This window comes from Diadema antillarum, unplaced genomic scaffold (assembly GCF_040938485.1).
Source record: "Diadema antillarum isolate AM-2024a unplaced genomic scaffold, OU_Dant_1.0 scf00000192, whole genome shotgun sequence".
Taxonomy (NCBI): domain Eukaryota; kingdom Metazoa; phylum Echinodermata; class Echinoidea; order Diadematoida; family Diadematidae; genus Diadema; species Diadema antillarum.
In genome coordinates this window covers 415,853-487,941 of record NW_027271081.1, presented here as the reverse complement: position 1 = coordinate 487,941, position 72,089 = coordinate 415,853, and the positions used below count along the sequence as shown (strand labels likewise).

Genomic DNA, 72,089 nt, shown 5'->3' with positions numbered 1-72,089 from the left:
GGACATCCTCATACATATTGCATGTGAATGCATGTAGCTAGCTGGGAAGGTCTCTCAGTATACAAATGGTCAATCATCCTGAAGAAAGCATCCCAACATTGTAGCTACTTTGTGAGTTATATATAGACACTTGAAACAATACATGAACTTGACTGAACAATTTTCAGAAAGGGGGAGGGGAAAATGGCAAAATACACAATGAAAAATCATCATTAAAGGGATGGTATAGTTTTTTGTAGAAATGGGGATTCAGTCTTCAACATTTAAAGAGATGATTGGAAACCAATTATATGAATTACTTATTAGAGCATAAAATCCTAAGACTAGAGGAATTCAAAGTTTATGTGATGGAGATCCAATTTGAAATGGTTGTGATATATGTAATAGAAAAAAAAGGGGGTAAAATGATTTTTTTTTTATAGCAAGTGATACACAAATTGTCCTTATTCAGTTTTCAGTAGTAGCCACAACAAAATTCATGGGTATACATACTGAGGTGTGACTCGAATCAATGACCTGACTGATAGAAAGACATCATATGTCTACTCGATCACTGGTGTTCCACGCAGCAGGTATTGCTTATTTATTAAACTTAATATTTCTTGTGTCAAGTTGTTTTTTATTGAAACTAAATGGCAAACTGCCCTTCATCAATGGAAGTAAACACTTTAAACTATTCACTTTTTCAGTAGTAACTATCCTGATAAAAATAGGGCATACATACTCAGGTTGGTCATAAAAATATAGAATATGATTGAATGTGATTATGATGGTAAATATCTGGGGAATATTGTTCCCTTGTCAATCTGGATCAGTATTTGAGTAATTTCAACTGATTCCACCTCAATAATTATGCAAAAATTTGTTTATGGGTATTTTGCAAAATTATTTTGCAAAATACCCATAAACATGGTTCTCCACACACTAAACGAATGGGGGACAAAGGGCATGCATACCCAGGTTGGTCATAAAAATATAAAAATATGATTGAATATGATTATGATGATGAATATTTGGGGAATATTGTTTCCTTGACAATCTGGATCAGTATTTGAGTAGTTTCAACTGATTTTACTTCAATAATTATGCAAAATACCCATAAACATGGTTCTTCACACACTAAATGAATGGGGGACAAACTGTCCCATACGTAACTGTCCCATACGTAACACGTCATGTCTGTCTTTAATTAGAACCTGTAATTAGAGCTTTTTGCCTCATGACATGAAACTTACCTGTGATAATCTTGAGTGTTGTGACTTTCATCACAGTGAGTTACAAGTTGTAGAATGATATACTTTCAGAGAGTTTTGAGGTTGAAAAAAATGTTCAAAAAAACAAAATTTTTCTGGTCCCATACGTAACAGCACTTATTTTCTCTTCTAGAATATAATTGTCAAGGTCATTTTTCTCAATTTTTTACATGATTATACTTCTTCTAGATATCAATCACCATGATGAAGTTCAATATGATCAAAGGCCATTAACACTATTTTTCAGTTCATAAAAGTCTCTGAATGTCCCATACGTAACGTGCGCGTTATCTTGGACTTGCCCATATACTATTTTTATTGGGTGCTACACCATGCTGTACAAGATTGTGAAATCCTCACATACTTTGCCTGGACCACCCTGGCTGTTTGAATTCATCGGGATAAGTTTCCTGGTTTTTTTTCTTCCATTACACCCCATCATATCACACGAAGTCACAGATATCATCTATCATATCACATGAAATCAAACATATAAAGTCAAAGACACAACAAAATGAGTTGATCCTGCTGAAAACAAATGTTTGATGTAGTATGTTCCCTTTTTCATTTCCAAATTTCAAAGTCTATGCATGTTTTGAAATTTGACTTTTATGTATTAAAGTAAGTTCTGTTTTACTATGATGTCTTGAATTGCACTGTTTCGTTCAAATGTCTGATCTGCAGCAAGCTCATCTAGAAAGGGATGGTACAGTATTGGTGGAGATGAGAATTGGGCTTTTAACTTTTTGCGAGATACCAAGAAAACACTTATAATATAGTACCGAGCATACCATTTTAAGAGGAAATCAAAGTTTATTTGATGAAAATTGGGTTTGGAATGACTGAAATATCCAAAAACAAAGTAAAGCAAAGCGATCGTAATTGAGTGTGGGTCCCACACTTTGGAATGACTGAAATATCCAAAAACAAAGTAAAACAAAGCGATCGTAATTGAGTGTGGGTCCCACACTTTATTAGAATCGCTCTTTTTTGGATATCTCAGCCATTTCAAAACCAATTTTCATCAAATAAATGTTGAATTCCTCATAGAATTACATGCTCTTTCATATTTCATAAGAGGTTTCTCATTATCTCACCAAGAAATGTTAGAAACCTGAAATTAGGTCTCAACCAAAACTACATGTATACGATCCCTTTAAGCCAATGTTTAAAAAAGAAAATGTCTTTGACAGGTAGGAGCCTTCTACAAGATGGGTTTTTAATGGCAGTATTCTGGAAATAAAGTAATGCAAAGCATAACTTCCTTGTATCTCAAGAATGTAAATTTGTTCAGGAGAGCAATTGACAACATGGCAGCCAAACCACTATTGCCTTTCCTTTGACATGCTGTGGATGCTTCATTTTGGGATAAGACAGCTAGGATTTGGACAGGACATCACTTTATCTGGCAACTAATTAAAAAAAAGTGATTTTCACCCAAATTTGAGTTACAAACAAGGTCTTGTCACCTTATTGCAGAGATATAGAGTCACTGAGAAATAAAATAATGTGACAGAATGTTCAGAGAGTTTGGGTAATAATATTACATTTGTATCATGACAAGCACTGTGTTTGGAATTTACAAGTTACATTTCAGCTTCAATCATAAATTTCAACGCACTAATCTAAGAGGTAAACATACCTTTTTCTGTTCTCCTGCTGGCCTCTGCCTCGTGGGTAGCTTGTTGGGCAAGGGATGCTTTCCCTTTGCTGGTACTGCGGCCCGGGACTGTCTGGTCCTAGTAGATTTTGACATCCTGTATTGGATTGTTGCTTCCAAGAACAATGCTCGCTCCAGACTTCACTAACAAATTGTTGATAGCTTGCAGATGTTAGCAGGCTGCAATTTCATAGTTCCACTTGTCAAGAGAGTCAACTTTTATTTGTTTCTGCAAATCATGACTGTCAATGTTATAACACTAAATGTCAGACAAGTATGTGTTCCACTTTATATGACCTGAAGAAGTATTTTATACAAAGATAATCCTCTGCAAGAATCTTTTAATCCAATTCAAAACACGTGACTAAATCCAGAGAAATCCCGATTCCAAGCTCTGCTTGCAGGCCTATTGGAATACAAGAAGAGAAATTAGGCCAAAGACTTCAAATGTAGAAAACAATACACATCACATTTGTCACATCTGTACAAAATGAATGACTGACTAAACAAATAATCAAAACATACAAAACAACACATTTTTGAAAGCTAATTGTTTACAGCAAATGTAGCCATCCTTCAATCATGAAATAGTGTCCCAGTCATTATCAAGATCAAATCGTTTTGATGACTAAGACTTTTGTAAACACATCCCAAGTGTCCCTTAACCTTTACTTTCTTCACATTCACTGAGATAACTACGTTCAACAACTTGCAATACAGTAAGCTCCTCTGGAAGGTGGCTGTACAGTGAGGGGTTGGGGTGGGGGGTTCATCCATGCGCTGGGAAGTTAGACTTGGCCTTGCCTTGACTTCCAATCAATTACTTTACTGGTAGAGACACAAGTACTGCACAACACCATCTCTAATCAGATTTGCACATCTTACAAGTTAGCCTATAGGAAGTCTCACCAGCCTCCTAACCCTATTCTCTAGAGAACTAGACATGTTCAGTTTGGGTGCTGCTTTAGCCACAACTGGGAGTGGGAAGCTTTTGTATACCTTACAATAGTGGACTTATGCACCTGTTTACATAGCAAAGCACCTCACTCGATCATTGCAATAACCCACTGAATCATCTTTTATTCTTATTTTGGAAGTTCCTACCTCCCCCCCCCCCCCATCCCCAGTTATAACCAACATAAGTTGCAGTGTTTTTAAACTGAACAGGTCTAGACTTTATCAATGTATTATAAGTGATTCTTAATTCAAAGATGTCCATGATATTCCTACATACCTGTAGTGTTTTTTTTATTGCAAGCAATATGAGGAGTTCAAGAACATGATGCTCATGAATTATTTTAAAAAGTAGTAAGACTGCATGATTACCATCAACTAAAACAATATTTCACACTGTTTAAATTAGAGATAAAAAGAACAATGTTTGTTTGTTTTTTAAAGAGAGACTTTCAGGCCTTGATATATTAACCTTCCAAGAGGCAAAATTATCGATATTACGATGGTAAAAGATTAACAAAGAAGAAGAAGAAGAAGAAAAGAATTAGTAGCTGACATTCCAATCAATCAGTAGAAATCTTTTATATGTAGTTTGTGCTGATTCCCCTGGTTTGCGGTTAAACAATATTTATAGTGATCCAAAGCTTTCATCTCTCAAAACAATGTTCTAACATGGATCGGGGGGGGGGGGGGGGGTGGTGTCAGGTTCACATCCAAGAAAACTCAAACATGTATGGAATAACACTCCACAGTAGCATCATTTCATATGTATAATGTGGGGATCTTACAGAAAACTGCACACAACAATGCACATACAACTATCATTTATTTAATTCTATTCTAACGTGTGAGAGTACCACATAACATTAACAAATGAAAAGTTGACATGACAGCAGATATAATAACAGACAACCACCCGACAACAGCTACACGTTACACTCCGAGTATTTACCATGTTCAGGAACATTCTGCACAATTCCTGCAATGATGGAAAAGCAAACTTGCTTGTTTTGGGTGGCTTTACTCAAGAATCTCCTTCATCTGTGAAATACAATGTAGCTGCCCCTCAAGCTACAGATACATAATACACACAAATGTTCTCACGTAGTGGGTATGTCAACCTCCCAGACGTTAAATGATGACTTAACAATAAACTTGCACGTTCGAGCTTTTCATCTGCCCCTCTACAACATGACAGATAAGAGTATTGTTCACCATATAACATTCACGCTGCAAGACCAAAATGCGAGTTAATAATAGCATCTCACCATTCAAATCAAATTCGGCTCCTCACAGTCGAGTAAACAATCCAAGAGCAATTTCATCACTAATTATTTCCACTGTAATGTCCCAGCGATGTTCTCAACGCCCTGTAGGAAGCCATTGGCAGCCTTATAAAATTCTGTCAGTCTACTTGCACGAGTAGAATCTTCAGCTGGCAACACACGTGTAAATCGTGTTTTGGGTATATTCTGCGATCCAAATTTAGCACGCGTCGAATGTATTGATGCGGTCATTGACGCGATCAACTCGAGCCCCAGAGAACCATGTGGCCGATGTATTATGAGCTTCAGCGATTGGTCGCACTTGGTTAGGGCCATTCTCATTATGAAGAGAAAGGGGACACCTTGCACTTCGCTCTTATGAGGGACGGGAGCTGAAGTTGGCCTGGGCGTTCGGAGGGGAGCAGTTGACGTTCGCTGAGCTCTAGATGGCGTGATACCAATGATTTTGTTTTGATATCATCATCGCTGTCATGCAGTATTCGGAATTTTTATAACGCGACCTGTTTCTATCGTAAAAATGGACGAGTAGGTCTACGAATCAGTCGGACCTAAATAAGGTGCCCGCAGATATTACATAATGTACAAAGACATGTGGGTCTGCCAGCCGCGATGTCAGAAAATTTTACAGAAATTTTACAGAAGTGGGGCACATCACCATGTTTATGGGTCAAGCAAGCCACCAGCAAATCTCCCGCGTCGAAAAGAAAGGGGGGGGGGGAATAAATATGATGCTAATGATAATCCGTCAAGAAAATCTGAATAAAGAAGTACTGAATTTAAAGGATGTTGTGTAACATGAGATTGTATTTCAATGATGGCATTGTTTCTTATTCATTCTGACATTGATTATAATTATGTTAAAGTTACTTTATCTTATAATGCACACATATTCAAACTTTTCCGTTAGTGTTGACATCGTTAATAAATGACATCACTCCAGCAGTGTCGCGTACAATATACCTATCATTAATTTTGGTTTATAGTGCCTTTATCTATTGTGATATCATGTACATTCTCATGCCCAAAGTATTCCCACACGGTGAATTCGTCAGCTTTTCTTAAATGACTTTTTTCTTTTTCTTGCAGCATCGTGTTCTGTTCTAAAACCATTGAATTGTGACTGACATTCTGGTATAAAGGTATAGGGTGCATAAGGCTAACATTGTCATTCGATACTTTTGAGTCCCTCATACAAACACCATGGCCAAGACAGCCGAGTTATCTGATGAGCAACGAAAAAAAAATCGGCGGCCGAGCGAGTAGGAGTTTCAGCGGCTCAGATTTTTGGGGGGTGCTTTTTTATTTGGTTATGTCAGATTTTTTTGTGGTTTAGTGTTGTTGAATAAATTACTTTGCTCTCAGCTAATCACGTGAAAGGATGTCAATCGTTTTAAACCGTTTGTCATCAGAAAAAAAGTCTGAAAAATCGCTTGATGAACTGCCCCCATCCCTGCCCGGACGCTTTAGGCTATTGCCGTCAAACGTAGAGCAAGGTGTGTAAACCATAGGGAACAGACAATAGGCTACCAAAACATCAACATGAAAAGATCACGCCAAACATCTGGGCCCCATTTCATAAAGGATGTTAGGATGGCAACTCTTGCTGCCAATGGAATGGCAAATTCCAATGGCAACAGCCAATCAGGAAGCTGGATTCTTATCGTTACCATAACAATCGCCATTCCAGTAAGAATAATTGCTATCATATCAACTTTTTATGAAATGGGGCCCTTGAGATTCTGGACTTTCACTTGTTTCATCCCATTGGTAACATCTTTGGCGACGCCAAACACCATACCGTATTTCCAAGATGACGACGTGACGTACCGACGCATATATAGGGATGCCCAGATTGACACAAATGAAAATGGCGTCAACAGGGTGCAGTGGACGGCGCAAACCCCAGATGCCAACCCGATAGAGAATTTATTACCTGGTGGGACGCATGGTCTTGAGCGCCCTCACCCAGGACCGACCAACCTCCAGGGAGGGTCTAATCTGCTCTATCATCAGGGCCTGGGGCACACCACCTAGGTCTCTTTCCGTGACTCTACCATGCGAAAACGATGCTCCCCATCATTAGAATAGGCCCTACAAGGACCAGTTATATACTGTCCAATAAAATACTAGAACTTCATGAATTTTACATGGCAAATGTCTCTTGACATGCCAATCAGATGTCCCCAGTTTAAATCCTCTACTACACATTCAATAAACAACATTTATTTTCCTGTCATAAAATTGCCCTATGTATAATGCTATGTTACAATATCTTTGGCATCGGATTACAGGTACAATTGAATTGACATGAAGTGATCATTCGGCGAGAGATGAAAGGGAAATAAGATACAAGCTAAAGAACAAAAACAAAGTAGAAAGAGAGAAGAGGAGTGTAAATGAAAGCGAAAGAGAGGAATTTAGGAGACCGGAGACGATCACTTGATATCTAATTCATGTTCACTGCACATTTATGTTACTTACACCGATCTATTGCCTTTTCAAAGTTGTTATAATACTTGACATTCCTGCGGGAGTTCACATCTTTAAATTTTGTCTTGAGGGGAAAGTATACAAATCTGGGGCCTGGGGAAAGGTTCAAAGTAGCTTGGGCTATTTTATAGGGTTTTAAAATAATAATTATTGTATATGCATAACTGTGTAATAGATTTATATAAGGGTGCTACTTTGTTCATTGTAACTTTCTTTGAAATGTGTACGTAATTGTGATGTGCGAAGTGTTTGTATTGTCATGATTATTGTACAATTGCGATGTCAATGGAATAAAAATGTCCCATCATAGACTAATAAAAGATGAATGAATGAATGAATGAATGAATGAATACATTATATCTCTAAAGAGACTGCCGACTATCATACCAAGAGAAGTGAAATGTATGTGCTCTTTTCGAAAAATGAAATAAAATTTGATTTGTATTACGATGATCGACAAGGCAATATTGTTGTGATGTATGGTCATAATACGTATTGCCGTCAGCAGCCAGTCAAATACGGGTGACTTGACTTGTGATCACTGCTCGTAATACAACGATTTCGATCTTCGCTGCATTAGTGATGTGATTCGATTATGACCACTTCACGACTACTATTTATGTCTTTAAAGTTGAAATGATGGAGATCTCCCTGTACAGGCTCATCTCTGCCTCATCACGCTGACTAACTCCGCGTACAAAATATTTCTGAGAACGCAGATGAAGCACGTTGTGACACGAAGGGATATAGCTCAGTTCCCATTCTGGTGAAATATCAGTGTGAAGGTCACTTAATAATGACAAGTTTGATGGGCAAGGGTGACAGAGAATTATCTTTTACGACACGTTTGCCTATGCTGAAGAGTGAGGACACTCGCACCATTAATTTTCTCTTCTGTTGGAAGTTTTCTGTATCATCAAAATATAGATTTTCCTGGCAAATTTTGCACTTTTGACAGTCTAATTCCTTATTGCTGCATTCAATTTAGGAAAATTTAGCGTAGTAACCTGTTCAGTATTTCAATTTCATGATCTCTTCATTCAAATTCATTTTGGAGCATTCAAATTAACTTTATAAACTTATTCTAATTAACAACGTTTTTCAGCTAAAACTCGTAAGGCAAGCACCATTTCGTTATTCATTCATTCAATTTAGAATGATGTAGTCACGTGATCACGTAGTATATGCTTCGCTCGTTCATTCGATTTCATTTTTGGGCATCCAATTTAATATCCTTTGCAGTCAATTTAGCAGACTTGTTTATCCTTTGCTGCTTTCTTTTTCTTTCTTTCTTTCTTATTATAGTTGTTGTTTTGTAAGCATCATTACATTTCATATTTTCGTATTCATTTTAGAGATTTGGGCAACATTTTTTTTTTCCAATGTGCTTATTGAGTCTCCCAGTCCGAAGACAGTGCGTGTGGCCACAACTTATCTGGCCGTTGAGCGCTTTATTCCGAGTGTGTCGGCAAGTTCTAGGTTAGGATGATCATTTAAATGTTCCTATGATTCTTTCTCTGTCTTCTTGAGATATAAGTATGTATCTAACTTGTGCTGTCATGACTGTTAAAAGATGAAGTTAATCTTTAGAATTGGTACACATATATAGGCCTATATAATGACATTTACGAAAGAAAAGGGGCGTTGCAGAACAACAAAGTCAAGTTATATAGGGTAAAAGATATGATACTTTTACTGCTTAACAGCGTGTGGATGAAACAAAAAGTCACATAGAATTACACGTTTAAATGTTCTCACCTTTTCAAAAGAGAAATAACATGACGTAAACTTGAATGAAAATGTTTGGAATTTGACTGCCCATTCGCGAAATTTAATGATTCAAATACCCTCTTCGGCGAGTGATGGCGAACTTAAATGAACGTAGAGTACCAGCCAATTTGAATGCCCTTTTTACGAATTCGAAAGCCACATGTGCAAATTTAATTGATCGAAATGCTAAATTGAACGCACAAGTTGCGATTTTGAAAGACAGACTGTGCGATAACGAGGATTCTTGCTAAATTGAATGAACCTTCTATCAAATGGACTGACAAAAGTGCGAAATTGGCCGGGAAAACCTATACTATCATTATGTTATTATATAACTAGTTAAATCACTTTTTAATCTAACATTGATATTAATCACATAATCAATAATTATTCTATTTTTAAATGCAATGCAATCACATGTAATATAATATAAATATAAAGTTTGTTGTTATACAATCACCCGAATGATAGTCACTGATTTAAAAATGTATTACGAGGTTTGAATCAGTTTATGAAATGAATGCTTACCATGTATAGGAATCGCGCTTGTTTTTTTTTTGGTTTTTTTTTTGTGTGTGTGTGAGCCTGATGATGGATTATAGAACATTAACCATTTAGCAACTGAAGATTCCGTACATAATGGACTATCGTTCCTTGGAAGGTATACAGCAATATTACTCTCATTTCGACAGTGTTCTAAATAATGCAAAATAGACCACTGCATGTCTATTTTTGTGTATTTTAAGTTATGTTATTTGAAAGCCTATTAATATTCAAAGGGATCGTACAGTTTTGGTTAAGACCTAACTAAACACTTCAAACATTTTGGGGTAAACTGACGAGAAACCTCTTATGAAATATGAAAGAGCATTATAAATTATAGTTCTAAGAGGAATCTACCATTAATTCGATGAGAATTGGTTGTAAAATGGCTGAGATATCCAAAAAAGAGCGATTATGATAGAAGGTGGGACCCACATTTTATCATTATCGCTTTGTTTTGCCTACGTATAAAACCAAAGACTAGCTTCTATACTCGGGTATAAACTGTTTATGTTCTCTGTTTTTCATTGAGCGACTGTTTGTTTTCGTTTGTCTAAAATGAAATGCATGATGATAAACCACAAAGAAATGAAAACAGATTTGACTTTCCTAGGGAATGATGTTCCTTTACCCAACTTTGACGTCGTAGCGACCGATCATACAGAAATATGAATGTGCGTGAACAACGTACTCGTCGGCAACTGCTTGAGTACGGTATTATACAGTAATTGCCCAAAAGATGGCGCTGCACATTCATAATTAAAACAATATTACAAAATACATTGAATATACATGCAAGTGTGGCGCCTTTGGGTAACACGTTAAATACATGTATCAACATATTATGCATGCACATGTTTAATGTATTATATAACATATCCTGAATGATATTTGGAATATGTGTTTCATTTTATTGTTATATATTATTTTGTACCATTTTAATTGTCTACATAAAGACTGGTTGGTGATTACATTTGATGCAATCCTGTGTCTAATCAAGGAGGTATTTGCTCTCATACCTCCTTGAAAATATCCTCTTTGGAGGAAAATATTACTCCAGCAGGGATGTCCACTGTTATATGACACCTCTAATAGGGCAACATCTGTATATTGGGTATACGATACAGATTGATTTGACAGTCAAACACTTTTGTGTAATAAATTCCATGAAATTACTGAAATCACATTAATAAATGTTTGTTAACTGTATCTAACATCACACAATTCACAGGAAAATTTTGCTGTGTGGGACCAGGCATCTATTACCTGGACAATAACAGAATATTGTGGCTCTGGGCCCTGTTGCATGAAAAGATGTAATCAAACATAAGACAGAAAATCAACATGTTAGATATCAACCAATCACAATTGAGTATTCTGAGACTTAGAATTGATTTTCTGACTTGATCTCAACTACTGTAAAAGTGGATATTTTCGAGCAACTAAATTTTTGATCTCGGCCAGGCAAGAAGAGTTTCGCGTGTTTTTCATTCCGCGGAATCAAGACGGCAACTACTGGAACATACAGGCAGCAGAAATATTGGTGTGCTTTTATTTTCGCGCTAGTTTCTGGTGGCATGAAAATTTCAACACCGCGAAAATTTCCACTTTCACAGTGTCATGCTATACGACCCATCTGTTTTATCAAACAGCAAGTTTTTACAAGGGAACCCATTATAATGAGCTGCTTGGGGGACACTGAAATTTCCTTGTTATATCAGATACCTCCTTACATCAGAGATGAAAAAAAAAAAGCAGAATTATTTTCACCTCACTATATTATGAACTCTTTATAGAAATGTTTCAAGGTACAATCAAGAGAATGGAGACAGGTAAGATAAAGGGAGGCACACACACATCTCTGTCTATGAATAAGTCTAGTCTCTTTATTACCATTGCATAATCATCGTCCTCAACACACATCAATGACAATGCTTTGATATCAAACTACTTTCAGAACATACAAAATTCAGACTGGTAATGAAACCCCACTCTTTCTGACAAAGAAGAAGATTACGTCTGGCTGGAATGGTGCATGAATGCAGGGACAACTTTCCACAAAGGTATGGTGTATTTGACACAAAAATACTCTTGCATCCATTGTGCTCTTCTCTCCTTGTACTGGAGAAACATGGCCTTGAGGAAAGAGAGGAAACAAAAATGGGAATGAAATTTGAAATTACACAGCCAAAGACCCACACGCCACTGCTGTCAAATTTAATGAGCTGTCAAAATCACACTGCCATCAAAGCTCAATAGGAGACAGTCTAAAAACATTTGTAAGTTAATCCCTTCCAAATCGTTCTGTCCCAATCAGTAGTATATCAAAGGACAAGGTTCAGTTATCAATGAACAATGATTACAGCATGGGCAATTATTACTTGTGGACTGCATGATAAAAGTCATCAACAGTCCATAATTCATATCACTGAGCCATTAAGTTTCAGCAGACGAAATGTTAAAATAAAACCAGCCAACATTCATTATGTTAGACAGATTCTGAATAAACAAAGACAAAACAAATTTAACCTCACAAGGAGACATTCAGTACTGTGCTCATTTCTTTGAAACTTGTTTCTTTTTAGCTTTGTGAGAGAATATATACCTATACAGTGTGCTCAGCTACAATCTTCAGACAAAATGGGGATGGCACCAAATTTCCTCACTTGGTGCAAAGAAGTGCTCATCACAAGCTGAAACTGAACTTAGATTGGATAAGAGATGATAGACTTTAATGTGTGATACATATGTGTGATAAAAACATAATCTCCATCCCTATCATAACTGCACTTCTAGAAGTTCTCAAAGAGTTGGATTTCATAAATGGTATAAAAAAGAATATCTAAATTTTTGTTAGCATTTGGTAACTAACACATATCTCTTACAAAATAAAGTATACCCTCTAGACATCCATAACCTATGTACATACATGTAGGTTCCTCCAAATTTATGTTTTATGGTTACAAGAGCAAACAGGCGAGGGAAAACCATTCATGTCAAATAAATTCACACCTTACAGGAGTGCATGTACATGGAATTCTGGTTGGAACATTTGCAACATACAACAGAGCACTAGAAACAGGTGTGATGTAACGACAACTTGTAAAGTTTCCAGTGTTAGACCACTTGGGGATGTTTGACAGGGGTCACTTGCAGTGACTTGAAGTTGCTGCACGTAGGTGATAAAAGAACCTTTAAGGCTGATGTAATGACTGTGTGAAAAAAAAATATATATATATCTCCCTCATGGAGAAATCTTTTCTTTCAGATACAACTTTTAAAGGGGAAGATCTCATATACGTACATATCACTACATTACTGTCTGAGTAGAATGCCATGAACCCTGGTTTGAATACTCGTGTAAATACATCCAACACTGAAAACAAAAAGTGTTCTCTTATTTTCGTACTGATTAGGCCAAATGTCATGCACCAAAATTCATGTTTCAAGCATCCGTAATCAAGGAGCGAAATCTGCTTTTGATACTGGGAAAGGCAGTAACTGCTTAAGAAAATAGGACAACAAGGCAACTATCGAATAGTGTACCCCAGATTGCTTAGCTGAAAAATGACTGATTATTTGGGGGGGGGGGGGATGAGTAACCAATATGACCCAGAAAATCCAAGTCTGTTTCTTAACAGCACACCACCTAATTTCATATTGGCAAAGGCTTTGAAGGCAAAAAAACCCCAGCTATTTGTTGAGTGGTGAGTGGTGGCACACGACAGTCAAGGGCAGTATTGGTCAATATTGCAAACTGCACTAAACTCACATGAAACGGCAGCCTGATGAAAATCAGGCTACAGCATTTGATGAATTCTAGATTTGACAAAGCCCACAAATAAGAAATCTAAATCCTGTAATGAGAAAAAGTTTCAGAATTGTATAACCACAAAAATTGAGAAGCTTGGGTACTGGGGATATGCTAAAACTCAAATAGTTAATCCAGAGGCAGTTCTAAAGCTACACAGGATGCATACCTTATCTGAAATTCAATGCCATGATCCCATGTACTTGTAAAGATGATTGGAGTGATTTTGCAAAAGGGGGATTTAATCCTACAGAAGCCAGAATCAACCTCATGTTGATTCAAGACAGGCATCGCGATCTGAGAACGGGGAGCAGTCCAAAGTTAGTAACAAAATGGTGGCATCCTGGCTGGGTCTGGAAGTCATCTCTAGGCAGCGAGCTTGTCGCGGAGAATTTTCTCCAGTTTGATGGCGTCGGCGGCAAACTTTCGGATGCCGTCTGAGAGCTTCTCCACAGCCATCTGGTCTTCGTTGTGCATCCAGCGGAAGGATTGCTCATCAATCGTCACCTGTTCGAAGTCTTGCTTCTTGGCTGGACAGCAAATCATTCAAAAACATTTTGTAGCAATTACATCAACCATTCACCAAAAAAGCTGGTATTTCACTACACGCATCTCAACAAGACAGGCAAGTGGATGTATAGATTGATATACATGTATACATGCAGAGATGAATACCTACATTGTAGGTAGCTAGCTAGCTGGCTTCATAGATAAATAGACAATTATTTGGACAGACAGGTAGACAAACTAAATCAACTCAAGTAGACAACAGAATGCATTGATACCTAAATAGCTATACTTTAATAGGTAGCTAACTAGCTACATCAAAATATAGACAGAGCAATAAAGGGGAGTGAGTGTGAGAGAGGAACTCATTATTATTATTATCATCATTATCATCATCACCATCAGTATTATTTCCCATATGTTGCAGACATTCTGATGGTGGTAAGTACAATCTAATTCATTTCACCTTCCATGCATTTCTTCTCGCTATATGCTTTCATTTTACTCTATGTATCAACAAGTTGCAAGTTATACAGCTCATCTTTTCACCTACACTGAATCCCCAATAATTTGTTTTAAAACAAACACTGTCTGTTTCTCTCTTTTCCTGTATACACCAGACAACAGCATCAGTTTTAAAACCCGAAAAATTTGAAATTCTGAAAGGCATTACACACCCAAAATGTTGTCAAGTCATGGAGGGAAATGTTTGCCTCACCTGATTCAGGAGTGAGTTTCTGAACCACCTCAGTTGTAGAGTTTGCCAGCTCCTCCAGGAGTTTTGGACTGCAAATAAACAAATGAAATGAAGACTCTCGGGACTGCTAGTCACAAACATAACTCAGGTCTGTCAACATTCCCACATCCAAATCACGGAGATTCCACACAGCAATCAGGGAGATATCTGTGTGTTACGTGCATTTCAATTGGTGAAAATAATTCCCAAATCAGGGATATTTTAATATTCTCTTATTCAGACATGAACAGATTTTGATATTTTCAGGGAGACTCCTGTAGAATCAGGGAGACTTGGTCGCTCTGGATATATCATGCAAATCTGCACTGAACTGATTACTACCAAAGCACTCTGTCATGTCTCTGGTAGGGGGACAAATCAGTCTCGGGCACCGTGTCAAGAAAGTTGTCAGCCCCGACAAGTTGTCGGTCTCTCAACGATTTCAGTAAAATCCTTGGTTTTGCTTGGCTGAGAAGCTCTGGTCACTGACTGTTTTAATACCATGGTACGTAATTGTCAGAGACTGACAACTTGTCAGGGCTAAAAACTGTCGTGAAAACAGTGCCCAGGTGTTGTAGACTCAGTGGCCAAGATTCACAAAGGTATTTTACATCAAATCATTCATTATCAGATAACTGTTGGCATGCACACACAATCATGGAGATGAAATTTGTATAAGTGATGCAGAAAACTTTGCAGTTTAACGTACCTACATATGTATGGTTGGGGTGACTTTCTCGACAGGATATATTCTCTCAATACCTTCAGGGAGTACTGTTTGGCAAACTGAGCACATACATTTGCACAGTAGAGCACTGGCCAAAAGGATTGAATAATTTAGGACTCTCAGCTTTATCAATGTTAACATTATTACAGTATCACATGGGGATACATACCATGTAAATTTACATCAAGTTGACAAATTGGTCACTGTTATAAGAAATAATCCGCATGCACACATGCTGTATCTATTAAAGACAGGAACTTACACGCGATAAGTCTGACAAAGTATCAAGACATCACTCTGCTCCAAATGCAACCCCCCCCCCTCCAACCCACAATGCATTGCAAATTGAGGAATACAAGATGTTTGCACATCACAGGACACATGACCAACCTGATGGTGAGATTGTCGATGCCTGCCAACTCCAAGATCTCGCCCACGTTGCGGAAGGAGGCGCCCATGACCACTGTCTTGTAGCCAAACTTCTTGTAGTAGTTGTAGATTTTAGTCACGCTGATGACACCTTGAAATATAAGGATGAGATTCTTTAGAGTACAGCCATGTCATACAATATCAGCAAGAGGAAGGCAAATAAGATATGATATTGCCCACTCATTGCTGCCCTTTGAAATCTGTCTGTAATATGACCCCTTTCCCCAAGAAAGTAGCCATTTTTTTCGCATAACCACCAACCATTGCAAGGATGCCAACCTTGTAAATAAATTGGAGTATTCTGATGGCTGAATAAAACAAACAAACAAACAAACAAACATATATTTGGTAGAAAAACAGTATCTTTACCTTTCATTGAAACCTACCATATTTGGGGTAAAATAAAACCAGTACTAAATACTGCAAAAAAGTAGCATTTGGAATCAGTGCCATTGATAAGAATCATGCAGACTATTACAACCTTACACAATGCACCCCAATTGATGTCTTATAGATTCAAGTCTTGGTGAATGCAAGATCATCAATGGAGGACTACTCTATTTAAAGGAAACCAAAACCCAAGAGCAATGTGGATTGAGTGAGAGCAGCAACATTAGTAGAACACATCAGAGAAAGTTTGAGGAAAATCAGATAATCGATGCAAAAGTTATGAGTGTTTAAAGTTTTGGTGTTGGAACCGCTGGATGAGGAGAATACTAGAGGTTATGGCATCAAGTGTGGACAACAATATAAAGACAAGAAAGAGAATTCCACAAATATTCATTTTGCATGAAAATTACACATTCCATCAAGGTGAAACTGACATATGTGGGTAGCAATTACTCCCCCTGCTTTCTGAATGCAATTAGTCAAGTGTTCATTCATTATGCTAGAAAAGTAAATTTTTGTGAAATTCCCTTTATATTTTTCTACCTGGGTCATCCTGAGGCTCGTAGCTGGCCTTCCCGGTGCTTGCTTTGTGCCAGTCCAGGATTCGACCAACAAACGGAGAGATGAGGGTCACACCAGCCTCAGCACATGCAACGGCCTAGCAGAGAAGATGGAAGAAAGAGCCAAGAACAAAGAGCCAAGAAGAAGAAAAGAAGGAAGGAAGGAGGAGGAGGAGGAAGAGGAGGAGGAGGAGGAGGAGAAGAAGTAGAAGAAGGAGGAGAAGGAGAAGAAAAAGAAGAGGAAGGAGAAGAAGAAGAAGAAAGAAAAGAAATCAGCTGATATCAATTTCATAGAGTGTAGCCCTTCTTTAATAACAGTTGGCTAAAATTAATGATAGGTAAATTCATTCACTGGATATACCTACCATAACTGTGACCATTTCAGTTTGATAAAAGGACAATGGTATGTGCACATAGATGCAGGCAGTTAAAATACCGTATAAGCTGTTATTTTTGTGTGCAAATATTTTCCTGGAAAAGGAGGTAACAGACATTGACTAGCGAGATGCCGTTTTCCTGAATTGACACAGAGAGTATCGTACGTGCACCATTACCCTCGGTGTATGGCAACATTTTTCACATATTGTTGAAATCATGGTCCAAATGGGATTCACGAAATTTGCAAAAATTAAACTCTCGCAAAAATAACAGCTTATATAGGAAGAGCAAAGTCTAAATCTAAATGACGATACTTCCCTCTGGCTAGGATTAAAACAGTTTTCTTTGAATCTTCTGTGATTTTACTGCAATAACAACAGCTGCCTTCAAACGTCTGATCAAACAGTAGCTAATCACTTGAGGTATAGCTACGCTTTGGGACCCTCCTGATGACGACACTGTTTGGGATAACTTTGAAAAAATGCTAGATCTATGTACTACTGTATACACCATATACATAGCTAGTCTCATTTGTGTGTGTGTGTGTGTGTGTGTGTGTGTCTGTCTGTGTGTGTGAATCACAACAATTTTACGAGTGGTTAAATTTGCAATTGTGAGATACATGAATGGATGGTGAAATGTTTATGGGCAAGTAGCATTCATGCCGGGATCAGACGTAATATTTGTGCATGTTTTAAAATTCGCAAATTGCACCAGTTCCAATTCTGGAAAATAAAACCCTGTGGAAATATATGGCGTATACAGTATGTATTTCTATTTTGCCGATACAATGTACTCCCACTCTAATGAACACCGTGGAATAATGAAATTCTTGTTACGACAAAAAAACAACAACAAAAATTCAGGTCCCAAAATTATTATCTGTATGCACTTTTTTGTTCATCTGTAACAATATTTTGATATAATGACACAAAACTGTTGGTCCTGAGGACTTTGCTATAAGGGGAGTTGCCTGCACTCATTTCTGACTTGGTTTTAAAGTCTTACAGCAAGACTAGCAAGCACATATCATCCTCTTTAAATGCTTCATTCTATCAAGTGCACCCTACAACTCCTCTAACTTTCTACCAATACTTACATAGCACACGCATATTGACACTGAGATTTCTCCTTACCTGAGCGAATGAGAACAGCAGCGTAAGGTTGCAATGAATGCCATAGTCCTCTTCTAGAGTTCTGTAAAGAAAATTTTGAGAAATCAACTCGGGAATGTATTGTAAAGTATGTGATCAATATCACATGTGATGCACATCATGAAACCTGGGCCCTGTTTCACAAAACCTGTTATCAAGAACAAGTTACGATAGTTGTTATAAGCTACTGAAATCCTCCCATCTGATTGGCTGAGAGCAAATTTGGCATAGAAATGTGGCAGTTGTTACTGTTACTTATAAGAAGTTTAATGAAAAGGGTTGCAGGTCATTTTACTTCAAAATAGAGCTATAACATCCTCCTTTCTGGTTATGTTAAGTATATCATCTTATACAGCACCTAAGAATGATATCAAAATTGTGATTGTCCCAGAACATGTCGACAGAAAACACCTAGGTGTATATTTGTATCAAACTTCTGACAGAGACAACCGTGCATGAGGCGCCTGTTATTGACAATGAATTTCTAATATCTACACCAAACAGTAAAGAAAGCATGCATGCCCATCGACAAGTGCAGTGCAGTATGAGTCAATCAAAATGTAATGGTTATTACCTCTGCCATGGAAGGAGGTTGTGTTTTTGCCTGTGTTGGTTTGTCTGTTTGTGAAATAAACTCAAAAGTTGTGAACAGATTTGTATGAAACTTTCAGGAAAGGTTGATAATGTCACAAGGAACAGATGATTACATTTTGGTAGTGATCCAGGAATTTTTATAAATTTTTGAAGGATTTTTTACATTTTGGCAAGTAGGGTCAATGAACTTGGGAGTTCAATGTGTACATATTTGAGGTTTGCATACGCGTACTAAAGCACATGCTCTGCTCAAGGAGCCATGCAGCTGATAGCTGATGAGGCAAACACTTTTTTAATAGCTTTTTTTTGTGTGGAAAAATGGGTGATTTTCACCATGCACACATGAGTGGAAATGAGCTGCTAAGGCAGAGGTTTGCCCACTCAGAGCACTTATCTAGTTTGTTTCTTTGTGTTTGTTTGTTTGTTTCTCTGCTATTGTCTTACTTGGCTGCTTGGATGCCCTCCCATGTGGAGCTGAGCTTGATGAGGATGCGCTCCTTGCTGACTCCAATCTGATCGTACAGCTCGATGAGGCGCCTTGCCTTGGCGATCTGACCTGCCTTGTCAAAAGACAACCTGCACCACAAGAAACGGACATTCAAAGGAGAGATCAAGAAATACTCAGCTACCTCTCTAAACATGAAATTGATGGCAAGATTCAACTCTTTATGTCTTCATGACTGATAGATAATTTAAATGCTATCTATCCTCAGAAAACAATGCCATCTGTTGACTGTGACACCTTCAGGGGGCATTTCATGAAGCGTTTTGGTCGGATATTTTTCTAACAAACTGTTACAAGCTACTGAAATTCTTGCATTTGATTGGCTGAGAGCAAATTTGTCCGACAACTTTGTCGCACAAAATGCTTCATGAAATGCCCCCCACTATTACTCATTGCTACAACAATATCACAAAATATATATAAAAAAAAAAAAAAAAAAAACTGAGAAGAAGATATAAATGCATTCCCACTTCTGCCACTTTTGTTTTTGTTTGGCACAAAATTGTGAAAAGTGTGATTTGTTTGACCTATATCAACTTCAACCACGACAAGTGTATGTAACTCAACAAGTACTATTAAAAAGCTATTACACATATAAATCGAACAAAACTGATTGCATTTATTTTGGTCTGAATGTGCATTAAAACGAAATTAGCACTGCATCATTTCTCTCGTGTCTACTTCTCGAGAGTGCCGCAAGAGCCAGTCCTCTGACCTCCCTCCGAAATGTCTTTGCCACCCCTGATGCCTCACCTAGCGTCCACCTCCGTCGAGACGCGTCCGGGGATGATTTTCAGGATCTTGGAGCCAAAGATGGTCACCAACTTGTCCATGGCCAACACCACCTGGTCACCTTGGGTGCTGTCCAGAGAAAATGACCAAGATGATATATGTCTTTGATATTCGATGCTACAACTTACTGCAGACTTTGAAATGATTGACTGTAGCAATAGAACCGAATATTGATTCTTCTCTTCACTGACAGTAACCACTAACCCTTTGTTTGCTTCCAGTGTTGATTGGCACATAAAATCCCATAGCCTTGTCCACACAGTCTAATTGAAAAGTGCTTAGCACAGAAAGGGTTAACTGAATATGGTAGTGTGCATTCATTCATTGGCTCAAGCTGAAATAGCTGGTACCTGGATATATCTGAAGATTTCTAATATGTATTTGATGTACAATGTACCTCTATGACTTCACTCTCCATCAAAGCAAACAGTCATCTCATAATAGGGGTAGAAGAAAGTCATTCTTGATGCATCCCATCACCAATAATCACTTCTTTCATATGGCCAATTTGTCAGTATCTTCTCTGCAGAACTACTGAAATGGAAATTTCAGCATGATTCACTGATAGACCCAGCAGCATGTGGATTCATGTGTGGCCCAACTTAATCCATCTTCATTTGCTGGTTAAAGTGCATTCAATCTCTCACATCGTCGCTGGGGCGACAAGACCTCATACAAGTTTGTATCTACAAAATGTCAAATGTTCAGGAGAGCCAAAAAACATGGCGGCCAAAGCACTGTGGCATACTGTATGGGATAGCCTTTCCCTTGACATGCCGTGGTGGCTTCATTTTTGGAGAAAGACAGTTGGGATTTGGACAGGACATCACTTAACCCATTATTTGACCATTAATCCAAAAAAGTCATTTTCACCAAAATTGCAGATTCAAGGTTTTGTCACCCCAGTGACAATGTTTATTAAAAGAAGCAATTTTGGGGTTCCCTGGTACTCACGAAGCATTGGTCTTGGCATATGCAACTGCCTCGTCGATGAGGGCAGCATACTGAGGCTTGTTAGCCGCTGCTAGGATCAATGAGGGATTGGTCGTTGCATCTGTTGGCTTGTATTTTTCCATCACTGCAGTACAGAGAAAAAGAAGAGAGGCGAATGAGAGAGGGAAAAGTGAAAGTCAAAAGCAACAAATATAACTTTCCAAGCAGAATGCGAATACCCCAAGCAATTGCAGTATATAAGAAATGTGAAATTGATTGTATATTGTATCACATATTGTGTGTTTGCATGTGTAGTCCCATTTGTAATACTGTAGCATGCCACCGGATGAACGGGACAGAGGTGTAATTATTGTTTACAAAATCACTATGACTCGCATGTCTCAAATTAGTAAATTTGCGAAGTACATAAGTTGATTACATATATTCATCTTTTAATCTTTTATCCACTATGCATACATATATGAAAAGATTATCATCAAAGACACAAAAGATGTTCACAGATCTGTCAATGAATGAGAGTATGTAGTATGCTCGTAAAATATCGTTTGATGTGCAAAATTTTTGTAAGAGCAATGGAAGCAAGAAAGACTCATTTATGCCCTTTCATTCCAACTGCAAACATTAAAAAAGATTAGTTACACCATGATATGTACTGCCATAGAGGGCTTCAGTCAGAAAAGGGGAGCTCTGTAGCCAGTGGTAGTATAAAGCAATTGTTGCGTATTTCTGGAGCACAAAGAAAAAAATGCAATCAGAGCTAAAAATCATGCTCTTCAGTGTAAAAGAGGCAGGACTAGCATGTACAGTGTACATAATGTCCGTAGGTCAAGGCACTTTCATCTTTATACAGTGAGCTCCCATTATGTCTACAGGCAGCTCTGAGTAGGCAAACCACTCACAACCACTCTATGCTGTGCACACACACACACACCAATGTCCTACCGGTAATTGAGTATGTGCCTGACTTTATGCAATAAGGACTGCCTTGCTTGCCCTCACTACCCACAGGATGGCTGGTGTCGGACAAATTTGATAAGCAAGTACTGTGCATACAATAATGTGCTGGCATGTACAAAACTGCCTAGATTGGTACCAGGTATCCCCAAGTGTGCATGCTAAATTGCTAGCTAGTACATGTACTTAATATGGTTAGGTATACTGCGTACACAGTACATGGTCACATCACATCACATCGTAATTGGTTTACTTCACAGAGTTTCCTCATATATTGTGAATGCATGAAGCATTTCATCACATACATGCCAACATCTTCATTTGAGAAAGCAGTATAATCCAGGCTGTCTACACCACCAGTGCTACAAAATGTACCTTGAAATCTCTGGAAAGAGGTAGTCTACAGTACTGCCCAAAGAGGAAGAGTAGGCAAAATACATTTGTATCTACTATGTCATTATGACCTATCCTTGAGGGTGTCAAGACAATTCTAATTATCATTATTAAGATTTCAGGCTTTTTTAACATGTGATGTGTTTGTTTTTAAAAATATGGTTCCGTACTGCGTACACAGTCCATGGTCACACACTGTCAACTCTGAAGTATTTTGTCGTGGCCAAGCACAACACATCACAATGCCATTGGTTTATACTTCAAAGAGTTTCCTCATATTGTGAATGCATGAAGCATTTCAGAAGGACCTACAATAATTGTACAGTATGCTGTACAGTGTACACCAGAGGGTCTACAGACAATTTGTATATCAAGATTTCAGACTGGTATTAAACATGTGATGTAGTTTTGATTACTTGGCACACAACCAAAAGGACAAATTGTAGGCCAGCACTGTAATAATATGTTGTGCTGACCCATATAGGAAGCAGTCATATACTGTAATTGCAAGTTTTGAACAGGATATTATTAAATTTATACAAAAATGCAACACAATGCAACTTTCTGATTGCCACTGTGAGGATTTCTGTTAGCGCATGAATTTTGGTTTACCTCCAAGCTCTTGTCTGGTGTATGTATCCGCAAACTGGCATACCGTATTGTATGTCAATCTACATTCTTATGGTAAAAATTCATATGCAGTGTACATGTACACCTGTAATGGGCGGTGTTGAGGGCATTTGACCTCAAACTCATGCTAGTGCTTTACTACTTATCAAGTGCAAACAACCAAAACGAGAGAGACTGGCTGTAGTATGTACTGTAATATTAAAGTGAAACAATTTGCAATGGGCATTGTGCACTCCTGTAGACCTAATGAAGGAGAAACTCCATTATGTCCTTTTTTCTGATGTCCCTGTCCCCTTTGTGCTTCTTCTGTCCACTATATTTTGGCAAGGACATCTAGAACTGGATATTAAAAGCAATGGATATATGCATAGAGTACAGTGTATGCTGTACAGGTGTCTATTGGTATACAGAGGTGTATTTCCATACTACTTTTACTGGTATACGGTATAGCACTGAGTAAAAATTGTACAAATACACTTGCAGTATTATAGAAAACCAGCTTTACTATGTGTAATATGAAATATCACGATTAAAACAGCTCATTCCATGATATGCTAGAATTATCGCTGTGATTTTCCATATTTGCAGTCATCTTTTAGATGGCACTAAACACATATTGTATGATTATTACCTCAATGGTTATAGTTTTCATAGCACACATTAGCTTTGGGGTTCCTATAGGGGTATTTCATTGACAATATTTCATTGTACATCTCTGTGCTTTCTGTTTCTCATTTTCTTTCCTAGTTTTCTTGAATATTGAACAAACCAATTATTTTTGATGCTTCACTAACATCATATTTATATATATTGTACGGATCAAATCACGGACCATGGAAAATAAATAAATTCCTAATTGAGTGAATGTATGCACAACACACTACTGATAAACAGTGGTGAATGCAAGAATTTGTACACATACTAAGTTGCAATATCCTGAGATGTAGAAAACAACAATGACTTGTAAATTGTAAATGGCATAGAAAATATTCACATATTCATACTCATTACCTGAAGGGTGTATCTAATGTTTTGAGATGCTTGACAAATTTGAAAAATTCTGTACATGTATTAGATAAGCTGCTCAACAAAAAGCAACACGTTTACAATTGACACAATGACCACTTCCTGTACATGTACAATATCCCTCCCCCACAAAAAAAAAAAAAATGAAATCAAAGAAAGAAAGAAATAAAGAAATTCCCTTCTAATGAACCAAACGACCATACTGCTGGAGGTCTACTGTACAGTACCAGCACTGCAAGATATAAAAGAGGCCTGAATTATATATGCACGCCTCTACCGCTGGCTTTTGATTAACGCCTGTACTGCAGACCCCCAGGTGGTCGCTATTCCTGCATCACACGTAATATTCAGGATTTATCGTGAAGCAATCTCTGCAATCCGGACAATCTACGCACGTCCCAGGGATTGATTACGCTCGATAGCGACGATGGAGGGAGCCAGCATCCAGTGTAAACAAAAAAAAAATCTCGGCTAAAAGGCAAAGCAGGAGGACGGATGACTCTACAGTGAAAGGATGCATGAAGACGCTACACTGCATACGCTTCATGCATGTAGAAATGCAAAGTCTTTACAATACAAACCAATTGCTTTCGTATTAAAGGGATAGTACAGTATTGGTGGAGATGAAAATTGGGCTTTTAACTTTTTGCGAGATACCAAGAACACCTTTATGAAATAGTACAGAACATACCATTTTAAGAGGAATTCAAAGTTTATTTGAAGAAAATCAGGTTTGGAATGACTGAAACATCTAAAAACAAAGTAAAACAAAGCAACCGTAATAAAATGTGGGTCCCATACTTTATTAGAATCGCTCTGTTTTGGATATCTCAGCCATTTCAAAACCAATTTTCATCAAATAAAAGTTGAATTCCTCATGGAACGACATGCTCTTTCATATTTCATAAGAGGTTTCTCATTATCTCACCAGAAATGTTAGAAACCTGAAATTAGGTCTCAACCAGAACTATACGATCCCTTTAAACTATTACCAGGAGCTCACTTGGCATGGTACACCTACACTATTTGTACACCTGTATGCTCATACACTGTAAATGTGGGTGACATAGCAATAATGTCTGACGAATATGCTAATTTCAGAAATTAGCACTTCTGTTCTCTGAATTTATAAAATCAAATTTATGTACAGTAGTTCATGATTACTATTACTCAGGTACAATGTGATAAGCAAGATGGAAGGATAGGATGTTATACAGTACAACAGTCTTTGATCTTGCTAGAACATTGTATAAATTGTATACAGTATGTGAAATACTGTATTATCCCAACACTACAATGGTAAACTAAAGATTCGAAGAGTTGTGGTAGCTGAACAATATAAATGTGTCTGAATTTCAAACAATTTTTACATGTGGGCCTATGTACTGTATGAACAATGAGGGTATTTTTTAGTGCCAGCATACCATAAATGTACAATGAAGCAAGTTTACAATACACATTGTAAATGCTGATGTCATGATGAATACCACAAAATGCACAGTCATTCTGGTTTTGTGCTTCCTTCCTGCCAGTGTACACAATATCAAGTTTGAAGTACACATTCACAAACAGTAGGCACCTCAGATTGCATCTACTAGTACTTGTACAGATGGTACATCTGTACAGTACATGTTGTTCAATAAATACAATGTAAGACTGAAATGTTGTGTGATATGACAGCAATACTTATCAAATTAATCCTCTTTAATAACAGCTCATTAATCAATCAATTACAGTGTACATTATGCAGAGTGCTACATATTGTACATAACTTAGCATACCACTTGCCCGGTCAGGCAAGCAGATTTTCAAATTGTTGCAGAACACTTGCATGAACATGAAATTTAATTGCTAGAAAAGGGAGTCCACAGGCACGTGTAAGAAAATGAAAATCACTTGTAAAGCCAAGGGATTGATAAAACCCAATCATTTGAATTTAACAGCACATGTGGGGAGTAACAAGCTTGGTTCGATAAGAGTGTTGGTGTTGGGTTTGTGGGACTTTTTCACATTTACTGTAAGTGTTGGGAAGTAAAAAAAAACTGTAGCTTCAAAGCTATTTGCTTGCCCAATTTGGGCAAGTATTTTTTTTTCTCATTGTTCTAAAACACTTGCCTGACTTTGATTTTTACTTGCCCCAGGCAATTGGGCAAGTGCTTAGCTATATGTGGCACCCTGCATTCTAAATGTAAACTGTAATATGTTTTGAAATTTGTAATGCAAACAAGGTACATTGCAACTTTCCCTATAAGATGATTCTCCACTACTTTGTCTCCTACAAATCTCAAATCAGACACAATAAAACTTTGTAAGACATCCATGTACCCAGAAAACTTCAGGCAAACTGTATGAAGTATGATTTATTCCAGAAATAGCAGTTTAACTTTTATTTCCTCATTGTCTTGTATAATGTACAATTCACCTGAACTCAACAGTCAGAGCACTGTTGCTACAGGAAAACAATACGGATATAGAGGTGTAGGCAGTCCCTAGAAAGGAAAAGAGGATACCACTCCACTGTGGAATTCAGCTTTCAGGAAGAGCACCGGGGCAGTAACAGGAACAATACAGAATCAAGGTTCCACTTGTGCTCCCACCCCCCATTTCATTGAAAAGAGTGGCATTAAGTTGAAAAGGAATGCATTTTTGTGACAAGAGTCTGCCAGGCAGTCTGCATGATTACTCTACATGTATGGTAGTTTTGCCATGGGAGGGTCTGCTCTCTCACATGCATTACCATTTTGCCAACAAATTTGCAGCAAACCAGGAACTACAGTAGAGTACACTGTATGATATGTATTTAAGGCTGACACAATAGCTACTGCACAACTGTTTTGTATTCCTCTTCATCGGGCAACTTACATTTGCACTTCAACACGTTCACATCATGTACTAGTAAACATCTGTCAGTGTCGTGTATACAGTGTTTGTAAATAAGTTACATTGTACATTTCATTCTGGCAATCCCTGCAACCAGCTGCTGTGTCACTGATTGTAAACTGTTCATACATCCCATAAAAAAATCAATAATAATGTGTACTATAATCTCAAAGATGAATCCATCCCAAGGGGGAAAAAAAAGTAGAAGATAGCATACATGTGTATTAAATATATATCACGCATCACGTACATGCATCTGTACAGCGTACATCTGTTCTGAGTTAAAATCATCTCAAATTGATTTTGGAGTGACTAATGCAGACTTTGGATTGGCAGAAGAAAATCCCAGTCTACCATTGGGAAGGGCTTCACACTGCCTTCATATGTTATACAACAATACCATATACACTGTACAGGGTGGCCCAAAAAGAATGGAACACCAAAGATCTTTAATTTCACCAATATTGGTGCAAATATGTCATTATTTTGCATACTGTTAGAAAGACCATTCTTTTTCCAATAGAATGACACCAAGTTCTTTAATTTTGGTTAATGCATTGTGATTTTAGAACCATTTTTGTCAACCCTTGCACTTTTCAAAATGTGAACATTTTGCACTCTCCACGATACCGAAACCAGCAAGAATTCGGCTTGCCATAGAACCAGTAGCATTCACAATGATATTCACGATGACATTCACATAATTCACAATGATAATGGACAATGACAATCACACCGTCCGCCCCACATTCTTAACATATTGAACATTACTGATTCTATGGCAAGCCGGTGGTTTCAGTATCTCTGAGATTGCAAAATGATCACTTTTTGAAAATTGCAAGGGTTGAAAAAATGCTCCTTAAATCATAACGCATCAACCAAAATTAAACAACTTGGTGTCATTCTATTGCAAAACAAATGACCTTTCCAATAGTATGCAAAATAATGACATATTTGCAACAATATTGCTGAAAGTTTAGATCTTACTTGTTTTTGGGCCACCCTGTACAGTGCAGGCAAACACAGACCCTGTTTACAGTGCGGGGCTGGAGCGAGCCCAGCATCAATTGCAAGGCTGGGCCCCGCAATTTTGTCCGTTTACACTGCCGGGCTTTTGATTCAAACCTTTCAATATGTTGTAGTAGTAGCGCTCTGCTTGTAAACAAATGCAATTTGGTATTGTCTGGTTTTCAGACCCTTTACACTGCGAAAAGACCACCTCCAGAGTGAGGCCAAATGCGAGGCCAAAATTGGCCTCGCATTTACACTGAAGTGGGGCTGGGCCGAGCCGCGGCCGAGCCTCGCACTGTAAACGGGGTCTAGGTCACCATAGAGAAAGCATGATACTTTTGCAAACTTTACCCTAATTGTGACAGTGCACAATCATAGCAGACATTACCAGTTCTCACTTTGTGTTTTAAATGGGCTAACTTACAAATTTGCATGTCATTGTGTTTGCCATTATGCTCCCTGCCAATGTGGTATCCATAGTGCCAAGTCATGGCATATTTAAGCCTAATTAGAGTACCTGGTATTTGTCCTGTTATCAGCAGGGCTTTGTAGTGGAACAATGGCAAAAGAGCACCAACAAATCAATTATCACAAACAGATTTGGAAAACATTTGGCTACAAAGGACAGTGCAAACACTGCACGGCAGTGTTTTCACAGCAAAGCATGTGTTATCCATCAGTTGAGCTTCTACAATGTAATTCTGTGGGGTACAATTAATGTAATTTGATAACGTTGTATTAAATCTAATGCAATTTGCTTTACAAATTTTCATTCTTACATATTCATAATATCAGTTTTGCTGTTTATTTGTTGTTTTGGTCTTTTCTCATTTGGCTTTGTACTTTTACAGCTGGTATGTACAAATTGATATGTCCTTATTATGCAATGTAGGTCCAAGGTATGATGTCAAATTTACAGCTGTACTTCCTTATTAAAAAAAAAAAAATGGTTCATACAATGTTTATGTTCAAAGGCTGTGTTAAGAAGCTACTGTAAAAGTGGATATTTTCGCGCGACTAATTTTTCGCGCTTGGCCCGGTAAGAAGAGTTTTGCGTGTTTTTAATTCCGCGGAATCAAAACATCACGCACAGGAACATATGGCAAGCAAAACTATTCGCGTGCTTTTATTTTCGGGCTAGTTTTTGGTTGCGCGAAATGCGCGAAAATTGCAACACCGCGAAAATTTCCACTTTTGCAGTACACTGTATATACTACACTGTAGATAATCTTACCAAACACATTGCACTGAAATGAAGTCATCCTCCCTTTCCTCCAGGCTCAACATAATGATATACAACTGTACTACAAACAACTGAACAGCATGGTATCATAAGTTTAACACTTTGTATCATACATTTTGTGCAAAGACACTTAAGCAATACCACAGACTTTTTAATGCAAATTATAGGCTTCCAATGGACTGCACATCACATGATTGTCAAATGACAGAAATTTCTACAGGTCTGTTGACACGGTTACAGCTCGTTATTCCGAAGGTTCGTTATTCCGAAGGCTCTTCAGTCCGAAGATTCGCTATTCCAAAGGTTCGTTATTCCGAATTTCATTTTCGGATTAACAAATCTTCGGAATAACGAACCTTCGGAATAAAACCACAAATGTTCAGATTACCGAACCCTTTTTCATTTTCGGATTGACGAACCTCTAGTCTAGGTATGTATGGAATTTGTGTGTTTCGGATTAGGGCAAGTCCAAGATAGTAGCCGGGTTCACACGTACAAAATAGCGGGATGACGATCGCGATGCACATCCCGAGTTTTTTTGCGAGCGTCCACACGTACCAAATTAGCGGGATAGCGATCGCGATCGGCATCCCGCTAATTTGGCGAGCGTCCACACGTACCGAATTATCCCGCTAATTGCCGATAGAGATAACAGCAAAGCCTGCAAACTGGGTCACACAGCGCCCTTCTCTATCACTGCCTGCGCGCACTTACCTTTGTCCATTGTCTTTTACATGTCAGTGGTGTGGTTCGCGCGCTGTTGTTATTGTGCTCCAAAGAGGTGAAGGACCTCTTCGCAGAGGCCTTGCTGTTGTGATGTGCGCATTGCATGATGGGATGTAAAAACTCGAGATTCTAATCCCGACCGTTCACAAGTACCAGCACGGGGCCAATTATCCCGCTAATTGATGAACCAGCGCAAGATTTCTTGGGATTAGCATCGCGATGCTTATCCCGCTAATTTTCGGGTTTTTTCTGTCCACACGTGCAAAAAACTCGGGATGACGATCGCGATGCAAATCTCGAGATTTGTATCCCGCTAATTGGTGTACGTGTGAACCCGGCTAATGTCCCCTCAGATGCTCAAAATTTATCTTGATTTCATCAAAAAGTTATTGATATCATGTTGTAGCCAAAGAGTTAAATTATATATTTCCAGCAAAGAAAATATTTAATTATGCAAATTTATGCAAGAAATATGGCCGTAATTTGCATAAATTAAAAACAAACCTTACGTATGGGACAAATTAAAAATATTCATCTAAAATCAGTTGAATTTGTCCTTGACCTAGTTCCTTTATGGACATGACCCCTGTATGAGCTAGTATAATTTCCAATACGTAAGACAAGGTCAGCACATTTATTATGCAAATTACGCTCTTTCCCAGAACGAAGTGTCCCATACGTAAGGATTTGAGTATGTTTTTTCAAGTTTTTTCTGAAGATTTCAAACATTGACCAATCATACTTTAGGAAGTTCTAATTTATTCATTTTAACTCCAGATTAGCAAAACTAAATGTGGAAATTTAATTAGTCCTTCATCTTATAACTAATTAAAGTTTGCTTACGTATGGGACAAATGCCTTACGTATGGGACATTACATGCAAAGTGAATGGGAAAACCGCCTTTTTTACATGGATGGTATATGTCCTTACATTTGTTTGGTTAATGGTTATCTTTGCTCCTACTCTGAAGGATATGTAGATATATCTACCTCTCCTCTTAGTTGACCTCAGGGAGAGTGTAAGAACAGCATTATTGAGTCATTCTATGATTAAGACAGGAAAATAAAGAATATTCATTTATACTTGTATTTTCTTATTTTCATTACAGGCTGTGCAGCTGGTCTTCAATTAACATTCCTCCTTTTAAAATTTTGATATTGGACATTTTCTTAATTCACTTATTGTTTTCAACTTTACCTCTCTACAAAATGACTTTGTCCTAGAGAATGGGATTCTCTGAGTGTCATTTTAGGTGCAGTACACTGTTCAGCATGTACTACAGGCTGTACAGCCTAAAAAGGGAAATCAAAACAATTGTGCTTGTGGCGCTCATCAATGACAACATTACAGGTCTTACTGAAAAGAAAAATCACTTGAGGTGACAGCAGGTAACTTTGTCATTACTTGAGTTGATAGCAACGGAAAAACCTACGAGAATACTTTTCATTTTGATATGATGTTTAATATTTCAACTGCACACCCTCAGAATATGTCATGACTTATCAAGGTCATGAACATGATTTCTGAAAATCCTGTGAAATGAAGACTATAGTTTACATTTGCCATGAACCACAATATCAATACTGGTTCTGTGGTTGGAGTGCTAATAACACAAATTACACAAACAAATAGGGAATTCAATTTTCTTTTCTATATTGTGTTTGAAGAGACAGATGTGCTCTGAGACACCTTCATCAACTCATACTTTAATACTTTGCACCCCACATCTACACAATTATCAACAAGCATTGCAATCTCACTGATGATCAAATTAGGTTATTAGAATTTATCAAAATTGTAAGTTTCATATCAGTGAGTTAATTAAGTGTTTCAAATCTAGAATTACATTTTCTCTTAAGATTTAAATGTACAAATATGATAATCTTTCCTGTATCACTACACAAGCATGTATGTATGTACAAAGTATAAACACACATTTTGTCGTCTTTGGTTTCATACATGTAGACCTGAAGCCGAGCAATTTGAAAAAAAAAAAAAAACAGCATTGGCACATACATTCTTTTATCTCTTTGTTCTACCACGGCTTTTAAACTCTAAAAGTTTCATTAAAATTTGATTGATTTTGCAGAAGCTAAAATTCACATGGCAAAACATGATGATTACAGAGCAAAATTAATTACTCTTGTTGTTGTTGTGTTTTGTGCTGCATTTCAAACAATTACAAAGCTCTATAAAAACTTAGACAACTTGCAAGTAAGCCTAAAACTACTGAAAGTACCCACTTCAAACTGTATTTGCAAATTACACTGTACATGACATTTGATTTTACAGTTGAAATTATCAAGACTACAAATTAGTCATGGTACATGTGCATGTATGCTACATCAAGGTCGCAAGCTAGAATTCGCACATTTTTTTTTTCATTTGATAAAAAATATTGACCACAGTATTACAAATGGGCTAGAAATAGAGTGTCAGTATACTGTATCTGTATGTGTAGACATCATGAGGACAGTGTTAATGCATGACGGAATCCAAACTAAGACATTTAATTGTAAATTGGTAATTACTTTTATTTGTCTTATTATAGCTTTTGTTAGGTATCTGAATTGGGAAAGTACCCACTTAGAAGTCTATTTCATTTGTTACATGTTGTAGTATGATTTGTGGAACTGAATATGACACTGGGGAAATTTAAAGTCATTCCCATGAATACACTTGTGCACTTAAGACAAATGTTCCATACGTAAGTTGAGCCATGTCCCATACGTAAGGTGTACTTTCGTTAATTAAACCAACTTCATGAAAATATGCGCCATTCTTTTGCAGTGAAACTTTGCTGAAAGATACTTCAGTATTGTACCTTTCTTCACTTCTAAACAGAACTTGATCAGTAAGGTACTTTCAGAGAATTTTCCATTCAAACTTTATTTTGAAAAATCCAGTTTTTCTCTGGTCCCATACGTAAGTTGCCATATTTTTCTTAATAAAATAATTAACCCAAGGTCAAATGACATCAAACTTAAACACAATATTCTTCTCAGGGCTACCAGTCCTCCTGATGATAAACAGTAAAATCCAAGTGCTCCTTCATTACTTTTCAGAGGTTTGAAGTCTCTGAATGTCCCATACGTAAGGTGCGCGATATCTTGGACTTGCCCATTAACGAACCTTCGGAATAACGAACAGCACCCGTTGACACTACCAGGTATACTGTAGTTAGCATACTGTCTAAAACTATATTTAAGAGTTCTGCCTTTAAAACTAAAACTAAAACTGCCAGAACTAAAAAAGCACTGCATACAACTGTACATGTATGTACAAACAGTGTAATACAGGTGTATTGTCCATGTACACCAAAGCTTGACGAAGAATGCTGACCATTCATGAGTACAACTGTATCTGCATACTAACATGTAACAGTTATACTATACAAAGTAAGAGAGGAACTGGTATAAAGTTTAACCCATTGTGCTACAACATGCATTTCCCATGGACATTTGCCCACCGAGTACAGGTCTGTATACTTGGGACTCGTCCTCAATGGGTTAAATGCCTACTGCTGTATTGATCAATCCCCTTTAATAGATTCTCTCTCTCTTTCGCACACAGCCAACTTTTAACTACTGTGAATACTACATGTACATGTGTTTGTTCAGTCTGTAGAACAGGGTGATTCACAGAGCTTGCTTGACACGGTCTGAATATATACATGTACATGTGTCTTTACAGAAACAGTTGAACAACACCAACCACTACTGTACATACATGTAGGCCTACACAATGTATACAGTATGCCGTTATCTTGTAAGATTAAATGACATACTGTATGAAATGTCCAGTGCTGCAGATCAATGCTGTCACATTACATACACACTCTACTTTACATTGGTAACAATTTACTATACAGGGTGTATAACGACTGTCAAAATGGCAAATCAGGTCTTAAAATATTTGGAAATATTTCTGCATTTTGTAGTCTATTGTGCCATGGAACTGATACCGAAAAGTAACACAAATGATCTAATAAGAATTAAACCTATAAGTACTTGATTTGGTTTTTGTTTTTGTGTTTCGTTTTACAAGTTTTGATTTGATTTGATCTGGGTTTTTTTTTTTTTTTTTTTGGTTTTTTTTGGGTGGGGGGGGGGGGATGGAGTAGGGTGGGAGAGTAGTGCATTGATGCTGCTGGCTGGGCATTTGAAATGCAGAGTGCAAACATGAGAAAATTACAAAATTTGGGTATACCAAATGTGACCGTGCACCTCAAAACGAACATAAAGTCGCATACACTGATTTTGCGTGAGGACTGAAAATAAGCGAAATGGGTCAACCTAGCCGAACTTGACTTTTTCATATTTTCTGAAAGAGCAGGTCTTCTTTTACATTATGCTAAAATTTGGTATCATAAAACGGGCAGGAAAGTGTGTTTTTGTAGCAGTTTATCTCGAACGTTTTTGGTAGAATAGTGTGATTAGGTGTGTCTTTAGAATCCCTTTTTCATTTCTGAAAAACCTTGTCCACACTCTTCACTTTCAACTCTAATAACTTTTGAAAGGATAGTGCTACTGCTTTGAAAGTTGGCATTAATTATGGACAGAATGTGTTAATGAGGCACGCTTAATTTCAGTTTAATCTGATAATCCTTCATTGTTGTTACTCTGGTGGTTTACTTCCTGTTTTTCGTCCTATTCATATTGCACAGCCAGCACGGTTTGGTAAAGATTATTAGCGCTTGAATAGACACTGTGCTTTCTTTGCTTCATTGTGCTTTCTTTCCAATATTTAGATAGGTTAGGAGAGTCCATTTGATTTGAGTTATACAGTCAAACTCGGATACCTCGACGTCGGATAAGCCGAATATCACTTACCTCGGGGGCAAAATGAAAGTCCCGATTGTTCCTATGGAGTTTCCGTGTATTAAAATTCGCGTAGCTCGAAAAAGATAACTCGAAGTTCGGTTACCTCGAAGGGAAATCTAATGTCCCGATCTTAATTAACTTATTGTTTTTCCCAGCATGTTGCTCGAATCGAAATTGTAAACATCACTCAGCATCTCCGATTAAGCGCGCGTGGACAGCGAAGACATGTCACAAATGTTTTCACACTCGATTGTAAATATTCTGAGACCAGAACAATCGCGCGCCCAAGAAGAAATACCCGATACACAGCTGACAAGAAAATCCCCAACACCTACCAACACACGTACATGGTATGCACATAGCACCCGTGCCAATGGAGTGCTTTACGATAGCACTACGCGCTGCCCCATCATTTGCTTTTCTTTAACCACTGTGTTTTGATTTTTGATCGAGACAGTCATACCGTGCGCGTAGATTTCTCAACCGTCGGGGCGCACCTGCTTACGTTGACGGTTATATCTTTGCCATTAATCACGCTCCACTGTCAAAACATCAATCTCCCTCGTAGTGCCTTTTTTTTTAACTTTTTTTTTTTTGCCTTTCACGAAGTTTACTTCCCCGAGAACGCAAGCACTGAAACTTTTTTTTTTTTCCCAGCAATGCGATTATGAAAATCTGGAAGTGTAGGCCGATCACAATGAAGAATAGAATTCACAGGGCTCCGCACTAAGTTTTATCGGGCCACCAATATCATTGATTTTTATTTTCTGGTGGTCGAAAGCAAAATCTGGTGACAAAAAAAAAAAATCAGGAAAAACATTAGAAAAACTAAATCGGTCCTACTAAACATAGACAAATTAATATTAAACATTATTGAAGTGATACAGATGTCCATGTCTAAAACAAATGAATAGAAAATTCAATCATCTTACTCTGTGTTTAAAGATTTGACAAATACATGCAGGCGTAGCTATTATTATAAAAGTTGATGCCCATATATTGAGGTCTAAACTTACGTTTGAAATGAGAAAATGGGAGCATTTGCTGACATTTGTTAGCATCCGACATTTGTTTTAGCATTGTAGAAAGCTGACATTTGTTTTAGCATTGTAAAAAGCCGAAAGTTACCGTTATTCATTTTTAAATGTAAAAGCAAACAACCGACATTCATTTTAGATCTTACGGAGCTGAATACTATCCTAATCCATTTCCAAACGTGAAAGCAAACATCCGCTATTTGTTTTAGCATCTAAATGAGCGGATTAATACCATTAATCATTTCCAAATGTTAAAGCAACAATCTGTTATTTATTTTTGCATCGTACGGAGCAGAATATTACCGTTATTTCAAACATCCGACATTTATTTCATTATCGAACGGAGCCGAATGTTACTGGGCACTGTCCACTTCCGAAAGTGAAATGAATCATCTGACAATTATTTTATCATCGCACGGAGCCGAATGTTACTGTTTTTCATTTTTGAACGTCAAGGCAGACATCAGACATTTTGGACGATGAAACGTATAGCTGAATGTTACTGATATTTATTTTGAAATGTACCGTAGCAAATATTTTTTATCATCGTATGGGGCAGAATGTTACTGCTGTTCACTTCCAAACATGCCAAACGTAAAAGCAATCATTCGACATGTATTTTAGCATCTTCCGGAGCTGAATGCTATTGACATTTACTTTCGAACGTAAAAGCACACATCCGGCATTTATTTTATCAGCGTACGGAGTTGAATATTATTGTTACTCACTTCAGAACATCAAAGCAAACATTCGACATTTATTTTAGCATCTTCCGGAACTATAAATGTTATTGCAATTTACTTTCGAACATAAAAGCAAACATCCAGCATTTATTTCATCATTGTCAGGAGTTGAATATTATTGTTACTCTTTTCCGAACGTCAAAGCAAACATCAAACATTGATTTTACCATCAAACGCAGCTGAATGTTACTGTTATTCATTTCAAAATTTAAAAGGTCAATTCCACGGAAAGGTTGCATTTTATGAAAATCAAACTATTGAGTATAGATGATTAATGAAGCTTAATTAGATGATCTGGTATTGTTTACTCAAAGCAGCCTTTCACAACAGATATTTTGATACCTCATTTGTGAACATCAGTGAACGTGGAGTGGAGTTATGTCCGAAAAACCGTCATTTTTCATGAAAATTGCCAATTTTTGCAGAATTTATGTATCATTTCTGATACACTATTATGATCATAATACAGCTTGTGTAATTCTCAGATGGCTTATTTTCTGAATGTTCTTTGGTCATAGATTGGTTTTATGATGTTCTAAAACTTGTTTTGGCATCAGTAAATATCATTCTCTCAATTTCAAAATGTGGTAGTTGATAGCGTCCCGTAAGTCACGTTTTTGTGTCCCATCAGTCACGCTGGTTTTCCCTATCCTGCTACTGTACCAATGAGTAGATATTCATACCACTTGGCTCAGGGTAAGCACCAACCCTTTGCTACATTCAGGAAAGAAAATATCTTTCCAGAGACTCTGTGTGTAAGAATATTTCAGAACTTACTTTCCCATGTGAAAAACGGTGGTCCTCAGATGTCCCATAAGTCACAACAGCAATTTTTCGTTGCTGTACGTAATGCAATGATACTTTTCAAACTAAGTATGGTGTTTTCATAAACTGTGATATGATGGATCTAACCATGAACTGAGAAAAATGCATTTGATGCAACTATTTTCTCAAAATACTGGTTTGAAATTGCCGAAAATTGTCACTTTGTCCCATAAGTCACAATGGAATTGACCAAAAGCAAACATGAGACACTTATTTTAGCATCATATGGACATGATGGAGCAGAATATTACTGCTATTTTCTTCCGAACATAAAAACGATCATCTGACATCTATTTTAGCATCTTCCGGAGCCGAATGCTTTTGCTATTTACTTTCGAAAGTATAAGGAAACATCCGACATTTATTTAACCATCGTACGGAGTTGAATGTTATTGTTTTTCATTTCCGAACGTCATAGCAAAAATTCGACATTTATTTCAGCGTTTTCCGGAGCCGAATGTTATCCTTATTCATTTCCGAACGCAAAATCAAATATCTAACAGTTTTAGCACCATACGGAGCTGAGTCTTATCGTTATTCATTTCTAAAAGTATGAGCAAACATCCGACATTTATTTTAGTATCATACCGAGTCGAATATTACCGTCATTCATTTCCACAAATAAACGCAAAACTCTGACATTTATTTTAGCATCTTACGTAGCCGATTGTTACCGCTGTTCATTTTCAAAAGTAAAGGCAAACATCCGACTTTTTTTTTTTTTTTGGTGGCGCGATCGGGCCACCAAAATCTTTATTTCTGAAATTTTGATTTCATTTCCGATTTTCACTCAATTCATTCATATAAAAGTTGATTCAATTCAAATTGACAAGCATGCAAACAATCAGTAGGCACTATAACAGACACCATGTTGAACATCGATAAACGTCGAACATCGATAAACATCGGATAAGTCGAAGAAAATTCGACGTACGTGTACCTCGAAATTCGCGTACGTCGAACCATTTTCTTCAGTCCCGACGAATTCGAGGTATCCGAGTTTGACTGTACATCATTTTAAAGCTTAAAGTCTGCTCTTTCAAAATATGGTCTTAACTAAAAATTCATGTCTGGTGACTTTTTGTTTGTTTTGAGGTGCAGGGTCACAATGAAATTGGTCATTTCAGTACAAAATGACAATTTCGTCAACAGAAAGGCATTTTTTTAAAACAAAATGACAGATTTCTTGAAGAATGAGACCATGTAACACTTGGTGGCCCATACTTAATGAGCTTAACCTCTCAAATTTAAAGATCACAGACTGAAAATAACTATTGCATCACATAATCTGTGTGTCCCAAATGCCTCAAATGGCCTACAGTAGCACAAATACAAATCTTCACCAAGAATTTAGACACCATGAAAAAGCTGTATCTTTTGCATCAAATTATTGCAAAGGTATACGATTTCTGCAAATCCCTTTTTGAAGGAAATGCATGTTTAAGTTGTTGAATCATCAAAGAAAAAAAAATGTTTGTGTAGGCTCCCTATATAGTGGGGTGGCTTAGTGACAAATATACTGATAATCGTGACACGCCGGACAAAAGTGTCATTTTTTCCTCAGACATTTGTATATATATGAGGATCAAAATTAGGGGGTGCTCCAAGAAATCCGCTAACAGAAAAGATGAGAAAATGCCCTTAATTTGTACATAACAATAGTGTCTGAATTCAAAGACTATACACAGGGCATTCGCCAGGTTTCTGTACAATGCAATGCAATGTACATGGTTGCTAGTCTTAAAATTCAGACCCATAATACGACATATTGTGTGCATGTTTACAGTAATACACCATTTTTACTGGTTTTCCTATGGTAACAGGTGGTTAGTCTGTGTTGCAGACCTGAGGGAGGTGTGTTGGAATAGTCCAGTTTTCTTAAGCACCTTTTCATTAAATAATTTCCTATAATTTCTGGTAAAGGATTTTTTTAGTACTGTCTACCTCCTGTAGAGAAATGGCAAAGAGTGACATGTGACTCTGGCTCAGATACTTTAAATCTTGGGCAATGACTGAGCCAGGTGTAGGACTATGTCACAGTTCATTTTTTCTCCCAGAACTACTAGTTTACCAGTAGAAGAGCTGCATATTCCATTGAGAACTTAAGGTTTTGGGTATTGACCTACATATTTCCTAACAAATTTAACCCGTTTCCTCCAAGATTGTGTGAATTCCATAGGTTTAGCGCAGGGATTACCTGGTTCCCGTAAGCAATTTTTATAGTCCGCACCTCCCCTCTTTATATGTTTCTTATTTCTTGTGGGGGTTATTCAAATGTTTAAAAAGGTTAAAAGTCTATTTTCATAGATGAAGTTGAATTTAGACAATTTGAATATTTTTAAAAATATATTGATATTTGTAATTTCACTCATAAAGACTTAAAGCGGTTTGAATATTTTTGGTCTGATAGCTATGTATAGACATGTTATTAAAAAGTAAAAGCAATGTTTGATTGGTTCACATTATCCAAAGAGGGTGGGATGTAGTTGGCTGGTGAACAAAGTCTATGGGGAAGTTTAAAAAGTTGATAGAAATAAAACAAAATCGGCATAGAGCAGAATCTAAATCACAATATGATATGACAAAATTCCCGACCCCAAAGGCGGTTGATTCTATGATGCTTTATGTCAAAATACATTCCACCCAAAATACATGTGATTGATAGGAGGAAAAAGTATAGTACATTAAAAACAATATAGTTCAACTAACCCCATTAGTCGAGCAGCATAATGAAATGATTGTTAAGTTTTATCGCCTTGTCAATTGAAGATGATGTTACATAATGACAATTATCAAAGTCAGCTAGATCTACGAGTATATCAAGAAACCAAAAAGAAGGGGTGGGGTGGGGTGGGGAGAGAAGAATGAAGTAAGTTATTAGTATTTGTAGTTTTGGTTTTCAGTATATTCATTTTAATTTCCTTAATTTCCGTTAGGTCATCATGGATTGGAGCATTTGTGTACTAGTAATCTGCCAGGAACAAACACAAGAAAAACTTAAAGGTCCTATATTATACACTTTTGGGAGAGTGACTTGAAAAAAAAAATGTTCAGGATATCACATTTTATGCATAATATGTGTAGGTCTGGGGGCATTTCATGAAGCATTTTGTCCGACAAGTTGTCGGACAAATTTGCTCTCTGCCAATCAGATGCAAGGATTTCTGTAGTTTGTAACAGTTTGTCAGAAAAATATCTGACCAAACTGCTTCATGAAATGCCCCCCTGGGGGGCATTTCATGAAGCATTTTTGTCCGACAACTTGTCGGACAAAAATGCTCTCAGCCAATCAGATGCAAGGATTTCAGTAGCTTTTAACATTTTGTCAGACGAAATATCTGACAAAACGCTTCATGAAATGCCCCCCAGTTGTATCACAAGACATCCTACCATATACAGTTTTTGCAATCAAAGCAAACATATAAAGAGATATCAGTATTTTTCTCATTAAAGCATAAATGCGGACGGTTTAGTCTGGAAACATGTTATCATAGAAATATTGTTCACATTTTGTGTTATTAACAATACTTAACATTGATTATACAGATTCATTTTTTACAGAGGTTCTTTGTATCCGTAACTTACACTTAAGAATAATTTTCAAGCACTAATTTTGGGTTTTTGCCTTTAATTATCCACAAAAAGGAGGACTCAGTGCATAAAAGGTGTATGCTTTATTTTTGGAAAATGTTGAGGAGATCAGGAAAATAATATATATTGATGTAGATTTTGGACCTGAAGGAGCAGTTGAAGCATTTTTAAGAAACAATGCCTTGTGGCATCGTTCTTATCATCAAAAATTAATAATGGCAAACTCAAATGAAAATTGGAGGGGGGAAGAAAAGATGAACATAATGACATGAGACAGCTTGGTAAAGATTAAACGCTAAAATAGACAATGCAGCCTCTTTTCTCAGTTCATACTTATCCAGAGTGTGTGCTTTCTTTCCAGTACCGGTATTATTATTTAGATAGGTTAGGGGAATCCCTTTGAATTGTGTGATACATCATTTTAAAGCTTACAGTCTGCTCTTTCAGAATCTGTCCTTAAAGGACAAGTCCACTTTCATGCGCACGTGGATTCAGTGAATACAACAATATTAGTAGGACACATCACAGAAAGCTTGGAAAAAATCGTACAATCCGTTCAAAAGTTATGATTTTTTAAGGTATCTGCACAGTCGCGGCTGGATGAAAAGACTACCACAGTGTATGATGTCACATGCACACATTCTAAGGAAAATGAAATGAGAATTTCACAAAACCATACTTTTTGAATAAAGTTCACATAGTTTCTTTGACTTGCTACTTACGTATGTCAAGGGTAAAATTATTCCCCCTGCCTTCTGAAAGAGAAGTCGAGTATCCTTTTGTAAGCGAAAATAATTTATGTTGAATTTTCTTTATTCATTCTTTATATCGTTGTACACATGTGACATTACAAGGTATAGTAGTCTTCTCATCCAGCCTCGACTGCATGAGCAGAAACTTCAAAAATTCATAACTTTAGAACGGATTGTCCAATTTTCCTCAAACTCTCACTGATGTGTTCTACTATTGTTGCTGCATTCACTCAACCCACATGCTATAAAGGTGACAAATCTTTGTCTGGCGACTTTTTTGTTGATCAATTATACCAACCCTGATGGAAATCTCTTCAAATTCATAAGTTCTGAAGTCTCCTTTAAGTTTAACCAAAATCTATATATGTAGTTGCCATGGCAACATACCACTTAACACTAATGAAAAGTATTTCAAACCTCTATACATCCCGTTGATCAGTTGTACCTATTCAAATGGAATCTCTTCCAAACTGGAAAATAGCCTCCTGTAACTAACTTCAATCAAAAACCCTCGTTTTGGGTTGCCATGGCAACGCACAAATCAACAATTATATTTGACCCCTGGTTTATACTCTTGGTACCTTCTATATAACGTTCATATCAAATTTTGTGAAAATTGAATCTTCCTACCTGGAGAAATAAACAAAAACATGATTTTTAGAAAAAGTTCATTGACCTTTGACCTTTGACCTTTGGAAAATTCACCCCAAATTCAATCAAAATATTTTACTTGTTCTCAATATTCTTCCTGCCAAGTTTTATCCAGATTGGATATTCCTGACCTGAGAAATAGCCAAAAAACCTATTTCACAAATAAAGGTCATTGACCTTTGACCTCTGACCTCCTTCCCAGCATCAATTTTCTTGGAGCACCCTATTTTTTGAGAAGGTACATCATGAAGTACCTTTGGTGAAAAAATCATGCTTTTGTCCGCCGTGTCACGATAATTTCACTAAGCCACCCCACTAATACAGTTGTACAACAGTGACATATAAACCCCAGTACATCAAACACAACAAGAACTAAGTAAATTCAGGTGAACAGAAAATATAATTAAAAAGACAAGATACGACCATTTCACTGTTGGAATCATTGGCATCTGAATACTGAACAATTCCATGTCGAGTGCCAAGGTCTAGGGTGCTTGACCCCAAAATAAAAAAGGATGGAAAAGGGACCAGAGTGAAATTTTCACCAGACATGAGTAGGAACTGCTGCAGACATTGTGTTAGAGCTTTTGTCACAAACAAAGTACTGGTACTGTACTAGTTGACCAACTGTGCATGTTTATGAATGTTTTTACAAACCTCTAAACCTGTACAATATTCAAGCTGTATTTTTTTTTTTGTCTTTTGTAAGAAACAAACATACACACATGCATTCTGATTCCAATTGGCAGTCGTCATTGTTTCCATCATTTAAAATATTCATCAATTAAATCACTGGCCTCTTGGATATCAAAACAATTCTGTGATGTAAAAAACACACACACACTCACACACACAAAAAAAAAAACACCTCTTTACTCTCTTTTCAACCAGCAATGCACTGCCTGCCTTAGTAGTATATAGGAAGCCACTGAATGGGCTGTGGTCTAATATATAATGAGCCTGCCTAGACCCTATCGAAGCCAGACACAACTTCACTAACATTTCATCATTAGTACATTTACAGGGCCATGGAGCAAAAACAGAGCAGAACTTGAACCAATTTCTGATACTGACTTATTGCTTAATATCGGCACCTGCGCCATACACCAAGGTTCAACCTTGCGCAAAAGCATAGGTTTCTACAATGTACTGATGAGATCACTGATGTAGCTTAGTTATAGCAGGTGATTGAATTATGAGCAGCTTCCGCGTGTTACCGCCGTTACGTTGCAAGCTACGTAACCAAACTGGTAGTGTTATTGTTACTATGTTAGTGACTAATTGTTAGAGCCTATTTAATTTACTTACTTTTGAGTGTTGTTACTAAATGAATGTAATCAAGCACAGTGCGATAATCTTCAAAACTTGAAGCTGCACTCTACCTGGAAGAAGAAGAAGAACTAGACTTCTATAGTCTAGAAGTAGAACTTAGTAATTTCGACCAATGACAATGTTACAACTTATGGTAGATCTATATTACTATGCTAAAGAACTTATAAATTTACAGGGTAAAAGTTGACATTCTGATGCAGTAGAGGGTAGCACTAACTGGTAATAAGATTTAAAAAAAAACACCTATAAAACTGCGTGCGACTCCGAAGCTTTTTCAAATGTGTGGCCCTACTTTGTCTGTTTGTTGAATGAGCTGAACGCTGCGCGCTGCGCTGCTTGCTTCTCCCTATGGCCCTAAGCGGTACTTCTCGACTGCCGTACGGGCTACTCTCCCGCGGAATGTAGTTGCATCTCCGCCTAGTCAGTGTACGCCGCTGTTGGACAAGTTCAAGATGGCGTTCAAGCATGCGGTAAACACGGAAATGGATGACCTTATTGTTAATAAGTAATTTTGAAATAATGTAAACTACTTACACTCAAATTCGCCTGTGTCACAGACGACAGTAGTATATTGCTTGAGCTGATCCAAAGAAGACGCCATTCTCATTCGCTTTTCTTCTGACATTGTGACTATTCACTTCCTGCACAGCACCATGCACGAGAAAATCAGGCCCTGGCGAAAGGTCAATCGTATGCGGGGTCATTGGAATAATTCATTATTTTGTGGGGATGTCAGGATCTGGCTGAACGGTGGGAAAGAGGATGTGGTGTGTGATGTAGCACAGATCCTTCTAGTTACTGGAGTAGTTTCGTATGATTGGTTCATATGAATAAAGTCAGTAAAAACATAACCATTTTTTTTGTAACTTGTAAACGGAGCAGGGCAGTATCATACATGCAAATGATTTCCTTCAATCATGATAACGACTACAATGATTCTGAGAAAAAAAAAAACACTGGACAGAATATTTGAATGTTTTTTTAAACTGACATTATTGTATGTCAGTTAAAAATAAAAACAACAACATTCTGATGTTACAATAGGCCTACGCGTAAATCGTTAAGTCGTTATTCAATATTACAAGACTCAAGGGCACCTAACCAAACGATCGCGTCAGAATTGAATTATTGATCTAGGTATTATCCTAGTGTTGCAGGAAAAAGGTGTATAGACTACGTCTTGAAAATAAATTGCATCAAACACAATTCAAGAAGTCATATGGATGGAAATAAAACTTCCGTACGTACCTTAAGAAAATTCTACATGTGTATCATTATTAATGCTAATGTTTCATCATCACAAGTATTTACATTTCACTTCCCTGCTGGCTTTATTCTAAAAAACAACAACAACAAAATAATGTGAGCCCATGACTACTTGTCTTCTACATGCATGGTTCTGAAGACTGTGTAGATAGACATTAAGAAGCTGCCCCCCCCCCCCCCACACACGCACACCCAACCACACAATCAGAATCTGTTCAAATGTTGCAACATTCTGATTTTTTTTTTTAATAGACCTAAATTAAATGACTCATCCCCTGATATCTACAGCTATGGGCAAAATGTGAATGATGTTGAAATAAAGCTTCAAGCCTGCATTGATGAAATATATAGCTGGTATAGAAATAACAAATTGAAAATTAATGCTGATAAAACAAATGTAATGGTTGTATCCTCACGTTTTAAACCTAATTTGAAGGATTTGAATGTGAATCTTAATGGAATCAGACTTAAACAAGTCGATTGTGTAAAATATTTGGGTGTTAACATAGACAGTCATTTGACTTGGGATAATCATGTAGAACAGCTGTGTAAAAGCTTAGCATATAAAGTGTTTTCTTTACGACGACTTAGTAGCACCCTTGACACTCGGTTACTTAACATCCTATACAAGTCTACCATTCAACCATGTTTTGACTATGCTTGTTCTGTGTGGGGAAACTGCTCCGCAAAAAATCGTGAATCTATACGACGCATTCAAAAAAGAGCTGCCCGTGTAGTTTCCAAACAATTTGGATATGGTGATATAAGCGTGACTGAATTGCTTAACCAATTGAAATGGCAGAGCCTAGAAACCCGACGTGACTATTTTCTTTGTATGCTCATGTATCAATGCATTCACGGTGCAGCACCAGTCAGGCTTTGCAATGAAGTAGAAATGTATTTTGATAGACATTGCCTAAACACAAGAAATGCAAATTCGTTAAATGTAGTATTACCGAAGCCAAACAATGAAATGTTTAAACAATCTTTCAGATACTCGGGCTCCATTGCCTGGAATTCTCTTCCCACTGAATTGCAAAATGCACCAACTCTTTTGACTTTTAACCCGTTGAGGACGAGTCCCGAGTATACTCGGGCAGGGGTCTATGGGAAATGCGTGTTGTAGCAAAATCAGTCCGTCCTCAACGGGTTAAAAGGTCTTACAAACGTACCTTTTTTAAGACATATATTGTGAAATAGCAGTTCTTAGTTATTCAATGCCTTGAAATCTATGTATACAGCCGTCACTACATTTTTATTTTGCCTAATGTCGTGTATTTGTATATCCAATGCTGATTGTAAACTTTTTTTTCCTTTATTTGAATTTTGTGAGCTTTTCCTGCACGGGGATTCCTCGGATATTTCATTAAGTATGATTTTATATTTTCAATGATTGATTGATTAATTGTTATAATGGTTATTTTGAACTGCCGGGCTGTCACTTTTTACCAGTCACCTACCACACATTTTCATCTCTGTATTTCAGTAGGCCTATATATAGAAATGGAGGTTGTTGTATCGCATTTTTTTTTAATTGACATGTTTATGTACATGTATAATGCCATCGCCAGTGTCGTATTAATGTACTGTATATTACGTTGTGTTTCTAGAATGTGTATTGTATGTGTGCATTGTTTGTGTGAGTATTTGCCTGTGATAATGTCATGTTGTGTTGTATCACTGCATGTGGTGCGAGTGTGTGCTCGAGTGAGTTTTGTGTGTGGTGTGTCTGTTGATGGTGTGCGTGTGTAATTGTGTGTGTGTGTATGTATGTGTGTGCGCGTGTGTGTGTGCGCGCGTGTGTGTGTGCGCGTGTGTAAGTGAGTGTACCGTGTGTGAACTGTAGGCTTGACCGAGTGTCTGGTGTTGTATAAATGGGGTTGCTGAAAACTGCGTGTTTCAGTCTTGTGTGTATTGATTCTGTTTGGTGTGGATAGTGGGCAGAATATACTCCAAAACTTAGCATTTTTCATTTTTTTTTTTTTTTACGAATTGTGCATTTGTATCCCAGTCCGGCAGTCCTTTTTGTTCTAAATCTGTTGAAAATGATTTTTTTTTTCGCTTTTTGATGGTCTCTCTTTTATAGTATATACATGTATCCCCTGTGCAGGAAAATCCATTGTTTTTACACAGGACTTCGATGTAAAACAGCTTTTAGCTGATCGTTTTTATCCTGTATAAATATGTTTCAATAAATAAATAAATGATATGTGCCCGGGGAGGAGTGCCTCGGACCTTACAAAATGTAGGAGTTATACCCCGAATCAGCGTCTCAAGTGTCGGGGAACTAGAATCACTGAAGCCCAACGTCACTACGAGGAGTTGACAAGAGGGTCTGGGAGAAAGAGCGCAGTCATCCCAACAGACCAGAAACGATAATGTTAAACAGGTATGTGAGCCAGAATGTCATTTATCAGTGGCGGATCCAGAGGGGGGCGCACCCGGGGCATGCCTCCCCCTTTATTTTTCGTTAAAAACAAAAGAAATAAAAAGAAAAAAATGACATGAAACCCGGAAGTGGCACCAGAAATATTAATTGCGCCCCCTTTACAGAATTCCTGGATCCGCCCTTGTTTATGAATACAATCATTGTATTAACCCTACTGTGTGCGGTGACAGGTGATCTTGCTCATGTCGAGCTGACTGTAACCTTCCAATTATACCCGTCAGATGTACGACCAGGGAGGTGGAAGAAGATTCTCTTTCCGCCTCGAGTCCCTGATAAGGCCTACCTATCATCAGTCTTCCGACGAAGTACTGTAATTATATGGGGGAAAATAAAAACACAGTTTGACATTTTCCCCATCGACTTCGACTAACAGAGCATTACATTTTCTTCCTTTTTTTTGTCTTAAAGATTAGCTAGTGACGCACAAGAATCTATCTCAGTGACAATCATCATTCTATTATGAATATTGATGAGTTATAAATTTTTCCTCCGAAATTAGAATACGCACAATCTATTGCATTGTGGTAATATTCGAACATCACATATTGTTGTAGATTCTCATAGATTCGAGAAACTTCAAAAATTCGTGCTTTTAAAACAGAATGTCCGATTTTCTTCAAACTTCTACGGAGTGTGTTGCTTATCTTTGCAGTCAGACATCAGGGGCCCGTTGCATGAAACTTACCATTGAATTTCAATGGTAGCTACCGTCAAAATTAGGCGTCACAGCCAATCAGCATCAAGGATTATAAAATTTACCGCTAATTTGAAGACTTACCGCTAGAAAGGAGCGGTAAGTCCAGCGGTAAGGGTTTTATGCAACAGGGCCCAGCTCTGCATCAGCTCAGTCACATGTTTGGCTGAATGAGAGTTTTGGCATGGCAACGTAGATGGCGCTATAGTAAAAAAAAAATTCTTGTGATCGTCGCATGATGACATTCGTGCACGAATGAAACCACTGAAAAAGTCATCCCTAGCTAGCTCGCGCGACCACTCACTGCCATCTGCGATCGCTGCGTGCCTCCGCCTCCGCGCGCGCTTAGCGTAGCCGCATGTGTACCATTTCCACCCACCAGCAGCTAGCTAGCTGTAGAAATCAAACGTGTTCATCGTTATTACTGCGTATATGCAGGCAGCCGTGATAATACTGTAAGAAGTAGATTTGGGCAGGCATAATCACCTTTCATTCATTATCAGTCTCGAGCACTATCTTGATATTTATTGCGAGAAACCTTGCCTTATTTTCAGCAAAAAATGGCAGCCGCAAACGACCCATGGGTACAGCTGGTGGTAAACATCGGACTAGGGAGTTTCAGTCATCCGATGGGCTATGTGAAGACACTTATCCAGGTAAGGGCAAGGCCACTTAGTCAGATTAGGAAAGGGTAAGACAAGCAGTATGAAACCATCGCAGTAGCATTCCATTGATTGCGCATTGTCGTGGGTTATGGTGAAGAAGGTGCCTAATGTTACACGGTTAGGCCTTATAGTATTTGGTAGTTCTGTTGTTGATGTTGCTGTAGTTGTCCACATCATCACCAGCAGAGCGTTGTCAACAATCAAACTCAGATAAATTTTACACGTATGTAAAAGACCAGGCCAAATGACAGTGAATTTCGTGCCAAAAATGTTAGGGTTCAATACTCAATTAATAATAGTGTTAATACTAACGTTAGGCCTAACCTGTTATAGAATAGGAAGGTGGCAAGTAAGGAGGCTGCGGATTGCTTGCAAAAGGATTTAGACGCAATTCAAGAATGGTAGGCAGACTGGCTAATGCAACTTCACCCGCAAAAGTGCCAGGTCGTATCATGCATGTCTCCAATAACTTAAAAGAGCATCATCCAGAACCTCCTTTCCATACTTCATTCATGGAGAGCATCTACAACTTCAAGTCACTGAAATTGCAAAGTACTTGGGGGTTAACATTCAAAACAACATGAAATGGAATCACCATGTAAATGCCACCACCAAGAAAGCCAACGTACAGGGCTTCTTGCAGAGAAATGTGAGAGCCTGCCCACCAAAGACAAAGGCATTACTACACAAGACCATAGTTCGCCCTGTGTTGGAATATGCCTCGGCAGTCTGGGACCCATCCTCACAAGAGAACATCAGAAAGCTGGAGATGGTGCAACGCCGATGTGCATGTTTCGTCCTGGGTGACTATCACTGTAGTATCACAGAGATAGTAGTGTTACTGCCATGCTCAATAAACTACAGTGGAACACTCTTCAAGAAAGGAGAGCACAGCCAAAAGTCTACTTGATGTATAGCATTCTTAATCAATGGTCTGGTAGATCTTCCAGTCATCTACAGTACTTCATACCAGTTTCAGGACTGTCAACACGCGGAAACCCACATAAGCTTTAAGTTCTATTTGCCAGAACTCACTTGTTTCAATCCACGTTCTATCCAGATGCTATTCGGCTGTGGCACTCCCTACCACCTTCCACCATTAGCTGCACCTCCTTGGAGATCTTCAAGAAGGAGGTGCAACTTGTAAAGCTCCGATGAGCTCTCATCTTGTTTTTTAGCTGCACATAGAAATTTTTGTAGAGGATTTTTACTTGCACACTGTCCACCCAGCACTTGACAGGCACAAGGTACGATAATACGCCAGAGGCGGACTGTACCAGACTGGAAGAAGAAGAAGAAGGAACAATATTCACTTATTGTAGAAATCAGGAGGGAGGTATTCCTATTGGCACCTGCACCAAGGTTTGAACTCCTGTGCCAAGGTTTGACCGTGCGCAAAAGCATTAGCAGGTGGTCAAATTTTGGACGCCGTTGTGGTCGAATTAACATGTATGGGCGCAGCTTGTGCATTAGATCTATGCATGCTGTGGGAGAAATGTGTAGCCTATTAGTATTCAAACATATTATTTGTGCTCAAGAGTCAAACATGACCAAGAGATCTTAAAATTAACATTACTCCAGAGTTGCATCAAAATCAGCTCAAGATCCGAGGCAATTTTACTGGCCTGTTAATCTGGTAAAAGTGGTAGTGGCAGTGCTCCCTTCTTCTCCTTCAGGTTCAGGAGTAGCCTACTGTCCAACACCCCTAGGCCCTATTCAGGGGCCAACTGGACGAGGGATGCGTGGATGTTGATGGCTCAGAGAGAGAGAGAGAGAGAGAGAGAGAGAGCAGTCATAAAGTTAAACTGTGTTGATCTTTAATCACAGAATGCAGTTTACATTATCCAAATTCAAGCCTTGCAAAAGCAATTCGTCATATGTCATACTCTAGAAAATGAGGTTTTAGACAGGAGTAGTAGTAGTAGTAGTAGTAGTAGTAGTAGTACACCTGTAGATGCTAATTATACGGTAATGATACAAAGTTTGAGTTGTGCAAATTTGATGCAGGTACAATTGTATGATGTCAATATTAATGTCACCACCTCACAAGTCACAACTCCATGTTGATTTGTGCCCAAATCATGCTTTTGCTGATGATTCATCATTTATTATCAATTGCTATTTCTCTCTGACTAAAATGCGACAGTTTGGTCAGTCCATGTAAGATATAGGTACCTATACATTCACCACTAAACTGCACTTAGTTTAGACATGGTCAGTGAATAATTTTCCTGGTATCGCATTGCAATTTGCTATGCATTTTTACACCACTGCTACACAAACTAACTTTTGTGTAGCAGTTTTCTTCCATAGAAGTGTACATGATACCATTTGAAATATTGTTCATCAGCTGAAATTGCTAATCAAATTTGACTTTGAAAATTATTCCCTGCATGGTATTAGCGCAGTTTTCACAATTTTAGGGCTGTTATCTTGTCTATTAATAAATCAATAATTAATAGGCCATTCAGTTGAAAAACAAAAAAATTTTAATGAACATTTGACCTTCTTATGTTACTAGACTTCAGTCCAGAGTATACAAATAGTAGTGCAAAAATTGTAATAGATTACTTATTTGAAGCAATTTTTGGGCAAAGTGTTCTAAGAGATCATATTGTATTGGGGATTATCATAAGTACTGTAATGCAAACTGGATACAGAAAATAACATGACATCCCTGAAATGTAGCCTTTTACTTTGGAAATACCCCATTCTGTTCCTTTGATTATGCTCTCCTTGGTGAAGCTAACATAGACATTTAGAATTGCACTTGAACTTCAATGTGAAATTCCCCAGAGAACAAAAATATCAGGTGATTGTTCCTCTTTTTTTTTCAAGAATTTGCAACTAACTGCATGATATGTCACTGGTAATTAACAGACCATTTCTGGCACTAAAATGTAGCTGTGTCATTTTCTGGACTTTTTGGTTGTCTATTATTAAAAGGTGAAAGAGAGGACAAGAAGAATGGTTGACTATGTGATAAATGTAGTTACCTGTGAGAATAGTATCTTTGTTTATGCAAGGGGATTAAAATCCCGAATAAAATCCCAAATACACTGAAGTTGGTCTGACCGCAAAAGTTCCTTGATGCTGATGATTCATGAATGAGTAACTGTTTCTTTTTCTTTTTTTGTCTAGAAAAGTATCTAGACAATTTTTGATTTGTAACATGTTTATTCCATTGTTGCTCTTGGGGTCAATGTTGTCGCGACCTTTGGCGTGGCAGTTGAAGAGAGCGCTGTCGGATGAAGAGGATGACAGCATTACACTACAGCGTCATTAGATTGCAATAAAGCTTCGTATGTTTCAGTGCACATAAAATTCCATTGGTTTGTGCAATAAAATCCTCTTGTATTTTCCCCAATAGTCTGACTGTAGCATTTCCTGTGAGTTATGCTAACTTTATAAACATACTTATCATCTTATAATCAAGAGTAAAATACAGTGTGCAAGGTTAGGATCATAGGAGTTCACAATTCATGAGCATTTTTTTCATTCAATTATGGGCTCAGCAGTGTAGATTTATCTCCCTTTAGGACTTACAGTAGGAAGCGTGCTATGAGTACACAGTAGGTTGTATCCCCAAACCCTTTGTTCTCACTTTTCAGCAAGAAGCATTATTTGTAATCTTTTTTATATACAGTACTAAAGCATTGTAACAGGATGTGCAAAATTATGTGATAAATTACCCATTTGGTGTGTGGGGAATACCCAGAATACTAGTTCTTGTGGCGAACCAATCACACATTCGCAAACCAGGGCCATGCCCAATACAAACATTTTTTAAACAAAATTTGGCACAGACAATGACCATTGTTGATAACTATGCCTGCAGCCACATGTAAATTAGTACAACTGTAGTACACATGTATGTACACTGTACAATAGGCAACAGCCTTCTTTAGCAGTTGTATGCATTTGAAGGTGCATACATTGTATATGTGGCAACTACAAATATTGTACGTACACAGATGTACAGTGTAGGCTACACGTAGATACAGGACTTATGACATAATTACAACATGTACGGTATGGACAGGTAACTTTGTCCTTTCTGTATGTGATCATTGTCATCCAGATTATATTGTATGATACACATTTTATATCTCTAGGAATAGTCATTCCCCTTTTATCTCCGTCCCTGATTAGTGATAGAGCAGCAATCTTTATATGATTGAAAACAAGACAAGATGAGCAGAAAATAGTGTTGCACAAAGTATGTACTTTTATAGAAATTTCATGAATGGGCATTTATTTATAAATACATATAGGGTCTATGTCATTAACTTTGAATAAAATACTGTAACTGAATGTCATATGTTCATTTTATTGAACAACTTACTCTGATGAATTAAGTTTTGTATTTTATATGCTAGGCTTTTTTTTATACTCTCCCTTCAAAAGAGCTCAATTCTTTTTTCTATCTTTAAATCCCTTTATTAATTAGCAATTTGTTGGTCTATCCTGTACGTATGTACAGTATGTGATGGATAGATTTATGAGAGTTGTGAAAGCCACCAAGAATGACATTAGTTTTGGTATGATATCATTAAATATAAAGTGTGTTTGCTGATAATCTTATTGACGAATGAAGTCCAAATTCTTCGAAACTCATAACATCTTTGATATTGGTTCCATTCTTAGCTGGGATATGAGCCCTTACCACCTCGGATGGGCAGGAATGCCTTCTTCAGGGAATGTATGCAACTTCCTGGATTCTTTTCTTACGGTGAGCCTTTCTTTTCTTTTCTATTTTATTCTATTATATGATTTAACATTTTCAATGCACTTGTCTCACCATAATGGATCAAGGGACAAGACATTGCTGTGCCTGCCTTCAGAAAGGATTTCTATGCTTGTAACAGAAAATGTAAAAAAATATGACAAAGCGCTTCATGAAATGCCCCTCATAGTCACAAGATCGCCTTTTCAGTTGCATTACAATATATCTGATCTGTTCATTCCGATGACACAGGCTCATCCAGTTCTTTTTTTTTTCCTCTCTCTTTTGTTGATTGTACGTATATACTGGTACCAGTACCAAAAGGAAGATTTAGCATCGACCCAGCCCATTTTTCCCCCACTTGTCATACACCGTATACCTGTGATACATCATGTAGTGTAAGTTTGCTATATTCTGCAGAGATGCAATTTACCTTTGATTTTTCTGGCATGATGAAAGAGCTATTGGGTTACCTCTCTGAGAGGTCAGGGAAATGATGTTACTGTAATAACATGTAATATATGTGACTGTGCATCACAAAAGCAACAAAAAGTTGCACCCCTTGATTTTATGTGAGGACTTGAAAAGGTGAAATGGGTTCTGAAAGAGCTACCCTTCTACATTATTCTTTAGTTTGGGATCATAACATAGTACGGAAAGTTTGTTTTCAGCAGTTTTTCTACATAATGACCTTTTTGGGGCGAGAGTAGAATTATCAGGTTTGTCTTTAATAGAGGCCCCTTTTCATTTCCTGAAATCGTGTGCACACTCTTCACTTTCTAGTCTAATAACTTTTGAAAGGATAATGCTACTGCTTTGAAAGTTGGCATTCATGGACAGAATGTGTTGATAAAACATGCTCAATTTTAGCCTAATCTGATAATCCCTTCATTGCTGTTGTGGTGTACATCCTGTTTTTTGTCCCTTTCATCGTGCAGCTACAGTAGCATACACGTGTAGCTTGAATAGACCCTGTACTTCAGAGCCTCTTATCTCAGTTCACACTTTTCCAGTGTGTGTGCTTTCTTTCAAGTATTTAGGGATGTTAGGGGAGGCCATTTGAATTTTGAGTTATACATCATTTGAAAGCTTAGAGTCTGCCTCTTTAGAATCTGCCCTTCACTAAAAATCCATGTCTGGCAACTTTTTGTTGATTTTGTGATGCAGGGCTATACAAATAGACTATAAAAATACATATAGCAGCCTGCAGGGTCACATATGACGTGGAAGTTATGATTCCATGTGTCTTGTTGCTTTTTAAGCCCGCCATATATACAAGGTGGATGGCTTCTTTGGGCTCTACAGGGGTTTCTTCCCAGCAATGTGCCAGACTTTAGTCTCTGGTGCTGTCAATCGAGCCGTTTCAGAGGTAAGTGTCACTTTAGAGAGGCAAGTACATATTCACTGTAATGTTGTCTCATTAGCCGAGGACAGAAGCTGCCTTCCCCAGATTAAGAAAGCTCTTCCAAAGCAGATTCCACACATCTTTCCACTCGTAACTATTTGTTTTTCCCAATACTGTTGTCTGTATTTCCCCAGATGCGTAGTTGACAAATGTAACAGAATAGAAGACAGCGAGCATTGTAATGGACTAATCTTGTTAGGAGACATTATCAAAGTCTGGAATCATAGTTGAAAAAAAACCCCAAAATCCTTCAGTGTGTTTAGCCAATGTTAGATGGCATGAACAAGTATAAATAAAACATATGAGTTTTGACTTAAGATGAAAACCATAAAGTAATGTGCAAGATATGTTAACAAATCTTTATTTTTACTGTCACATGCAAGTATAGCCAGATTAAGGACAGACAAAGAAACAAACAAACTGAAGTGTTATTTAGAGACCCCACATTTTTAAACTAAACAGAACAAAGAAAGCAAACAATCCAGAGCTAATAAGAGATGATATGATGGTATGATTACTATGACAATCATGTTCTCCAGAAATTGGACGAGGTATTGCCAGTGAATGATGAGGAGGAGAAGAAGCAGCTGACCCAGAAGAGACCAGAGCTGGCCAAGGTCTCCTTTTCAACATTCTTGGTCCAAGTAAGATACCATTCTTTCTTTTCAGAAGTCAAGAAACCAATAAGTAATGTTGAATGGGTTAGTCAAATACCGGTTAGTGATTGGCTAGACACAGTCACGTGATGGAGGCACATTGATTTTTGTAATGTTCTCCCATGGGAAAACATTTTCACGTAACAAATGACAAATGATACCAAATGATTGAACGATCATATTTTTCACGCAATTGATTGTATAAATTTGCCTATTTTATACAATGTGAAAAGGTACAATTGATATGTAGATTTGACTAACCCATATAATATGACAGATGATTACTTTTGTTGTTGGGAACATGTACCAAACGTTCCACCCTCAGGGTTTGAAATGCTATTTCGGGAGGCTATAAGTCCTCAATAGCATTTCAAACCCTTTGGGTGGAACATTCAGTATGTTCCCTCCCCCGCCAGTCATCATCTATATAATATTTGAGGCACATGGTATGATTTGTTACTGTGATAATCTATATGATTACTTTATCCCATCACTGACTTTTATTTTATATATTCAAAAAAACAAAAACTAAAGCCATTATGTGGCTACCTAATATGATGACAATTTCCTCTATCTGATAATAATTTGGGCATCATGAATAACACAGTCATATCATATCTTCGTGTTTGATCAGCAAGAAATTGTATGACCCAATCGATATTGTTGATGCCAAATATAATCATGAGTGTTATTTTTGTGAATTTTTTGAGTCTAGAAAATCTGCAATTTTAACAACCCACCAAAATGTTGCACGCCTGTTTTGTATGAGGGCGATGTACGTACAGTACAAATCCAACAAAGACAGAAAGCAGCTGAGCAAAGATGCCGAGCCTGCCTGGGTACTAGTGCATATGCACACCTATATGCTAAGTACACTCAAGAGTACAATATTCTTCACAATCACAGATTCAACTACCCATAAACTGGTTTTATCTCCTGATATATCGTCGGTTGAGAATGATAAGGGTGTTAAGTTCTCACAAAACCCATAGTGTTCGAGACAACTTAACGCCCTTCTCATTCTCAACAGACGATATTTAAAGGAAAGATAAACCCCAAGAGCAATGTGGATTGAGTGAAAGCAACAACATTAGCAGAACACATCAGTGAAAGTTTGAAGAAAATCGGACAATCGATGCAAAAGTTATGAATTTTTAAAGTTTTGGTGTTGGAACCGCTGGATGAGGAGACTACTAGAGGTTATGACGTATGAGTGGACATCAATACCAAGAAAATATAAAGAAAATTCTACACGAATCAATTTTTCATGAAAATTACAAATTCCATCAACTTGATATTGACATTATGTTAAGGGTAGCAATTATTCCCCCTTATTTCTGAAAGCGGTTAGTCCATTGCTCTTTCATAATTCTAGAAAAGTGAATTTTTGTTGAATTTCCTTTTTGTTGAATTTTTTCCTCCTTGTTGAATTTTCTTTGTATTGTTGTCCACTCATACGTCATATCCTCTAGTAGTCTCCTCATCCAGCGGTTCCAACACCAAAACTTTAAAAATTCATAACTTTTGCATCGATTGTCCGATTTTCCTCAAACTTTCACTGATGTGTTCTACTAATGTTGCTGCTTTCACTCAATCCACATTGCTCTTTGGGTTTACCTTCCCTTTAATATCATGCCTGCAAATATGTGACATTTGTGGCAGAGCATTTGAGTTTGAATGATAATTTGTCTTCTGCCACTGAACTCTTGTCTTGTAACACTGCACCGCGGGGCTTGAAATTACATTTAATGGTCCATCAACCATTGTGTGATTTGTTTGCAGCAAAGATCAATTTTGCTTCTTTTCCTTCACAGATGTCAAAGGATTCTGTATCCCATGTATGTGCCATTGTTGTGTCGCAGCCTTTCAATGTGGTCATGGTCAGGACTATGGCGCAGTTCATAGGCAAAGAGACAAAATACAGGTGACGAATATCAAGCAATCGGGATTTGTGTGTGTGTGTGTATGTGCAAAAGGATCCTAATAGCTCAGAGAGATACGTGTAGATACGATGAAATGGAATGCCAGGGGACTTAGAGCAACCAACATGCTAATGCTCGTGCAGTATATCTAAGATATATTAATTACGTTGAATAAGGTCAAATGTCAGTGAGTCATATACCATGACAGTGTTAAGGATCCTAGTGACCCTGTTGTGGTTACAAAATATAATACTTGATGCATTGTACACACTTAGAAATTGTTACATCATGACTTTAATATTCATTGTACCAGACATTGTTTTAATTATTGTTTTGAAGTTTATGTCAATTTCTTGTGTTTTAGAGTTGTAATCTCAGCCAGTGATGGTTACATATGACCCAGTGTAATATCGTTTTGTCTGATGAATTGAAGATTTAAATTTGAATGACAAGTTGAATCAGTCTTGGAATGACCCTAGAGCTGTCAATTTTTTGTTCTGGTGCAGTCTTGAGACAAGAGAGAGCATAATCCATTATGTAGATGATAGGGAGGATGGGCTGGAAATTCAGAATGTTTGCAAGATGTTGAGCAGGCAATGAATCAGTCAGTCATAAGTGTTGTTAATTTTCTCCTTGCAGTGGCTGGTTTCAACCATATGTTGAGATCTACAATGACGGTGGAATCAGGGGTTTGTTTGTGTGAGTATGTCACTTCAAAGAAGTCCAGTATTGAGCCTCGGGTTGAGCCTCAAGAGACACAGAGAGATTCAAATCCTTGTTACACAAAAAAAAAACAAAAAAAAAAAACAAAAAAAACAAACAAACAAACACCACCCAAAACACCCCAAAACACCCAAAAACAGAAACAAAAAAAGAAGGAACATAAATTTACCTAGCCTTAGGTCAGCTGGAATCATAGTTTTTAGTGTAATGCATGAGGGCCCAATTGCTGTTCTAAAGTTGGTCTCTCTTTGTGAGGTACATGTAGTCTCAGGCAGGCTCACTTTTGATGCTAATCCATCATTGTATGTGTAAATTTCTCTTTTTAAAACATAATGATAATAATAATAATAACTCAGTATTTATATATAACATCCCAGTATATCATAATTTTCACATTGTTATATCACCCTTAGAAGATGGTTAATTCTATATTTTTTTTCCAGCACTGTAAACAGGGTCTTAGAGAGATCCATGCCAATGAATGTCAGAAGAACCAAGTTACTGATAGTTTTGGTATGGCAATGTCCGAGCAGCAAGAGCTTGCATTATGAGGTAATCTCTAGTCAAGGCCAAAGTTTCAAAACGCAAGTATGGTACAACTGCTTATCTCGCTAACTCTGCTAAATATGGAATGGTTAACACTTAACAAGATCTGATTCAGATTTCAAGGAATTTTACTTCACTGAAATTGTGTGTACTTAAAAGACAAAGGTTAAGGGGATTTTCACCAAACTATGACTTTGCTTTTGCTATATCACAGATACACCACTTGCAAACATATTATATCACAATTTTTTTTTTCCGTCTGATAAATTTCTTCTCACTCCACAAAAATACAAAATTTTTGCAGTTGTGACCCGCTACAACAAAAGGATCCGAAAGTCGGGGGAGGACAATTTTCTGAAAATGGCATGACATTATTCCCTAACTCTTCTACTTTGACTTGATATATAGCACAACTCATAAAAGTACTTGGTTGCGGAGATATCGATGATTTTATTGGTGCATGACATGTGGTTGAGGAAATCAGAGTTTCGAGAGAAACGCCTTCAAAGTTTTCCTTCCAACGCTAGCATGATCAAGGGGAGGCGAGACAGTTTTCACCACTTGAAAACAGAAGGCATGCTCCTAGCGACCTCCGCAATGTTCATTCAAGCTTGGCACCAGCAGTCTACACACGACCAATCAGTAATCAAAATGCCAGGCACTGACCAATAAGATCACTGCCTCGTTGCTAGGGGCGGAGTCTAGTTGCGGCGCTAAATCCAAATCTTTGAACACGTTTCTGTTACGTTGAAAGTCGGAAAATCACGGCCCAGAAACAGGCTGATTTCTTGCCTTTCCTTTGATCATTTAGCTTTGAAATTTCAGCAGATGATAGACAAAACATTAGACTACAAAATTATACCAAAATATAAATCCGATTGTTTTGACCAATTTTGATGATGTGACTTCAATCTCGATTTTCTCGGCTCAGCCGTCAGCGACTTTAGGATCCTTTTGTTGTAGCAGGTCACATTTATTTGCCGGTTTAGGGTTCTGTGACAATACATAACTCCATGCAGTGGCTGGCAGAAGGCTAGTGGTAAGCTTTCTACCATGGTACTCAAAAGATATTTATAATGACATTTTTACTTTGAGGGTTCTAACTATGTTGTCTGTCATTTCAGTGGACTTGCCCCACGGCTACTGCTTGACCTCCTGACCCTGTGGCTTGCAAGGTCAATGTACTATTCCTTCAACAGGCTCTTCGTAGATGACAATGTAAGTGAAATATCACATACTAGATATGATCTGTTACTGTGTATGATTATGTAAAGCACTGGCCAGTCTGTATCTATTGGAATGTGCTCTATTGATACCAGAAGCTTTGAAGTTTGACCTTTAACTTTTTAGCAACTTTTGTTGTATTTAGAAGTGTGAGGGTGTGAACAGATATTTTGAAATCCACTCCACAGCTGGTGAATATGATAGGAATGAAGGCTCTTGATCTACAAATATATTTGTTTACGTACACATGATAATCTGTGGCTTCTGTTAATGATTAACAATACCCTTCTCCTTAACATTTCAGATGGCAAATGTAGTTGAGCTGAGAAGCTACGCGAACGTCATCACAGGAGTAAGTTCAAGTAGCCCATTGTGTGGCAGCCAATTGACTTTATATAGTGGTGCAGATGACAGCCACTTGAGACCTTTCTCATATTAGTATAATATTCTTCGAATGAATTGTCAGTGAAAGTAGTCCAGTTCAGTATTGAAAGTTAATAAAGAGTATCAGTATCATGTTTGGCAAATCATGGATTTTATCTTTTCTTGCAAAAAACTTTATCACGGGGACTTGCAGCGTAATTCACATACTACATTCATTGTCAATCTCCACATATGAGCACAGAGTAGATATTGACTGATATTGCAAAGATTGCTGCAAAGAAGAGATAGCGATGATGTTGATATAAGTCTTAGAATTCAAGTATAATTATTTCTTATCATTAATATTTTATTATTACTATTTACGTGTATTATGATTATGATGATGATGATGATGATTATTATCATATTTTATTATTACTATTACAATATAAGTATTACTACTACTACTACTACTACTACTATTCATATTCTTACTACCACTTCTACTTTTACTGCTATTATTGCATATTGATATTTTTTTCACAGAAAAAGGAGATATACTGTAAAGCTCTACGCATTTCTCAGTTATTCATGGATATAAGAGATCACATTCAGACCTTCACTGTATGTCCATTTATTCTGGTCAATGATTGTTCTGTGATGGGGTGCCTTTCTATTTTTCTACATATTTTTTTCTTGTTCCTTTTTTCACAGTTCCTAGCAAGCATGCTGACATATCCATTCAGCCTCATCAACTGCAACATCATAGCCAACAATTGCGGGTGAGTGTGATCGTCACAGATTTAGGAGTGCTTATGTATTTGTCAACTTTGTTTGCCTGTGCTGCTGAGAATTTGCATGACTGATACAGCAACTGGTCAGACAATCAATATTTCACAAACATTGTTTGAAATGCTAGATTTATTGAATAGTTTTTTTTTTCCTTTTGTAGTTTCATGTGTCATTTTTCTCTGGGTAAAAGAAATCACCAATTATTTGTGTTACTTATTCACTCTATTGGTAAACTACACAAAATAAATAAGCCATAGCTTGTGTTGCATTACTCTTGTGTGTGTCTGTGTGAAACCTACACCTTTGATCGATGATTAATTTGAACAGCAAGAATTTGTCATATATGCTTTGTGTCACATGATATCAAACTTCCATAGACAACAATATAGTATTTCATGTTTTATGAACACTGTTGTGTCAGTGATGTGTGTGAAAACATGAAAAAAAACCAACACGAAAACATAGGACATTCAAATGTATTCTGACTGTTAGGATTATACAAACAGATTGTGACCCAAGGGCAACTACGTAACATCAACGCTGACTGGAAGTGACTAGTCTATTACATAAAGAAAGAAAGTGACAAATTGTGTGCTTTATGTGATGCTTTACATATCATCTGATTGTAGACACATTTATCTCCTTAGTTTCTATGTCTTTATTCTTGCAGTTAAATGATGGTCTGTCTTTTGGAAATTATGTATTTAGTAGTCTGTATACAATAACGTAACACGTATCTGAGTGATGTCTGTGACATCATTTTATGTGTCAAAAAAGCAGCATAGCATCTCTATTTTATACCTACTGCTGTTTTGCATGGCACATGATTTGAAATTATAATTGTTCAGTATGACTGGAATCCCCATTCTGCACTGTCAGACTCACAAATGTAATTGTGTTTTCTTTTCACATGGTTGCTCATATATCCATTTTAATTTGTGAGATGCTTATATCCAGTGAGAATTTTATCTTATTCTTCTTTTGTGTCAATTGGACTCTCTGCATGTGTGTTTCTGCAGAAGTTAGAAGTCACTTTTTGAAGGAAAATATAAATCTATTGTACATTGATTTACAATTTTTTGGCTGATTCTTGATTAAACAGCTTGATAATATTTGCCATACTTTCTTGAGATCTGTGGAAAGTGACCAAAGCCTCAGAGCTAACAAATGCTCCTCAAATACAACCTGTGATTTAGAACATATCTTGATATCTAAAATGCATGCGTAGCTTCCGAATGTGAGGTATTCTAATGTCATCTCTTCTGTTAGATTTCTCACAGTGATGGTCAAAGTTTCTGATGATGTCTTCTTCTGCAACATCTACAGTGCACTCCCGTTACAACGAACATGGTTATAACGAAATTTCGTTATAACGAAATAAAACGTCTGGTCCCAAAATTATTGCCATTAAAGTCTATGGTAAAAAGTTCGCTTATAACGAACACGGTTATAGCGAAATTTTCTTTATAACGAAGTCTTTTCCGAGCACTACCGACAGAGAAAAACAAAAGAAATGTGCTCCGTTATAACGAAATGCGGATCACTTTCGTAAATATGTAGCGGAACAATGCATAACATTTCTATCGTCTCTGCATGTGCGAACGCTTCAATCACTGTGCGTTCGCTCCGTGTGTCACGCACAGTTTTTGAGGGAACTTGCGTTATTGTAATGCAATAATCTGAAATTGAATAAGGTTCGTTTTGTTGTTCCGAAGGTTCTTATTACAAAACACACAGATTCTGATACACCTGAATGTCCGTTAGTGTGGAAATGTAATAGGGTTTGTTATTACGAACATTTTGGTGTTATTCCAAAGGTTGGTTATTCATAAAATTCGTTAATCTGACAATGAAATAGGGTTCTTATTACGACATTTCGTTAATCTGAAAATGAAAGAAATTCCAAACTTTCGTTAATCGGAACATTAAAAAAAGTTTTGTTAATCCCAAAGCGAAAATGGTGACTCCACTAACCAAACTTTATAGGAATTGCAAACCTTATAATTGTCTTTAAGAAATAACCAAACCTTTGAAATAACTAACCTTTCACACTTTTGTGATTAACAAACCTTCTTCGGTATAACAAACCTTATTTCATTTTTGGATTAAAAAAAAAAAAAACCTTCGGAACAAGAAACCTTCGGAATAGTGAACCTTTTCTCATTTTATTAATACTAGCCTTCGGAATGATGAGCCTTATTTCATTGTCCGATCTACGAACCTTCGGAAAACGAACAATGTATTATCAATATCTAAATCATAAACTTTCAGAATAATGAATCTTCGGAAGAGCAAAGCTTCAATAAACAAACCTTCAGAATCCTGGGAATGACGAAACTTCGGAATAAGGAGTCTTCGCAGTAACGAACTTTTGTAAGAAATGTACAATTGGCATAGCGAATTGTAACCGAATCCTTAACCATCATTTTCTAAACATGTGTGACAATACAAACAACTTTATATACTCTCTTTTAAATGTAATATTCAATGAAATTAAAAAGTTAACATCCCATTTCACCTAGTTTTCCAGTGTGTGATGAGTATTCGACAAACAATATACGATATATGCGTGGTTTCCTTGTTTTCGTTATATATTGTATTTGTTCGGTTATAACAAAATTTCGTTATAACGAAAGAAAACTGCGGTCCCGAGCATTTCGTTATAACTGGAGTGCACTGTATTAGTTAGACAACTTATTAGAGACTACAAAGTATGTAAATGAATGTTTTAGCAATGCTCATACCTTTGATAAACTCAGTTGCTATTGTGCTGTCTTTTCTTTTAGACTGCTTGCCGGTTCAGCTCCCTATGTTCCTGTATATGCCAACTGGGTAGACTGCTGGCGAGACCTGAGGAATAGGGTGAGTATAGGCTTTCATCAATCTCTACCCTCCCCTTCCCTTCCCTACCCCATCACCCAGCATTCTTAGCAGACTTTTTACTGGCTTGCTTTTGACAGCACATACAGAAGCAAAGGATTTGGTTTGAATTGTTTTATCAAAACTTGTCATGAATACATACCAAGCAAAACTCAGTGGACAAAAAGCTCTGATCTTGACGTGTTCATATTCCTCCTTGCTTGTGTAACAGTCAATTGGGGATGTTGACAGCCATCAAAGTGATGTGATTTTTGAAGCTGCCAGTGCAAAACAACTGGCATGCATGCAAAATAGATGAAATATGTTTCATCTGCCTGGAATGAGTTCTTATTCTTGGTTTGGTAGTTTGGTACTGTCGTGGAAATTGAAATATCCTCAGGATGAAAATACAGTGCACTGCTGTTATAATGAACACGGTTATAATGAAATTCTGGTTACAACGATGTAAAAAATTCAGGTTGCAACATATCCACACTATTGTTTTTTTGTTGTTGTTCAGTTATGATGAAATTTCGATATAACAAAAGAAAAACTGCCAGTCCCGAGGACTTCGTTATACTGGGAGTCAATTGTAGAAATGTCATGCATTCGAGGGGACAATGCATGGCAGATCCCTGATACCAGTCATTTTTTGGAATGTTGATGTGTCAAAAGAATGATCTTGATGAGTCGAAGTAGTCTAACCTGTAGCCCTTCTTCCTTTCCAGGGCCTTCTCAAACGAGGTTCCAGCCTCTTCTTCCGCAGATTCAACCCCAAGATGGTGGTGTTCCAGCCAGAGCCTGTCACCCCCCTGGATTAATAGTCTTTGGAATGTTTCTCTATGTTTCCTTTTCTTTTTTTCTTCTCTTTATCCATTACGCGTATCTCCCTCACTCTGTTTATTCTTGTTTTATTTCGGTTTGTATTTTTTGTATTTTTTTTTTTGGGGGGGGGGCATGATCGTTTCTCAGTTGATTCTCTTTGGTAGTCTTCCTGTCCCAACAAGTTGGATGTGTATGTCTGAAATCACAGCACCCACTGGGAACACAGAATTCAAAATGATTTCACCTGATCTTGGCAAGCATTTATATGTGGTTTTCAGGTGCAAGTGGTATGGATTTTACAGGAAGATACAGGGTTTACATGCATAAGGGGATGTTTTCAACTTGAAACGGGTTAGCACTCATTTCCTCCCCCATTGTGACTATTAAACTGCAAGGCAGATTGGTGCCTTCTTAAATGGACAGTTGGCTGGACTGAGCACATCCGTAGCACGTCCTTAACCCGTTGAGGACGAGTCCCGAGTATACTCGGGCAGGTGTTTATGGGAAATGCGTGTTGTAGCAAAATTAAACCATCCTCAACGGGTTAAGTGACCTAGTCACTGTGGGAATCATGCTCTAAGCTGCAGCACGAAATGTTGAGTGGGCAATAGATATCATATTCTGCAAATGTAGTCAATCTTTCATATATTTACTATTTTGGGTCAAGAGAAATGTAAGTTGTTTGTTTAATCCTGAATCACGACTCAAGTAGGAATAATTTCCTGCAATGTTCCTTTGATCCGGTCGTGGTGACCCTTTGCCAAAGTATGTTTGATGTACTTGGCAAATGGCAATTCAGCACGGCTCGGGAGGAAAATTTATGAGGGATGTGCCGTTAGACTATGTGTGTTTTTTTTTTTCCTGCATATGGATGCAATCTATACTGTATATTAGCAATGTTGACCTGTTGTATGAGGGGTAAACTGATGAGAATGTGAAGTTTCAAGTACTGATCCCATTATTCTGCTTTACATACCTTAGAAAGGTGTGTCTCATAGTCCCCAAACGGAATGCAGACTTTGTCGTTGCACTTTTGTCTTTGGATCGTACAAAAGTAGCATTGTTTGTACAGCCAAGTTCCCCAATACATGCCAGACAAAGAAATGGAATAATTCTTAGCGGAAAAGGAGAAATGAGGTGAAGTCTCAATGCTTCTACTTGTAATATGACCATCAGCAACTAACAGTTCAGCGAGTTGGATAGAGGGTGTAGAAATACAGAAAAAAACTTACTTGGAAAAAAGTTGATAGATTGATTCTGACTGTAGTCTTTAAACAGAGAGGGATTTCACAGTATTGTCTTTTCTGTATTCGTATGGAACACACTTTGTGTCACAAGGATTACTCTAGATTCCAGTGACCATTTCTTGTAACGTGTGAAAAATATTAGAAAGGAATATGGATGGCCATTCTTTGCTGTAACCCTCCTGTTCAGATCAAGAATCCTCTGGAAGCATTTATGAAATAAGTAAACCAGAATTTAACAATATAAAAAGAAAGAAAAAAAAAAGACTGGAGATCGTCTTTGAGTCGTATGAATGCTTGTATTTAATTTCATCAATTCTGGACAGAAAAGTTATCAGTAGTTGAGTGGAATTTTGAGAGGGTCTGTGTGTTCATGAGCAAACTTCTTAGATATATAGTAAGTGGTGGAGCCTGGTTCAACACAAAGACCACTGGATGTATCTCTTTGTATTTACTGTTTGTCTCCATGGATAAGAATTTTGAAAACACCTTTCTTATCAGAGAGTATGTAGTGTCAGAGGAACATGGCATCAAGTGTAAACTGAACTCAGGTGATGTGTATTGATAGAATTTATGTATCAAGGAGCCATTATGGTAAATCTATTCCTATAAGAGGTATCTATACTGAATGAAAAGGGTATAAAACCAAGCAGACAAGTGAAAATTCTAATGAGATCTTACAAAGGGTAGGAAAGTTCAGTTTCTAGTAATTAGAGCGTAAATACATAGTATATCATCCTGTCCTAGTGGGTCACTCTTGAACAACTTTGTACAAAATATTTGAACAAGTGAATGTCATTGAAATGGTTCAACAATTTGGAGCTCCGCTATGGAGAAGATTCTTTTGTAGGGATGAACGTCCACTGATGATCCTTTAGCAGAGTTGCAAAGAATGTGTTTTTGTTCTTCCTGGTTTTTTTTTTCTTTTGTCAAAGAGTATGCTAGAGCATTAGCAGCAAAAATGGCATGAAGTAGCAGGCACTGACGCATTTGTGTACGTGTGGCAAATATTTCCAGATGTTTGTGGAAGGCAATGTTTGTGATTGCCCCAAACTGGCAGAACTTTTTTAACATACATTTTTTGTCGCAGTTTGCTTTGCATTTCATGTCTGTTGCCCTGTATCATTCAAAAAAAGATCTTTCTGATATGTGTGTATTCTGTTTTGACCTGACAATGTGTAAAGTTTACAATTCATGTTTTTAATGTCTGATCTCAAACTGTCAGCACTGCTGCTCGCTGAGCTATGCTCACCATAGATGAATTGGAGATATTGGATGCCAAAGAGTCGAGGCGCAATTTCTGCCACTGTGAAATGAGCGAGGGATAAGAATTGGAAGGGCTACTTCATGAAAGTTGAAGCCCAGTATCAGAGACTCCAACCCAAAGTACCTTCTGATCTGGAGATTCTCCCGCCTGAATCCCCTAGCAAACGGGAGACGGGAGTTGATGTGTGCGAAGCGCGAAATTCCCAGGGTTCCAGATGCTCTCTGGTGCTATCTTAAAAGGCTTATTTTTTCAACATATGATAGAAATATGTAAGAAATACTCTCCAACGGGAGACAAAGAGCCAGGGCGGGAGAAATTAAATCTCAAACGGGAGAACTGGAGATTTTGCAAAAATGGGTTTTCAGCGGGAGATCTCCCATCGAAAAGGGAGAGTTGGAGTCTCTGCAGTATTATTTGGTATTCAGACTTGACCCGTCCACAGTCGGGTGTTAGTGCATTTCGTCCAATTTACAAATGGATGTATTCGTCGTCGATGTACTAAGTACTTACTGGAACAACTCCCAAGTAATCTCTGCAGGAATGACCCTGGAGAGAGAAAGAAGATGTAAGGGAAGCCGGAACACACAAGCTCCTTGAAGTATGAATTAAATCTTGTCATGAAGTGAAAAAAAAAAAGCAAAGAAAGAAACAAGCACTTATTATCATTGCCTTCAGAGCTGTATTATTTTCACAGAGGTAGCACATTTGTAATTTTATTTTCGGATTTTGTTCAAGATATATATTTTTTCTTTTATCAAATTGAAGAGGAATTTAATAGAACATTGCTTCAAACAGCACACTTTCCTTTAAATCGAAAGGACCAATTGAATACAGCTGTACTTCCTTTCACATCTTCAAGAATGGCAGTATAATGACAATTATTCAAAGTGATTTTTAGATATATGTGTTACTAAGTACAGTACTACAAGGTAAATGTGATTGCTCCAAGACCAGAAGGGCTCTTTTACAGAGTCAGGGCTGCTGTGTTATTCATTGTTATCAGGAAGAGTGTGGTTTATTTTTAACCATTTTTTTTTTTCACATTGTTATTAATAATACAGTGAAGTAGTTGTTGAAAGAAAAAATGAGGCAGAGAAGTACCATTAACATGAGCTTTTAATAGGCCAACTAAGCATATTGGCAATAAAGCAAGTTTTTAAAAAGTGAGGGGACACGTTTTCCAATTGGATATAGGCCTTCATAAGCACATGTCCTTCCAAAGGGAAGTAGCAAATGTCAGCAATCCCCAGAGCTCAATACTGAATTTTGGAATGCAGATAACAGGAATCATGTTTTGGTGGATATAAGCATGTGTCCTTTTCATTGGGAGAAAATGTTAGCAGCAAGATACCTTTATGGTTTGTGTAAAGCAAGTACACTGTACATGTTTTCATTTGATTTGGCCATTTGTTTGTATGACAGCTTACCATAATATGTGACTGATACTTTACATTTTGTTTAAATGTTTTCTCTAGGTAATGATAATGCAAATGGAACTCTGCTTGAACACGTAATAAAGGTCAGCCTTCTCTCTTGTGTTGGTGCTGTCATCATTAGTCGCATAGGCACAGGGATGCTTAACATGTAGGCATAGACAACAGATGGCTAACAGTGGCGTACATGCCCCCTTCATTCTGCCGTAGAATTTTCCAAGATATTGTGGCTGCATGGCCATTTAGGAAGTCTGATTAGTCTATCGTGGTTTGTTAAAAAGTATGTAATGTCAATCATCTGAGAGAGCAGAGGATGTAAAATATTCTGAAGACTCCCTGTCAAAGAAAAAAAAACTATATTGTAAATCAAGTGTTATAAGCTAATGGATGAACACTTGTTCTTGTTCTGTCCTGATGTGCTGATGTAATCGGTCAGATTGTAAGATACCTATGTGATGGAGATTAAAAAAAGTTTATACACTAGTAAAGCCAACAAGAGGCATAATACGTTTGGTGAATAGTATCGTTTCTGTTCATGGTTCTTGCCTAGCACCTTATGCAGTGAGTCTGTGGTCCATATACACTGTGGACGAATTGGATTTGAGAGGACGTCTAATTGTGAACGAGTACATGGTTTTGTGTTTACAAAGGTGCCATGTAGAATGTATTACTTGTGTGTGCATGGATTTGTACATTTGTGTGTTTGATGATTGGATTGTCATACACTCTTAAGGTATGTGGAGACTGGGCATTCTCCTCTATCGCTTCTCGCCTATGGAACTCGCTCCTTTAATTTCTTCTTTCATAGGGTCCGTCTCACTCTCTCACGCATGGCACCCATTCTTCTCACGCATCGGGAGCAAAGCTTGAAGGATTAAAGTGAGAGTTGCAGTTGAAGGCATATTTCCCTTTTTTCTTACAAAATAAGTAAAACATAGTCACGTAAGTATGCACCAGACTGCACTATTACGAGTTAAAAAGTCACTAAGTGAAAAAGCTCCCTACCATGGCAGGGGGGAAGGGGGGGGGGGGGAGACACCCCCTCCCACACCCTGCCCCCGCTCAGTCACTTCGCTCCCTCGCTCACACTCGTATTTTTTTTTAACTTTGCATGTATGCCTATCGTTTTTGTTGCGTACAGTATTCATTATTTTCCCCACTTCCTCTCTCCAATATTCTCGTGTTTTTGTTATCTGCACACACACACACACACACACACACACACACACACACACACACACGCACACACAGCATTACACGTCCCTACAAACACGCTTTCTTTCAGAGCGAACTTGCACATTGCCTGAAATGACATGTACCCTTTATGAAAACAGACGGTAACAATGTCATTTTTTTCCCGAAGAGATACATTATCTTTATTGACCAACCACCAACCCTTTAACAAAGGGAAAATCCTCCAAACAATACAAGTAAACTTGAAGAGGATTCAAAGCGTAGGAAATCCAGGATAACGAAACACATATAAGGTTATCTTCCTGATAAGTGCCTTTAGAAGGAATAATAAGATTAGTACTGTAAACACATCCATCATGGCATTATGAAAGTTATACGAAAATGTGTTTCTTTCTCTCTTTTCTTTCTCTTTCTTCTTGGTTGAATGTGTGTGTGAGAGAGAGTTTTTAAGCTACTTATAGGGCCTCTGAAATACAGCTCTCATATTCATTGTGATTATATCTCTTTGCTATACCCATATAATGGAATGTTATATGGTCAAGACCCTCACAAAGGTCAAGCGGTTTAGTTATCCAAAATTTTAGGCCGCATTGGTCTGTGACCCATCTGCATGATTTTTTTTTTTTGTAACCTGTGATATTGACGAGACATCTGAATAGCATAGCCTCATGTTAGCCTGATACAGAAAATTAAGTTATCGAAGGCTTGTCATAATCGTTCAAGCTCAAGAGTTATGAAGAGATGGAATGCCAGTGGTACATGTATTCTGATCTATAAGCTACTATGATTATCAATAGTCATTGTATTGTCGAGTCATTCCTATTGTAGCCGTCTCTGTTTGAAAGTGCTCCAGGTCCTGCGAAAAGAAACACAAATAGTAATATAAGTTACCAGTGTAAAAGTAACCAAATGACATAATCGTTATTGTTCTTGTTGAGTACGTGTGAATTTTAGTAAGTCTTTTTCACATTTAGATGTTGAAAAAGCAACAAAATATAAACAGGGTCATGTTGCGTGCTGTTTCCGTATGGTGGATACAGCCTATATTTGACTATCAACTCAGTTGACATTTTATAAAATGCACCTCAAATATTTTAGACCAAGATTGAAACACACAAATTAGAGAAATTCCAGACCGAATAAGTTATTCTTAAAAGAAAGAGTCAAGATGGATAGAAATTATTGGTTAAGACGCATGTGCCACTTGCAAATATTTTTAAACCGTTCCTGAGCATACTGTGTATAAAAAAAAATACATGACTATATGCGAATGAGTGAGCTGATGATGTGGTGCATCTCCTGTTTATTTCGTGTAAAAAAAACAAAAAACAAAAAACAAACAAACAAAAAAACCTTCTTTCTTTTACCGTGTATCGCGTGAGAAGAATAAATGTCTCATATGAAATAAGGACAACGCAAAATATACACAAGTCTCTAACCTCCGTAGCAAGACGTACACAGCTAAAAAATAAAAAATAAAAAATCATCAGTTCCCTTTGAAACCAAGATCACGAGTATGCGTGTGTATGTGTGAGCGTAGTGGGGGGGGGGGGGGGGGGGGGAGGGCGCCGCCCACGGATGTTGTACATTCGATTCACTCACAAGTACTTCTCTGGCACTGACAAAAAGCAGATAAAATGAGCGACACGCTAAAAAAAGATTGTTACAACAAAAGCTTTCTCTCAGGGCATATAGAAGAGCAAAATAGTCATGAAACCCACTGTG

The 72,089-nt window shown here is 37.5% G+C and overlaps 2 protein-coding genes across 2 annotated transcripts; one reads left to right on the top strand and one right to left on the bottom strand.

The window, feature by feature from the left end:
- Positions 1-11,835: 11,835 nt before the first annotated feature.
- On the bottom strand, positions 11,836-44,765 carry LOC139723556 (transaldolase-like). The gene is made up of 9 exons (XM_071634795.1): positions 44,646-44,765; positions 21,494-21,617; positions 20,501-20,608; positions 19,687-19,818; positions 18,631-18,691; positions 17,100-17,214; positions 16,128-16,257; positions 14,993-15,060; positions 11,836-14,297 (listed from the first exon to the last, which is right to left on the bottom strand). Exons 1-9 carry the CDS (start codon positions 44,734-44,736, stop codon positions 14,134-14,136), a joined length of 993 nt encoding a protein of 330 aa, XP_071490896.1. The 5' UTR covers positions 44,737-44,765; the 3' UTR covers positions 11,836-14,133.
- A 4,143-nt stretch (positions 44,766-48,908) lies between these two features.
- LOC139723554 (mitochondrial carrier homolog 2-like) lies at positions 48,909-65,340 on the top strand. The gene is made up of 11 exons (XM_071634794.1): positions 48,909-49,176; positions 53,833-53,917; positions 55,174-55,280; positions 55,856-55,960; positions 57,787-57,896; positions 58,534-58,593; positions 60,288-60,381; positions 60,692-60,739; positions 61,465-61,532; positions 64,329-64,404; positions 65,130-65,340. The coding sequence occupies exons 1-11, from the start codon at positions 49,081-49,083 to the stop codon at positions 65,220-65,222; spliced, it is 942 nt and encodes a 313-aa protein (XP_071490895.1). The 5' UTR covers positions 48,909-49,080; the 3' UTR covers positions 65,223-65,340.
- The last annotated feature ends 6,749 nt before the right edge of the window (positions 65,341-72,089 follow it).

What these genes read in the sequence shown, in the direction of transcription:
- LOC139723554 (XM_071634794.1), top strand. Translation starts at nt 49,081, where the DNA reads ATGGCAGCCGCAAACGACCCATGGGTACAGCTGGTGGTAAACATCGGA. An exon ending in TTTCAACATTCTTGGTCCAA is followed by an intron (nt 55,961 to 57,786) that starts GTAAGATACCAT and finishes TTTCCTTCACAG; the next exon opens with ATGTCAAAGGATTCTGTATC. An exon ending in GGAATCAGGGGTTTGTTTGT is followed by an intron (nt 58,594 to 60,287) that starts GTGAGTATGTCA and finishes CTGTCATTTCAG; the next exon opens with TGGACTTGCCCCACGGCTAC.
- LOC139723556 (XM_071634795.1), bottom strand. Translation starts at nt 44,736, where the DNA reads ATGTCAGAAGAAAAGCGAATGAGAATGGCGTCTTCTTTGGATCAGCTC. An exon ending in TGACACAGGCGAATTTGAGT is followed by an intron (nt 21,618 to 44,645) that starts GTAAGTAGTTTA and finishes TCTGTACTGCAG; the next exon opens with TGATGGAAAAATACAAGCCA. An exon ending in TGCTGTTCTCATTCGCTCAG is followed by an intron (nt 17,215 to 18,630) that starts GTAAGGAGAAAT and finishes CTTCTCTGCTAG; the next exon opens with GCCGTTGCATGTGCTGAGGC.